The following is a 72,089-nucleotide window of genomic DNA, read 5'->3' as shown; positions in this document are numbered from 1 at the left end:
AATAAACATAACAATAGTTCATTGTACCAGAAAACTAATTGTTCTTACCACAATTATTAAAACCAACAACAAATTAATTAAGAGTTTGAACACAAGACCCTGAAAACAATAACTGTTTCAAACCACAAACAACAACTTATCAAATCCTCCCATCGCCAAGTACCTGGACGACAATTAAACTGATAATAATTCAAAGAAGAACTTACACCATTGGATACGGATGTCATGTAATTCATGTTCTTTGTACGGTGTTTTGGACAGACGACACTGGATGAATAAATGAAAACATATGAATAACATATATAATTAAGAACTTAAATCTGAAAGGATGATAGAAACAGGTAATTGACAAACCTTTGGAAAAGAATGTGCATAATTTTTTATGAGCATATCCATGTTCTTTATTACATAATATCTGGACTCTCGTAAATTGCTTTGTGTGGGCTCTGATCAAATGTGTATTGTTTAAAACAAGATCTAATTAGTAGTGTAATTGGAACTTCAAATAAGTTGCAAGGAAATACTCGATTAAAATAGTTCTTACCTGAAACATTCTGACCTCCAGTGCTGTTCTCTCCAGCGTGTGTCGACCTTCTCGGGAGATGTATGACTTAAAAGCCCTAGAATTATTAAATGTCAGTATATAGTATGTACCTAGAAGTAGGCAATAGGAAGTACTTTGCATTTTAAATTATATGTATTTTGCTTACTGGTGTAACACAGGAACAATGTAAAACTTCTGGTCATTATTATTTGGCACCGGGTCTAGCAAGTAGGCAACATTCTGTCTTGGGATAATAACAAGAAGCCTCCAACATTCCCTACAATTTAAGTAATAAAATAAGATTCTTATCCTGTTAAGAATAGACAATAAACATGAGTATAATTAGTAGCTTACCCATCTTTGTGACATGGTAAGAATACAATATTCTTATCCTACAACTTTAGCAAGGAATCAGCCAAGTACGAAAGGGAATGTTTACCAACATATTTAATAGATGTGTCGCTAAGCTGACTGGGGTCCAGGAGACCAATGTCAACATTATTTTGGGCACATTTAGGAATTAGTTTCGTGCAATACCTGAAAATAGTCAGTGTCAGAATGAAATAAAGGAGTTGATTGTAAAAATAATAGATATGTTTATAATAATAAATACTCACACCATCCAGACTTGGATAATAGAGACGTCAATGTCATTAAAAGTCATAAAATCATGGATATCTTTGAAATCCACTGTTATCTGAAAGCTCTCATCCCGTAAATCTCCCAACCTGATAGAGAGGCGGAAGGCTCCTCTTTCGGATAGTGGCATTGCAAGATATCTGTCATGCAGCAGTTGGAATTCCAGGCCCAGTTTGTCCAATGCCTCATGATTTACAAGTGGGACCTGACCCCGTATTCCTTCTGCAGGTACTGTCTATCTCAGTAGCACTAATTCAGTAATACCCTTATTGGCCATCTCATTAATCCCATCAGCATGCCCCTATCATGTATGATAGAATAGAGACAGAGAGATAGAATAGAACGAATCAATTGTATTTCATCATTAGTCTGAATCGATTACACTTGAGCTGTTTATATAGTCATCAGCTTTACATCATAATAGCATATAACTAACTCTATGGTTACAGTTGTAACTAACTACACTAACAACTATTAATAATAGCCATAACTAACTTATAACAGAAACAATGAATAACAGACTATAGACTACTAGTCCTGGCAATGTAGATATGATTGTATCACTTTCGTGTACATGTAGCAACTTATTTAAAAAAACACTAATTTATTCAGTCAGGTGCCTTACCTTAGTACAGTTCAGGGAATCAGCTTCTTGGTTGGCATTTGACTTTGCTCTAGCTAATATCCAATCCATTGTTCTTCTTGCATTCCTCCTAACAGGTCTTGAATTGATGCAAATCTTCAAAAAATGGCATCTATGTGATTGGATGTGAAGGCAAGGTCGTTCTTACATATTTCATGTTATTGAAGAATTAAAAATCAATAAAATACCAAATTAGGGAATTTTACCCACACATTCAAACCAGCATCACCGTCGATGGTAATACGATTTCGTTGTGGATCAGCTACCGGCCTTCTAAGTCTTTTCAAAAGTGACAAATAATCTTGGACCGACATTGCTGAAATTTAATTACAAATCAAAGAGCAATGAACCTCCAAAACTATAAATTAATGTTTGAAAAAACTAAAGATCTCTAAAACTAAACCCTATAACCATATTATCCTAAAAGACCCCCAAACTAGGAAACCCTAGAAATTAAGATATATACAAAGTGTCAGTTGTAGGTACCTTACGATGGAGAGTGCTTGATTGGTGTTGTTGAGGTGGCGGGCGATGAGTGTTATTGTCAAGACGGAGTAGCGGCGGAGAAAGCGAGCTACCTAGATATGACCATTAATTTCGAGAGTGCGCTAGAACACTATGTGTTGTTCGATATATATATTTTGAAACCCTAGCTCCCCCTTTAACTTGTCATGCCATCGGCTACGTAGTGATGGTCAATAGTGCCACCGATGGCGGTATGTGGATAAATGCAAAGAGTACGCGCGTATTTATTAATATAGCAATGTCGAATTCAACTCCTCTCCTATACCGTAGAGGATGGGCCTCATTTACGGTTTGAGATTAAATCTCATCGCTTTGGGATTCAGACTAGCAGTGTTATTGGGCTTTGTGATTCATGCCAAGTTAAAAAGAACGGTCTAGATCCATTAATTGTAAAAGATTCCCTTGTGCAGTATTGAAGATGATGTAAATTCGAGTTAATCTACATAAATTCAAGCAATATTTACTAATTAATTTATGTAACTGTGTAATTAATCCACATAAAAGTTAACGAGCTGTGCATGCAATTAATACAGGTAAACAATATATGAGGAGGGATCCACTTACAATTAACATTTGTTGATGCATGTTTCTTATAAATTGATATTTCTTAGGCAATAGGTAAGCAATTGTAAACAAATGTTAATTGTAAGTGGATCTCTCCTTATGTGAACATGTTTCGTTGATATTTCTTATAAATTGATATTTCGTAGTGATTTGTCAATTCTAATATTGGAGTTCACTAATTCATACGAGGAGCTTGACAACACTGATCATATTGTACATGCAAGCAACATTCGCTAATTTATCTAAATATGCAATTAATCCGCATAAAAGTTACCAAGTTGTGCATGCATGCAAGCAACATTCGCTAATTTATCTAAATGTGCAATTTATCATATTGTCAATGACATACTCTTGCTTGGCAATTTCATACCTCTAATGGAGCAAACAAAAACTTCATTGAAAGATATTTTCTCAATGAAAGACTTGGGTGAGGCTCAATATATCTTAGGAATAAGGATATATAGAGATAGGTCTCAAAGACTCATTGGCTTAAGTTAACGTAATTATATTGACAAAGTGTTGAAAAGATTCAACATGCAGAATTTTAAGAAAGAAAATGTGCTAATGACTCAAGGTGTGACACTTAGCAAGTCTCAACGTGCCTCGTCACGTAAAGACATTGAAATCATGAAGGATGTACCATATGATTCCGCCATTGGTTCTATCATGTATGCTATGGTGTGCACACAACTCGATATCGCATAATATGCTCTAAGTGTGACAAGTCGTCACTAAGCCCATGCAGGTCCTGCTCATTGGACTGTTGTTAAGAATATCCTTAAGTACCTCAATAGGACTAAAGAATAAGTTTTTTATGTATGGAGGTTAGAGGAAACTCGTTGTAGATGACTACATCGATGCAAGTTTCCAAACCGATTATGATAACAAGCGATCACAATCAGGGTATGTCTTCATTTCTGAATGGTGGTGTCGTTAGTTAGAGAAGTTTTAAACAATCAACTATGACTGACTCAACCACCCAATCAGAAATGTTAGCTACCACTGATACATTTTGTCATTCAAGACTTCATTAAGGGAGACAAAATAAGTCTTTAAAGGTGAACACGGATGGTAACATAACAAATCCGCTAACAAAGCCCTTATCTCAAGCCAAAAGGCAAAGTCCACTTCAACCTCGTGGGTTTGAAGAAACATGGAGGGTGGACAGAGATAGAGTAATGAGTCGAGAGGGCGACCCTAGTCTTAGAGTTTATGCATAAGAGGTAACTTTAAGAACAAGTGGGAGATTGTTAGATATGTGTTCTAAAAGTTATCTTATGTTGATCACTTTTACATGTTATGTTTATGAATTTGATGCTACATGCATTTTGTTCCATGAAATTTATGTTTATCTATAGAAGTGTTCAAGAAGATGCTCTTGGTCTTGAACCATAGAACTCTATATGATGACAAACATAAATCTCTAAAATGTTCACAAACTTGGTTATTAGTATGGAACACTAATATACCATGATAAGTTTGTCATGTTGATTAAAGTACATTGTAGTTCTATAAATGTTGATAAAGGCTTATCGTTTAATAACATGAGTATATGAAATGTTTCATATATTGAACAGACATAATGAATGAAAATATTATATGGGTTATGTTAGTGTTATTAATATTTTCATTGTGTCTCGGAATTCTAAGATATGAGATGTATTTCTTTTTTACATGAGAAGTATATAATATTGTTGTACCCTAAAATATTGCCAATTAAATGAATAGAAATTGGTAATAATTTAAATGCTTGGAAAGACGCCAAATGGTTTAAAATCCTCCCGAGATGAAGGGAAATGATATATTAAAATTCATGGTAATATCCTACATTTAAAACCATGAATTTTGATATAAGATTCAGATTCTAACTCCAAATGGTTAAGGAGTTATGAATTTTCAAAGTTTATGATGACATGGCAGCCTCTGATTGGTGCCACCTCAGCCTGGGTACCCATAGCAATAATCCTAAGCATTTTGGGTACAAATCAGGAGCCGCAAACCCCTATATTACAAGTGGGACCCTCTGGTCAGCAGCAGAAGCGAAATTTCGCTGGGATCCAGAGATAGGCAGACTTGGAGCATGGAAACTGAACTCTGTACACCGAACTGTAAGGGTTTAGGCTCACGCTACACCAAGTCCATTTGAATTATCGGGTTTAAATTAAACCCAGCGCCTCAGCGCTTCCGACCCCTTTAATTGGCGTGGGCCTGGCGCTTTGTGCACCGTGTTCAAGCCTTTACATGGCTCATCAGGTGCCAAGTGCACCCAAACAGACTCAAGAAGAGTACTGTGCCCTGGAGTCACTGACAAGCGGGGCCCAAGCCCTGACATCGTCTTCTCCCCTCAACCCGAGCTCCAAACACGAAATCAAATCGAAAATTCGAGGGAATGGCTAGAGAATAACATGAACCCTCACCTCAAGTTAAAAGATATCAATAATCTCCTCTCTAAGTGTGAGAATTGATCAATATCTCTCTCTCACGAGCTCAGATTTTAGCCGAGAAGAGAAGGAAGATGAATTTGGGAACTTGAGTTTAGAGCATAATTGGACCTCGATATTTCACAGGGATACTCAATATGCTCAAGCGATACTATCTATGCCCTCAATTTGAAGTTTAATGAACTTAGAGAGATGAATTGAGCAAGGAGCACTAGCTCAGTTCCAGCCATGGCTGAGAGCATCAAATTGGTTATGCATGTGGTAAATTGAACCTTAGAACATGATAAGGGAATCAATACGATGCTATCTGTCAATGCTATATGCTTGGAAGCTCAATAATCGAGAAGGGCCCATGTTAAGCCATGAAATGGCTCGGGTCCAACACAACATAGCCTATTACCTGCTCCCAGCTCATTCTGGTCCCCAGGACACGTGCCTAGAGCACCTGGGATAAGTCCAAGATAGGAGAATATTCCTCCTACACCTCAGGAGTCATGCAAATCAAATTGCACCTCATAAACCATGAAATCAAAGGCCATGATGCCATGCCATGCCCTAATGGTCAATCCAAGGGTTCAAATCAATACAACACATTCAGGTGACATGCCAAAGCATGATTGGGTGATCCCCTGCACAAAACACACATGGAATGAAGCCACACACAGACAGACATTTGATCAAACACCAAGAGTGAGGATGAGACCACCTCAGCCCTACAAGTTCTAAACCCTAGCCTTTTGCCTATAAATAGGCACCTCAAATGAAGCTCAAAAGGGGACACACATACGGAGATAGGAAAGAAGAGATAGCTAGAGAAAGATACACACACATCAAGCTCTACACACACAAACACACACATTTACACACATACAGTGGTGCACACACACACCATAAGTTTCCTCTGTACTTAGCAAGCTTAATTCATAGGTAATTAAGACTTGGATTCAATGTAAGGCCCCTAGGGGGCCATTCCATGTATCAATTTTCATTAATAAAGCTTGTTTCTTGCCATTTGGTCTTTTTCTTGCCATTCTTTATTTTCTTTTCCATTCTGATATGATAATCTCTCTTTAAAACATTTAAATAACATGTGTAAGCATTTAAAACACAAAAGGTTACTGTTTTGATACAAATCTTTCACAAAAGATCACATTTTCATACATTTCTTTGCATATTTTACATTCTTTCTCTTTTCTGTCTCCTTGATCACCTTTGCAAATTAATTAAGGGCTAGGATAAGTGTAGTGAGCAAGCTTGCATCCTTGCTTATCCAATCCCTTAATTTCTTTGATTAAAAGTGATTGAAAAGGAATAAAGTGACTTGCATAAAAGATAAACACACAAGGGCTGTTCAAAGTGGGCAAGTAAGCATCCTTTACAGTTCCTCAACCCTAAGTCCACTTGAGAAAGGCCTATTTGCCATTAGATCCATGGAAATGGTGAAATTATGCCCTTTCAATGGCTAATTTCACTATTTCTGAGGATCTGATTGCAAATAGTGAGAAACTGAGGTTTAAAGTGTAAAAAGACAGCAACTGGGTTGCTCCATGTCATTTACATCTTTAAATCCATGAAGTTTTAATGATAATGCCTTTAAAACAAGTGTAAAAGTGCCAAAACATGATTTTCAATAAAATCAGGGGCCTCCCTGCATATTTCCAGGCACAGACATGTTTAAAATATATTGAAAATGATGATTTGACAAGTTTTGAACTCTTGATCTCCTCTTTACATGTTTCTGGTATGAAACAGTGGTTAAATACCCTTAGTAGCTTGTATTGGACCAAACCAGGCCTTAAAAAGGGCTTGTACCAGCCTCTGGTACCATGACAAACTCAGTCTCAGCACTTAATTACATAAAAAGCTCAGCTGGTATAAAGGAATTCACTAAAAAAGCACTATTTTGACCTCTGCTGACAGATCAGCTATTTCAGAACAATAGAGGGACCAAATTGAAAAACAGACTTCACAGTCAGATAGAACACATCAAAACACACAAAATTGATATAAAGTTTGCATCATTTGGACATTCCTACAGAAAGATATGGATCTCCAAAGTTCAACTTTTAAAAAAAAAAAGGAAAATTCTGTATTTAAAATGGTAAAATGACCATGAATACCCCTGAGCTTAATCAAGCCATTCGACTGAGTTACACTGCTCAGAAAAGATCTCAAATTTGGAACAAAAATCCCTGACATGTATATCTTTGAATCTGTGAAATAAAAATCACATATCCTGTATAAAATTCAAGAGAAAATGATTTAGAAATATTTAAATATATATGTTCTTCATATCACTTCGATCCAGATTATGATTTAATACAAATCAAAGCTCCCAAACTCTTCCAAAACATTCCAAATGACATAAATAAACTCCCTGAATGTCCGATTGAGCTCTGAAACCTTTGTACCAATCTGGTATTGAAACCGAAACCATAAAACTTAAATCATGTCCAAAACCTGTTTGAATGTGAAATTGATGCTTCCAAAGCCTTCTATAGCACCACACGATCTTAAACGACCAAATTATTGAAAGAAATCACAAAGAAAATCGATAGGAATCGATCTGAGACTCAATCGGTACCAATTGGTACTGTAGATGCCTGTTCCGCTATCTCCGACGATCGCCGGCAGCCGACAATGGTACCAATCGACTCCTGATATCAAGGCGATCACAACCATGCCCTTGGCCGGCGCCGCCGTGACTTGGATCAGCCGGACTGAGTTTGTCAGTGAAGAACCCTAAGCCGATAACCCTCTTGCACAGATATTAAAGCAGGAAGCACAAATCTTGAAGCAATCTGTTTAATCCAATGAATTGAATTCAAAATCAAATCTAACGGCTATCTGACAGTATGGGGTCCATTTGTCAATTTAAATAAACTCCCCATTACTAATCTCAAAGCACAAATGAATGGTGTCTAAGCCTTGCACATTAATTAATGGCCCAGTGCACATCTTAAGGCCCAAAAGCCCAAATCTCAAAGTCCATTTAACCAAATCATCTCTGCACCAATCTCAAAGCCCAATGATTTCAATCCAATGGCTTGTGCACATCTCAAAGGCCCAAAAGTCCAAATCTCAAAACTCTGCACTGATCTTAAAGTCCACATGTGACTAGAAGACCCCCTTTTGCACATAAACCCCTCTGTTTATTCGAAATACACAGAGAAGTCCCTGTAAATTTACACAAAGACCCCTGTCAGCACAAAACCTTCTCAAACAAGCCCTTAAAGGCCCAAATTGCACTCCAGACCCTATTAAAAGCCCAAATTATAGCCTCAGGTCCCTGGAAATTTACAAATAAGTCCCTGGAAACATAAAAAGTTCACAAATAGGTCCTTTCAAGTCCTTTTTGGCCATAACTTTTTCATACTAAGTCCAAATCAACTCAAATCAGTCCCAAATGAACCCAAATCCGATCCTCTTTAATTTTAAATAATATTTGAACATATTCAAGTCTCAGTCATAATCCGAAATGACCAAAATGCCCCTCTCTTGACATGTTTCATAAATAAATGACATCCAAATGCTCCTTTCATATCAAAAATACTTAAATGATATTTCTCAGTAATGTTCTTACATATGAAATCCATGTCTTCATACATATATCACGACAAATAAATAAAACATGCTCCCAAGTTAAATGAGAACCAAACACATGACCAAAGTAAATCATACTTGAGCCCCTTTTAGCCTCATTATTCAGTTCAACTCAAATAAGCATACATCCCAGAATGCATGAGGTATTCAGTCTGACTCGAAAGGTCTTTCTGATGTAATTAACGGCGGGGGCTTGCGCCCGTCGGGAGTAAAACGTCCCTGCAACCGCAAATAATAAAACCTCCGACAACTGATCATGAACGTAGGTCGTCACAAGGGGTGAACCAGGAGGAAAGCAGGAAGAAAATTCCGAGTGAATGCCTTCCCCTGAGTTCGGTGATCTGCTCACATCCAAAGAAGCAGAGCACTGAACCCGGCTGGGAGCATTTCCACTCACCCACACATAAAAAAAACCGCACCGTTAGCTAACCTGACGCCGTGCAACTTTCTGCGCCCTACAGGTTTTGGCACGCCCGGTGGGACAAACTTCTCCTCACATGTTCGGAATCCGATACAAATATAAAAGGAACTATACCCAAGAAGCCAATGACTTTCAAAATTCCCAAAACAACAAGTCGTCAGATCGCTTGGGTGAAGTCTTATCCTTTTATATTTGTTATCGCTGCCTATGAATTGAATAATCGGGCTAAACTCATGTATACCAAACTGGTTCTCATAAAATACAAAATTGACTAATGAAATTTCAAGTCTGTTTGCTTGCAGGATGACGATGACAAAATTGACTAATGAAATTAGTATTAAAAGCTGCTTATCATAAGTGGTGATAAAAATATTAGTTCCTTGTATATAACTTGTGCGGGAGAAAGTTATATGTCAATAGTATCATTGCCCCTCATTTATAATGAGTGATGATATTTTATGGGCCCCTTGGTAAAGTAGAATTATAATGCATGCAATATAACTGAAGTGCAGTTATATATTTATAATTTACTTGAGAGATCAAGAAACGAATATAATACAAAGATGACTGATATCACTTTATTAGACCTATTATTTCGACTTGTTTCCATACAAAAATCTATGTTTTGAACCAACAAATGGTGCCTTTTACATTGAATATCCATAGAATGTGGTACTGCTATGTTTTGGTTCTTACTTTGCAGGAATCAGGCGAAAACGGGCAAAATCAGGGAAGTTACTGAATTCTGAGACATCTGATGCGACCCTCATCACATCTGACACGACCCTCATCAGAGCCGATGCGACCCTCATCAGAGCCGATGCGACCCTCATCAGAGTCGATGCAACCCTCATCAGACCTGATGCAGGTCGCATCGCGAGCTTCCAGAGCAGACAGCAAAGGCCCAATTAAGGCCCAGAATTGAAGCACTCGTTTTGAAATGTCTATAAATAGACCACCCCTGCTACCAGGGAGGGAGTTCCGAATTTGAAGATTCAAAACCTCAAGAATTGGAGTGTTGATCAAGAAAGAAGAGAGAGATTGGAGATCGCTTGGAGAAGAAGAGAAGATTGCAAGATCCTCTCCAATCCGCCTTGGATCTTCGAGCTTCATCATGATCTCTTCTCTTCTCCTATCTTTTATACTTTCTTTTACCATGCTTGAGTAGATCTTTAGTTCCTAGGGTTAGGATGTAGTCTCTAAACTTTGTCTTTGAGTTGCATGTTGTTTTGATCTAAGTTTGAACTTGTGTGATTCTTTGTTTGAGTATTCATTGATTGCTTGATTTTGATTGCTTGATTGATTCTTGATTGTCTACTGTTAGATGTCTATAGCATCTCTTCTAGTAATTTGGCCTTGATGTTTCTTGCAATTGAGATTTAGTATTTGAAGTAGATTTATGATCAATAGTAGCCGAGAGGTGAACTTTCCATTATCGAAAGGTTGTAGATACTTCTAGCAAACCAGACAATCAATTTAGGTTAGATACCAGTAGGTGAGAGCTACAGGTTGAAGCCTCGCACAAGAAATCAACTTAGATAGGAACACATGTCAACTCTGCTCGAGGGCCATGCGACCCGCATCAGAGATGATGCGAGTCGCATCATACGGGTCGCATCAGAGATGATGCGAGTCGCATGATAGGTCCAGAGAAGGCAAAGTTTGGGATGAAACCTGAAACCCTGGGAGCGCCTTTTATCATTGTTCAAAACCAAAACCTTTAATTGCTTTCATTTACTGTTAATTGAATTGACACTTGAAATCAGGAAATTAAAACGAATTCAAACCAAACTTTTCACACTTCTAGTACCTAACTCGGATTTGTAGGAATTTAGAATAGAAAAGAACCGTCCCTGTGGATCGATACCTGATTTTACTATACGAGCAAGACTGTGCACTTGCAGTCTTAATCGAGAGTAACTCAAGGTTTTAAAAGGTACAATTAATCATTGTACTGAAACTTTGTAGCATACTTTTGTAAGCGAACAATGACACAGTCCGACTTTGTATATTATTCATAATATCATGTGGCAAGGAGTGGATACAAGTAATGTTATTTGTAACATTACTTTAAATGATCATGTATTGTAAAAAGGATACTTTACATCTATGTTATTTGGGTAACTATAATGTATAGCTAGAATACCGCTTATAGTTTATGTAATAAAATATTTTATACTATTGCCAACCAGTGGCGAGTCTACGAATTCAATCAAGGGTAGGCAAGCATACTATATAAATAGTTGTAAAAAAAAAATTTAACCTAAATGAACACCAAAGGTTTCAACTAAGTCAAAAATTTATAACAAATATTCTTTTACATATCTAAAAACAAGAAATATATTAATGTTACAAAATCAAGTCAATGGAGGGAGCTTTCCTCTACGGTTACTCATATTTTGCCATCGTTGCATAATTCGTTCATCAACTACCTCATCAAATAACTCACTCTCAACATAAGTAACCAAACAATCATTCAAAAATTGATCTCCCATTGAATTCCTTACTCGGTTTTTCACATAATTCATCGCCGAAAATACCCTTTCAACACTGGCCGTAGCCACCGGCAATATCAATGCTAATTTCACTAATTTGTAAACTAATGGATAAACATTGTGCCTCCTCTTTTCCACCATTTTTTGAGAAAGTTCAACTATGCCCTTTAACTCTTTAAAATCATCATCACTTCGCAAATCCATGCGATAATTCTCCAATTGACCATCTAAGACAGCAAGTTCATATTGGTTGAAATCAGAGGGATATAATCGAGCTAATTGAACCAACCTATCTTTATTAAATGATGAAAAAGAGTTACTCGGGTCTAAGCATGACATACAAATAAGTAGCTCGGTACTATTTTCTGTGAATCTGTCATTAAGCTCTTGCAATTGCATATCAATAACCGTATAAAATAGTTCAACACGATAATAATGCAAATTAGTTGTGTTCGTTGTTTGTCTCTTTGGCTTACCAGCATACTTATCCTCCATATTTGGAATGTCTATATCGTGCTTCACACAAAATACACACACTTCTTTGAATAATGATTCCCAACCACCATCCCGCATACCTTGCAAGCGAACTTTAGCAAATTTCACCAATCGCATAGCATTCACCATATCTTGTTCTTTTCGTTGCAAGGCTTGAGATAGATCATGCGCGATAAGTAATGAAGCTCTCATGAGATGACAATTGAAAGCAAAATCAAAAGTTTGGATATGAAATAAAATACCAGTCGCTTCAACTCGTTGTTCTAGAATAAGAGCATCATTTTCTATTTCCTCAAGTACACCTATTGTGGCTGAAAATAGTGTAATCACACCATTTAAGGTCTTGAAATGAGAACTCCATCGAGTATTAGATGGACGTGCAAGACCCATTTCTTGGTTCAAACCACTTCCAGTTTTAATCTCCAAATTTGAAATAGATTCCAAAATCTCAATTCTTTGCTTCTCACGTAATTGATCACGCCTTTTACAAGATGCACTCGCAACATTGACAACTTGAGAAATTATTTGAAAAAACAAGCCAATCTTGTGATGATGCTTAGCAACATGAACGAGAGTTAGTTGAAGTTGATGAGCCCAACAATGCACATAGTAAGCGGACCCGTTCTCCTTCATGATCAATGTTTTGAGATCATTGAACTCCCTGCTCATATTACTAGCTCCATCATAACCCTGACCACGTAATCTAGACAAAGTTAGACCATTCTTAACAAATAACCCTTGAAGTGCCTCCTTCAAAGACACCGCTCTAGTATCGGGAACATGAACGATACCAAGAAACCGTTCAACAACGGAACCTTTTTTGTTTACAAACCGAATCACAATCGCCATTTGCTCTTTGACTGAAACATCTCTCGACTCATCAATCAAGACAGAAAACAATTCATTGCCCAACTCTGCAAGTATCTCCAATATCGTCTCCTCTGCGGCACAATTAACTATCTCCTTTTGTGTATCGGAACATGTCAACTTTCGATTTTTGGGAGCATTTTCCAGAATCACCTTATCAATTTGTGGGTTACGATCTCCCGTATACCTCAAAAGATTAAGGAAATTACCTTTACGGTGAGAGCTTTCAGACTCGTCATGTCCGCGGAATGCCAAACCTTGTTTTGCGAGAAATCGAGAAACATGTACAGAGGCACCTAACTGCACTCGATAATCCATCCCTTCATTAACACTTTGTCTCACCATGATTGTTTCAATGCTCCGTCTTTCACTCATCAAATTCAAACACTTCCTTTGAGCATGATTGTGCTCACTATTTACATCACCGACATGATCATCAAACCCTTTCTTACATTTCCAATTTCGATAGCCCTCTCCTACAAACTTTGTCCTTCCACCTGATCCAAGATATTCTGGTCTAAATAAATAGCAACAAAGACAAAATGCAGCATCTTTAGCAATGCTATATTCCAACCAATAGGGGTATTGACCAAACCAAGAGTTGTTAAATCTTCTTAAAACACCACCTATGTCTCTTTGGGGAAAATTGTGATTGTTTGGTTGACATGGCCCTTTGCCTGGATAATGTCTACGTATATCCTCCTTCTCATTTGGCGGATATTGAGATATGGGCGACCTTGAAGCGGGATCAGAAGGAGGTTCTTGTGAAGATGAAGAACTACTAGGCCCTATTTGTTGTGATCCTTGTGAAGAAGAATCAATTGGAAATTTAGGTGCCGTCGTGTAGTATCTATCCATTCTCTATTAACAAATTCAAAGAAAAAATTAGAATTAAGCAATGTCTATCTCCATTTTCTAAATATATATATGACAGATTTAAAATGTCTATCTCACTAATTCATAAGAGAAATTCGAAAATATACCAATTAATGATAATATTTATTCTCCTCTCTGTCTTGACCAAGTTATGAATTGTTCAAAGTCAGTCAATGCTTGGGCGAGCTGTCAAACATAATTTATTAGTTTTAATGTACCAAATCAGCCACTCAAAGCATGTAATTAATTGATACTTTGCATGAAACAAATACCTACCAAATCAGCCACTTAAATTTGTTTTATAATTAACCTTCTTTTTAGGTACAGGCGTGCAACATTACAAAATTAATATCAAATCCTGTCTCTGTCTCTATCAAATTAATTGACCAAGCTATATATACAACCAATTGCCCAATTAATTGATACTTTGCAGGAAACAATCAAACAAATACCTATAAAATTAATATATCATGCTATACATACAATCAATTGGCAATTGTCCAATTAATTGACCAACATTTGCAACCAATTGCCTATCAAGAAGCAAATTAAAGCTGAGGCGAAGAAAAATTGTTGAGTCAAGAGATGTTGTCTGCTTGTTATAAAATTGCAAATGTGATCCTTTGCAATCAAGACATAATCAGATTCAATCAAGACAGAATGACAGATAACAAGCAAATTGCAGGAGACTCGCCTCAATTTAATGATAGATTGCAAACAAATTATCAAAGGATTCACAAGAAAATCGCCTCAATTTTATAACAAGCAAATTAAAGTTAAGGCTAAGGATCAGCTTCAATCAAGACAGATAACAAATTGACCAACCTTTGCAATTAAAGCTGAGGCGAAGGAAGACTCACAGGAGAGAAGAGAAGACGCGCTGAGCGAAGGCGCTGGGTGAAGGCGCTGAGTGAAGGAAGAAGCGCAGGAGAGACGAAATCCGCACAGGAGAGACCAGACATGCGCAGCTTTTCCTTCGTGCAGGCAGGAGAGACGCTCAGACGCGCAAGGCGCAACCTTTCCTTTCGCAAGAGGCACAAGGCGCAACCTTCCCTTCCCTTTCGCGAGAGATGTGCAGTAGAGAGTTCTGGGCCTGGGGTAGGCACGATTTCAATTCTGGGGTAGGCAAGCCCATAACAAAAGCCCGGTCCAAAAAAAAAAAAAATTCAGGGGTAGGCAAGTGCCTACCCCTGTTGTATACTGTACTCGCCCCTGTTGCCAACATAACACAGATCCTCTATATAGGTCACGCCAACTGAACAAGAAACAAGAAGGATATTTTATTTATATGATGTATATTGTTTGATATGACATGAAATAATATATATGTGATAAATAAATATCATGACTGCTTAGAACGAAAATAAATTTATGAGAAGTGTGCATGTATATAATTTGGTATAATATGGTGCATATATAGTATAATATACATGACACATAAATATAATAATGTGTAAAACATTGTTATAACATAAGTTTATTAAAACCCAAAGTTAATATGAGTTGAGGCTGGTACTGTAGCAGTTACTGTAGAGCGCACTGTAGCAATTACTGTAACAGTGGCTAGGGTTAGCTCTTTTAATAAGGATAATTATACTAGGAAGGCACAATGAAAACCATAGTATATTTGTATATAAGGAGAGGTATAGAGAAGGTAATTAAGCAAGAAAACAATTTTCTGAAAAAAAAATATTTCCTTCTCTTCCTCTTTCTCCTAGCTGCCACCCCTCCTCTCATATTATTGATTTCTCTAATGAAGAATTATTAGAAGAACAAGAAGGGTTATTAACTAGGTTCTAAGCTTAGATTAGATTAAGATCTCTAGTAAGGTCTTTCTAATTCTTGTTTAGTTCAAGGTGAACACTAGGAGGTTGTTTCGATAAACGAAGGTATCAAAGAGATCTATAAGAGAATACGACTTCTCTCTATTTACCAAATTGACATTTGGTAGAGTTATATTCAAATCACCTTTAGTAGATATCCATTTGCATATATATGAATTGCTTTAATAGAATTAGCATAATAAAGTAGATCCGTAGATGCTTGTAAGAGGGTCAAATTTTTTTGAATTTATCGCCTTGCCACATCATGAAATCCTTCAAATTTACCATGTGCATATATGCAACATAAACACTCAAATAAACATCCATATATAGAATTCATCTCCTTATTTACAATTACAACACATCATATATATGCAATAATTACTTTTGATTTGACTAACTAATTCACTATATATGCAATAATTATCTTGGTTATGTTACAAAGAAATGGGTCAAACTAACTTTCAACTAATAAAACATGTTATAAACAGTAAATTATGTTTTCATCCCAAGTCTTCGGCAGTGTCATAATGGACATGTGACAATTAATTAATCCATATAAAAGTTACCATGTGCATGCAACATTTTAATCCTGAGTCTTCAGTAGTGCAAAAATAGACACACAATAGTGGACTTATGTTGTTGTTTGAACTCTTTCGCAAACCACCACTTAATTCAAATGGAGTTTGTGTAAGAGATCAAACAATAATGCACTGTTATGTGCTATTCATACACTGCAGAAAACTCAGGATCAAAACGTGATTTAATTTTAGGGTTTAGGGCTTAGTTTTGGGGGTTTTGGGTTTAGGGTTTAGGGTTTTAGGGTTTGGGGCTTCGGGCTTTGGGTTTGGGGTTTTAGGGTTTGGGGCTTCGGGCTTTGGGTTTGGGACTTCGGGCTTTGGGATTCTGGAGTGGGGCTTCTGGATTGGGGCTTCGAGCTTGCGGCTGGGGCTTTGGGCTAGGGCTTCGGGCTTATGGCTTGGGCTTAGGGCTTAGGGTTTTGGCTGGGCTTCGGGCTGGGCTTTGGGCTTGGGTTTGGGCTAGGTCCAGGGTCCGGGGGTATGGGGTGAGGGGTCTAAGGTGTAGTGTTTAGGGATCGGGGTTTTGTTGTTCAGGGTTCGGGGGTCGGGGGTCGGGGGTCGAGGTTCGGGGTTTGGGGTGGAGGGTTGAGGGTTTAGTGCAAAACTAGTGGAAAATGGATAAATTTAAAATTTTTTTGAAATAAATTAGGACTATGCTAGCCTATGTTATAGTGACATGACGTACTTATGGCAATGAGTCTTTGACACTCTGCTCCGCTAGTTTGTCCGATAAAGTGGCCAAGTTTACATCAAAAGTGTGGATTCGTGTCATGGAAGGCTTAAACCAAGAGCATGCAAATGCACTTTTGAATTAAAACTGTTGGTTTTGGTTAACTACCTATAACTACCCAGTTTTGTACTAAGAATAAATAATATAGTGTCATGAAAAATAAAAGCAACAAAATAAAAATGAATTTTGTAAGATATCAACACACGAGATCCGCAACTTTCTAACCTAAACTTGTTCCAAGCTTTGGGAGGGGTGTTAGTTAGTAATAATCTAGAAGTCAATAATGCGATAAATTATCATATAAAGATTTGTTCATGAATTGAATGTTTAATTATATATCATTTTGTTGCCTTGAATATTATTGGATTATGGATCATTTCGAGTTCATGACTGGAATTGTGAAACTCCATAATTAAGATGATATATATTCTTAAGAAGTCACTAACCGAGGTAATTAGCAGGAACACTAATTAACCGTTACTAGGTTAGTATGTGGATTAAAAGATGGTTAAGTTTTACAAACCATAGACACGATATGTCATTTTAATCACATAGATACATGTTCTAGGAACATGTTATTTGACAGACCTCGAATGAAACATTGAATAGAATTGTGTTCGTGTCATTAATGTTTTCATTCAGTGTAAAGTTCTACAGTATGAGGTATTCATCGTTCTAGCTAAGAGATGTGTATGTGTGAGTGTTATCCAACGCTGTCTGTAAAAAACAGTCATAATGGTAGCACTTCCATATGTATAGCTTAGCTAAGGAAGTGATGGTTTACCAAAAGTACTATTGTCCCTCGTATTTTTGTATGAGCTATAGCATCACTGGGCCCTTTGGTAGAGTTAGATTATCTGCATGCGGTATAATTACAAGAGTAATTATATTTGATAATCTACTCAAGATCAAGAAAATATTAAGTTAGCAAGGATGACACACATCTACCTTGAAACTGATCTGATAGCTATGTGACAAAAGAACTGACACAAGTAAATTGTTTACTGGATCGTGATATTGTACAGTACAGCATCATCTGTGTAATTGGATGGTCATAGTGTATACTGTCAGATGCCTCCTATGATTATAGAAGTTAAAACAGTTTTAATTCTATTTACCAACATAACACAGATCCTATTGGGTCACACCATATAGGAGCTACTCGGAGAATCTTACTGATTAATTATAAATTGATTATAATTAATATTAAGATGCTTATAATTAATTATACGTGTTATAATTAAATTATAAATGTCATATAAAAATGACAAGCAGAAACAACGGTTAATTTATAAACGTACACGTTACGTTGTATAAAAGTTACCGAACAACAACCGAAAAGAAATATAATTGTACATGACAATTATATATATATATATATATATATGATTTGGATTTTAATTGTTAATTATGAATTTGAATTATGGGTTTAAAATCCAAAAATAATCAAAGCCTTAATTAAAATTAAAAGCCCAAAGTCAAAGCCCAATTTATAAAGCCTTTTACTAATCATGACACACCACCTTCCACACTCTTCTCCATGCTTCTACACCCTAAGGTGTCATGCAAGGTGGCATGGAATGAAAGGTGGCATGGCATTTTGGTAAATAGGCCGAACTTGAGGGGTATTTCGGTCTTTTGCGAACCTCCTCAAAAGTATATAAATAGAGGGGTACATGGAGATAGAAATTCACTAATTCACATATATCGTATCTGATCTGTCTGATCGATTCGAGTTTCTATTTTCTCTCTTTTACGGTTTCGGTTTTCACGAGATCATTGAATAGTGTTTTTGCAGAAAATTGCGATTTACGGTATTTCTGGAAAAAGAAATAAACCGCTCTCCGGTTAGTCCTGGTGGATAACCGATAGAGGTATCATTTGTTTGATACTCCGAGGCAACCATTCCTGATCGATCTACTCGCTCGGTCTGCTTTCCAATTTGAATTTGGAAATGAGGTATAAACATGTTATATTAATCTATTTAATTGATAAATAGATTTAATGTTTTAGAAATCAATTATGGAGTAGATCTATAAATAGGATTAAACGGATCTTCTTGATTCATTTAATCCGTAGCATAAGTTAGATGTAAAAAAATTTTGTTTTACTCTTTCCGCAGCTTAAGCAAATAAATGGGTTTGAACCGTCAAAACCCCAACAGACTTAATCAATGGGTTTGAACCGTCAAAACCCAACAGTGGTATCAGAGCTCAAGGCTCTCCCGCTGATTGATTTTCTAAAAGTTATAACTTATGCAAATAAGGTGCATATACCGCGTATCGGTTTAAATTCTTACATTTGCAGCTTAAGTCCAAAATCGATTATAAATGAGATTTTCTTGGTTCGGTTTTACCGACTAAGAAAGTTAAATTAGATTAACGCTTTCTTTATGCTTTATTTATGTTTTCGTTTTCAAAACTTTCAACTGTGTTTGAGTATATCTAAGAATGTGATGAAGCAATAAAGTACCTGAGTAAGAGCTGTTAATCTCCACCTGTAAAAGACAAGGTTAATGACAAGAAAGGTCTCGGCTTTTCATCTAACCCTCTTTTGCATGTCCTGATAGCTGGCCCAAAGGGGACTTTGTCACGTTACCAAATTACTCTTTTCCTTTTGAAATGGCAAAATTTAGTGTAACTCTTTCGCCTTTTCGAAAACCTTCGGATAAATAAAGTTCATCGAAGAATGTGATGAAGCAATAAAGTACCTTAGTAAGAATGTGATATTGCTATATCTAATCTATTATTTTGACCAATTTCCGTACCAAAACATGTATTTTAAGCCATCAAATAACGTCTACTATAATGAATATATATAGAATGTGGTACTGCTGCGCTTTCATTCTTACTTCGCAGGAAAATTGGTGAAATCAAGGGAATTTCTGAAGTTCAGAGACTTTGATGCGACCCGCATCATGGGTGACGCGAGGCGCATCCAGTCCTCCGAGTCGCACTGTCAACCCATCCAAGTCGCATCGAGCAGGTCGCAATGCCATCTCATGCGAGGCGCATCAGACGAGTTCCAACGCGGGTCGCAACACTGGTGACGCGACTCGCGTCAAGAGTTCCCAGAGCAGACAGCGGAGGCCCAATGAAGCCCAGTAAAGGCCCAAATTTGAAGTACTCGTTTGGGGAAAGCTATAAATAGACCACCCTCTGCCACTGGAGGGGGAGTTCAGAAATTGAAGAATTCAAATCTCAAGGCCTTTGGAGTGTCGTTCAAGAAAGAGGAGGAGCTGAGAAGTGAAGATTGGAAGATTCTTCTTAGATCCAATTCCTCCTTCGGTTTTATCATGATTTCTTCTCTTATCTCTTTCTTTATCATGCTTGAGTAGATCTATCTTGTTTCTAGGGTTGATGTAGTCTGAGATTCTGTTTGTAATGCATTGAACTTGAATTTGAGTTTTTCTTGTGTTTGATTGCCTGAGTATTATTCTTTCATTGCTTGATTGTGATTGTTTGAATGAATCTTGATGTCTACTGTTGAATGTTTCTTGCATCTCTTCTAGTACTTTGACCTTGATGTTTCTTGCAATTAGATCAAGTATTTGAGGTAGATCTTAGATCCGAGAAGTGAGATCAATAGTAACTGAGAGGTGAAATTTCCATCTATTGAGAGATAGTGGATACCTTTAGCAAACCAGACAATTGACTTAGGTTGAACACCAGTAAACGAGAGTTTGAGGTTGTAGATCTAAGAAGGTGAAGTTGCACATCCTTACTGGTTGATTAAGCCAATAAACGAGAGTTGAGGTTTAGGAACAATAGGTACGGTCAACAGATCCTTACATAAGCAAATAACTTAGAAACAGGCCAAATGCTACATTTACTCGAGGACCACGCGAGTCGCATGGGAGACCACGCGGGTCGCGTCACAAGGGTCGTGTACGAAAGCACGCGAGTCGCGTGAAGGTCCAGAGAGGCAGAGTTGAGGATGAAATCTGAAACCCTAGAAACTTCGTTTTAAAATCAAAGTAAAACCAAACGTTTAATTGCTTTCTTTTTCTGTTATTGAACTTAGGAATTTAAACAAATCAAACCAATCTTTTCTCAAAATCTAGTACCTAACTGAGACAAGCAAAGATTTAGAGTTGAACTGTACCGTCCCTGAGGATCGATACCTAATTATACTCTTGAACGAAAGTTGTGCACTTGCAACATAATTCAAAAGCTAAATCACAGTTTAAAAGGGTACAGCTCGCTGTACCTGAAATTTTGTGTATAGCATACTTTTGTGCGAACAACCAAATTACTCTTTTGCTTTTGAAATGGCAAAATTTAGTGTAACTCTTTCGCCTTTTCGAAAACTTTCGGATAAATAAAGTTCATCAAAGAATGTGATGAAGCAATAAAGTACCTTAGTAAGAGCTGTCATTTCCACACCGTAAAAGAGATGGTTCTGTCTAGGAAAGATTGAGTCTGATGAGACATAAGTCTGAATCCTTTGACAAGTTCAAAGAATTCAAGACTGAAGTAGAAAATCAATTGAACAAAAGTATTAAGGCTCTACGTTCTGACCGTAGAGGCGAATACTTGAGTTTTGAGTTTAAAGAATACTTAAGGGAATGTGGGATAGTCTCACAGCTCACACCTCCGGGGACACCACAATGGAACAGTGTTTCTGAGAGACGGAATCTAACTCTGCTGGATATGGTTCGTTCCATGATGAGTGAAGCCACTCTTCCGAAATCCTTCTGGGGGCATGCACTAGAAACTGCTGCACGAACAATAAATATGGTTTCATCCAAGTCAGTAGAAAAGACTCCATACGAGTTATGGTTTGGGAAACTCCCAAATATGTCTTATCTTAAAACATGGGGTTGCGAAGTATTTGTCAAACGCCCGACGTCTGGCAAACTTGATCCCAAAGCTGACAAATGCTTTTTCGTAGGATATCCTAAGGACACGAAAGGATATTACTTCTATTACTAATCCGAGGACAAAATAGTTGTTGCACGTCATGGTATATTTTTGGAGAACGAGTTTCTCGCAAAAGAAAGTAGTGGGAGTAATGTAATACTTGAAGAAATTCAAGATACATCACACAATACAATATCTGAACCAGATCAGATTAACCCACCTCTTGATACTTCGGCTGATGAGCATCTGGAAGTACCAAATCCACAAGTAGCTATGGATGAGGTTCTAGTCCCGAGCTCAAGTACTTCGACTCAAGTTGAAGTAGAACTGGATCCGCAGACAGCTGTGGATCAAGTTCAACAGCCCGAAGAACAAGTGCTACGTAGGTCAACAAGAACAGTTCATGCACCCGAGAGGTACTTGGGACTACACGAGATCTCAGTCTATGATACTGAAGATCCTTTGACCTATGCGGAAGCAATGGATAGACCCGACTCTGATAAATGGCTGGAGGCCATGAGATCCGAAATACAGTCCATGTATGACAACACGGTCTGGAACCTAGTTGTACCACCTGATGGGGTAAAACCCATAGCTAACAAGTGGGTTTTCAAAATAAAAACAGACATGGATGGTAAGATGACTATATACAAAGCACGGCTAGTAGCGAAAGGTTTCAAACAAATTCTCAGTGTAGATTATGATGAAACCTTTTCACCCGTGGCTATGTTTAAGTCAATTCGGATACTCCTAGCAATTGTTGTGTTTCATGATTATGAAATATGGCAAATGGATATCAAAACCGCCTTCTTAAATGGAAATTTAGAAGAGGATGTGTACATGACACAGCCTACGGGTTTTGAGGATCCAAAAGAAGCTGGGAAGGTATGCAAACTTCTTAAGTCTATTTATGGACTGAAGCAAGCATCACGGAGTTGGAATCTTCGATTTGACGAGGAAGTCAAAAAGCTTGACTTCGTCAGATGCGAAAAAAATCTTATGTGTACAGAAAAACTAGTGGAAGTGCCGTCGCCTTTCTTAATCTTATATGTAGATGACATACTCTTAATAGGAAACGATATTCCTCTATAGCAATTAGCCAAGTCTTCATTAAAGAAAAGTTTTCTCGATGAAGGACTTGGGCGAGGATGTCTATATACTAGGCATAAAGATCTACCGAGGTAGATCAAAGAGACTTATAGGATTAAGTCAAAACACGTACATTGACAAAGTGCTGAATCGGTTCAACATGCAGGATTCTAAGAAAGGATTTCTGCCAATGAATCATGGTGCACAGCTTAGCAAGACTCAGTGTCCTTCGACAACTGATGAGTAAAGCAATATGAGTAGAGTACCATACGCTTCGGCTATTAGCTCTATCATGTACGCCATGTTATGCACTTGCCCTGATGTCTCGTACGCTTTGAGTGTGACGAATAGATATTAGGCTAATCCAAGCATGGAGCCCTGGAATGCTGCAAAGAATATCCTTAAGTTCTTGAGGAGAACTAAGGATATGTTTCTTGTTTACGACATTATCACCTAAGATCATCAACATATTAAGATGTTTATAGTTAATTATAAAAGATATAATTAATATAAAGGTGATGTAAAGGTTTGCAAAAATTGACACAATCAGCAACACAGCTGATCCACTCACAAAATCTCTTCCTCAAGCCAAGCACGAGATGCTTAATGCTTCTATGAGTCTGGAACACATAGAAGATTGGCTATGAGATTTTCTCAGGATCTACGAGATCTTTGAGAATAAAGAGACTTGTATAAAGTAGGGCCTACGATGATTGGCTCCTAGCTAAATTGGGAGATTGTTAGTTAGTAATAATCTAGAAGTCAATAATGCGATAAATTATCATATAAAGATTTGTTCATAAATTGAATGTTTAATTATATATCATTTTGTTGCCTTGAATATTATTGGATTATGGATCATTTCGAGTTCATGACTGGAATTGTGAAACTCCATAATTAAGATGATATATATTCTTAAGAAGTCACTAACCGAGGTAATTAGCAGGAACACTAATTAATCGTTACTAGGTTAGTATGTGGATTAAAAGATGGTTAAGTTTTACAAACCATAGACACGAGATGTCATTTTAATCACATAGATACATGTTCTAAGAACATGGTATTTGATAGACCTCGAATGAAACATTGAATAGAATTGTGTTCGTGTCATTAATGTTTTCATTCAGTGTAAAGTTCTACAGTATGAGGTATTCATCGTTCTAGCTAAGAGATGTGTATGTGTGAGTGTTATCTAACGCTGTCCGTAAAAATCAGTCATAACGGTAGCACTTCCATATGTATAGCTTAGCTAAGGAAGTGATGGTTTACCAAAAGTACTATTGTCCCTCGTATTTTTGTACGAGCTATAGCATCACTAGGCCCCTTGGTAGTGTTAGATTATCTGCATGCGATATAATTACAAGAGTAATTATATTTGATAATCTACTCAAGATCAAGAAAAGATTAAGTTAGCAAGGATGACACACATCTACCTTGAAACTGATCTGATAGCTATGTGACAAAAGAACTGACACAAGTAAATTGTTTACTGGATCGTGATATTGTACATGAAATTGTTTGAATGATTATGGTTGTCTACTGTTAGATCTCTATAGCATATTTTCTTGTAATTTGGCCTTAATGTTTCTTTCAACTAAACTAAGTATCTAAGGTAGGATTTCGAGCCGTGAGGCGAGACCAAATAGTAACTGAGAGGTGAACTTTTTCATTAATCGAGAGATGGTGGATGCCTTTAGTAGACCTGACAAATAACTTAGGTTGAATACTAATAAACAAGAGTTTAGGGTTGGACACCTAAGAAGGTGAAATTGCATTTCCATTACCAAGTTTATTAAGCCAACATACCATAGTTGAGGTTTAGGAACATTAGGTACGGTCAATAGATCCTTACACCAAGAAACAACGCAAAAACAGATGCATGATGTATTAACTTGAGGCCCATTCGCCCCGCGTCAAAAGTGACGCGTCCTGCGTCTGGTGCTGAGAGGCTGAGTTGAAGGTGAAATCTGAAACCTTGGAAACACATTTTTTATATCTGATTTAAAACCAAACTTTTAATTACTGTCATTTAATTATTGCAATCAAATTTAAGAACTTAAACAAACCAAATCACCATTTTCTCACTTCTAGTACCTAACTAATTTAGGTGAAGTCTAGTTTAGAATTGAACTGTCCTGTGGATCGATACCCGACAATATACTACTCGATATGATTGTACACTTGCAATCTGAACCAAAGAGCGTATTTAAGGTTTAAAAGGTACAGCTTGCTGTACTGAAACTTTTTGATACACTTTTGTGCGAACAAATCTCAAACCCACTTCACTAATCTTGAGTTAGATTAAGTTAGAGTGATCTATTGAGTGTTTCTCTTGATAATCTAAACTTTGAGACTTCGTTCTCATCTCGAGTTGGCCGTGTGACTTCTCGTTAGTTGTAAGGGCTCATCGGTTCATAAGTTGTAAACCTTTATCATTGGGTAATAAAAAGGCGCACATAGAAGAGGTTGCGATGCCCCGAAGACGTAGGCCTTTGTTTTGCTGAACTCCGTTATCACCTCGCGTGTCAAATTTCTGTAAACTCATATATTTACTTTTAATTGCAATTATTTTTAATTTTAAGCAATTAGAGGTGCATTTAGTATAATATTCATGAGCACCGTTGATCCATAAGTTAGAGAGATGCTTGACGAGGACTGGGAGGACAGGAACCCTACAACTGGATGGGGACATTGCGACTTATGTCAGATGAAGGGAGATATAGTGGATATGTTCTTTTGTTTTAACTATGACATAGTTGTTCATTCCAATTGCCTCGACAATAATGCAGATTCGGTGAATGACGTCTTCCCGTGAGCTCGGAGCATGCTGAGCCAACACAAGTTTAATGCTCAATCCATGATGAAACACGTGCACCAAAATTATTTGTATTTTGTGAACTTTATTTGTATATTATGAAATTTATTTAGATGTATATTCTGAACTTACAAAATTATTTTGTGAACTTTATTGGTATATTGTGAAATTTATTTATATGTTGTGAACTATTTAATATTAACATTACTATTTATTTTTCTAGTAATATGTTAAAAATAAATTTAAAAATTAGTACTTATATAATTAAATTTCATCCAACATAAACACTAAGCCTAAATCCATTACATAACTGCAAATTAAAATCCTAAATTTCGCACTCATAATCGTACTTTCTAGTATAAGTACAAATAACAAAGTCATTGTTCGATCTTGGCAACTCTCGATCAAAACACAACAGATGAAGTGCTAGGCTTCCTCGATACAAGTACAAGAAACAAATACATCGTCCGATGTTGATGGCTCTATATCAAGAACATGTGTTAGTTGCACCTGCTATGGTCTCGAAACAGAGTCATCATCAGAAATTTCAGGTCCCGGATTAGGCCTCCCATTTGGACCTCAGTATACGGCGAAGTACCTACATAATTCTCTTCGTGCCACAAATTATTCCTGCGATGTTGTCCCACGATTAGAATTTCTACATCGACCCCTTCTCGACCCTCCTCTCGCTTCCTCATGTATAATGTCTATCTTGGTTGTTATTGGACTTTTCTTTTTCTTTTTCTCTTCCTCTTTTCTTCTATTTTTCTCTTCTGTTTGGATTAAATGAGTTGTGAGTGTGAGGAGAGAAAACATGATTTTATAGGCGGAAAAAGAGTTTCATAGATAACCGCTAGTTTTCTCAGTGGTTCTTTATGGAGATAAAGAACTGTTAGGAAAACCAGTGATCGTCTAGGAAGACCACTGCTGAGAAACCTAGCAGTTGGGGGCATTAAAAAAATGAGGACATTGGTATAATATTTTTTTAATTGAGGATTTTTAAAAAATTCGGTTAGATATCTCACTGGGTGGACAGTTTGGTTTAATATGATCTGTATTTTCCCAAGTCTCAACACAATTGAAACAGACGACCGATATTTACTCTCAGTCGATGCCTATTCGAGATGACGCAGAGGTCCAGTATTATTTGTGTTGAGATTCGTGCCAAGTTAAAAGAATGATTATGGACTGTCCGTTTCAATTGTAGGTAAGGATGTGAATTCGGGTTTAAAACTGAGTCGGTAAACAGTTCAGACCTATTTAAAACGGAAAATTTACAAAGTGTCATTTTTCTTCAAAACATAGAACAAAATATCATTATGGAGTCCACTTGTTTCTTCTTTCCTCTCTCTCACTCCTTTCTATTTACTCTCATTTATTATTTACTTAAGTAAAATATACAATTATGATTTCATTTCCATTTTAAGTATTTTTTTTACTTTGTGTGTATACATGATTTAGAATAAAAAATTTTAAGTGTGAAATTTTATTTGTTAAAATCAGAAACAAAAAGTATAATATTAGCGTAAATGTAGAATGTTTTCAACATATGAGTCTTTAAAAAATTATTATATTATAAGACATGGTATTAACTTATTTCATAAAAATAAATATCTAATATATAAATGTTTTTAACATACACATTTATATAGTTTATTTGGTATAGAATTTCATATTCTTAGTTTCACAACTATAATTTTCTCGTATCACATGTTAAGAACAATTTAATGAGGTACTTATACTTCAATAAATATATACTAATTATGTATTTGATATAATCTTAAGAAATTAAGAAATAAATAATCAAAGCAAGAAATATTGAGTTCGAATACTATAGCAATAAGTGGTGTAGATGGTTTGGGATACATTTTTTACACCTTTAAAGTGCATATTTGATTCAATTAATTACTAGATTCAACAAAGTTTAATTTTTAACTTTTCACCATAATGTATTCACTAATAATAAGTATCTCGGTAAATTGTTCTTAGCATGTTATGTGGTAAAATTCTTATAATTGTGAAAACTAGGAATATAAAATTTTATACCGAATAAACTAGATAAAATGCGTATGTTAAAATTATTATATGTTAGTTAATAAGATTTTATAAAATAAGTTAAAATCAAGAGAGTTTTGTGAGCACAATTCTAAAAATATATCGAATCGGCTTTAAACGATAAATCTAAACTTTTGAAATCCATGTAATTCATAAGTGATGCATGTAAATGTAAAATTTTGAAAGTTTCGAACTCATTTGCTACAAGGCCACGCGGTGAAAAAAAATGAAACTTTTATAAATTATTTTATAAGTTGTTTTATATATTCATTTTTCAGCTTTTCTTTGACCGTTTGACCTTGTAGCAAATGAATTCGAAACTTTTAAAATTTTACATTTACATGCATCACTCATTAATTACATGAATTTCAATAATTTAAAATTTTCATTTAAAATTAATTCGATATATTTTTAAAGTTGTGCTCACCAAATTTTTTTAGTGAGCACATCAGACTATCATTGCTCATTGATATTGTTGTACTTGTACAATATATAGACCTGGTCTAGGAAATCCAGGCGAGATTCTATCTCGTCTAGTCAACTATCCACTCAGAAGTAAAGTATCGCTTCTCTATCTCAATTTTTTGTTTTTTTGACAACTCCGCTTCTCTCCTCCCGTAAAACCCTAAAAGTTAAAACCCACCCAGTGCCGCGCAGTGTCGTAGTACCCGCACCACTCTCGTTTTACCTAGCCAATCATGGCCTCTCAAATTCGCTCTCTCTCTACTCCTCTCCCCATGTCCAACCCCGGTCTCAACCGCTCTCTCACAAGCCTCTCCCTCTCTTCCCGCCTCCTCTCTCTCCCCTCCCGCCACCGCACCCACCTCCGACTCCGCCGCCACCTCATCTCCCGTGCCGTCTCCGCCTCTCACTCTTCCAACAACGCTCCCTCCACTTTCAACTCTCCGGCACGTGGCAAGCGTACTGACATTAAAACAATCTTACTCCTCGGTGCGGGACCCATCGTCATCGGCCAAGCATGCGAGTTCGACTACTCCGGCACTCAGGCTTGCATAGCCCTGCGAGACGAGGGTTACAAGGTCATTCTTGTAAATTCAAACCCTGCCACTATCATGACGGATCCGGGGACAGCCGATCGGACCTATGTGGGTCCCATGACGCCCGAATCCGTGGAACAGATTATCTCTAAGGAGCGGCCGGATGCACTGCTCCCAACCATGGGAGGCCAAACAGCCCTCAATCTAGCCGTTGCCTTAGCCAAATCAGGTGTACTTGACAAGTACAATGTGCGGCTAATTGGTGCTTCTCTACCTGCTATAGAGGCAGCTGAGGATAGAGATCTTTTCAAAAAAGCAATGGATCGAATTGGATTGAAGACTCCACCTTCTGGTATAGGCACCACAATGGAAGAATGTTTCTCAATTGCTGAGTCTATTGGTGAGTTCCCTCTCATAATCCGACCTGCTTTCACACTCGGTGGTACCGGTGGTGGAATTGCATACAACAGAGATGAGTTTGAGTCAATTTGTCGAGCTGGTATAGCTGCTAGTTTAACCTCCCAGGTGCTTGTTGAAAAGTCACTTCTCGGATGGAAAGAGTATGAATTGGAGGTCATGAGAGATTTGGCTGATAATGTGGTTATTATATGTTCAATTGAGAATATTGATCCAATGGGAGTGCATACTGGTGACTCCATAACAGTTGCGCCAGCACAAACCCTAACGGACAAGGAGTATCAGAGACTAAGGGATTATTCTGTTGCGATTATTAGGGAAATTGGGGTTGAGTGTGGCGGGTCAAATGTGCAATTTGCTGTTAATCCGTTAGATGGGGAGGTTATGGTGATAGAGATGAACCCCAGGGTTTCTAGGTCATCGGCTTTGGCTAGTAAGGCGACTGGATTTCCAATTGCCAAAATGGCTGCAAAGTTGTCAGTTGGGTACACACTTGATCAGATACCTAATGATATTACCAAAAAGACACCTGCTAGTTTCGAGCCGTCAATTGATTATGTTGTTACAAAGGTAGGATCTTTCAGTCTTTTCAAATCAAGTATTTTACTATTCCCTCCTTTAAATTAGGAAACTAGGAGGATTTTACTATGCATCCAATTCTATTCCTGTAATTTTGTAAACCCAAAATGATTTCAGTACAAAACTGTCCCTGCTTGTTTTTCCCCAAAATGGTTTTTCTGCCATTGGTTCACTGCTCTCTGTGATATGTGGGTTTTATTGAACTTGCAAAAATGGAATTATTTGAAATTATGAAAATACTGATGTAATTTTACTTCAATTTGTATTTTTTTACGCAGATACCAAGATTTGCCTTTGAGAAATTCCCTGGCTCACAGCCTATCCTGACCACCCAAATGAAATCTGTTGGTGAGTCAATGGCTTTGGGCCGCACCTTTCAAGAGTCATTCCAGAAAGCGGTGCGGTCTCTTGAAACTGGGTATTCTGGTTGGGGCTGCGCATCCGTTAAAGAGCTCAGCTGGGACTGGGAGCAGATAAAGTACAGCCTACGTGTACCAAACCCCGAACGAATCCATGCCATCTATGCATCTTTGAAGAAAGGAATGTCTGTTAATGAAATCCATGAACTTAGCCTTATCGACAAATGGTTTTTAACCCAGTTGAAAGAGCTGGTGGATGTAGAACAGTTCCTCTTGTTGAAAACCTTAGACATGCTTACTAAGGACGACTTGTATGAGGTAAAAAGAAGAGGGTTTAGCGACAAACAGATTGCTTATGCGACTGGATCAAGTGAAAGTGAGGTGAGATCGAGGCGAGTTGAGCTTGGGGTGGTTCCATCATTCAAACGTGTTGATACATGTGCTGCAGAGTTTGAGGCACATACACCTTACATGTATTCTTCATATGAGCATGAGTGTGAGTCAGCCCCAACTGGTAAGAAGAAGGTGTTGATCCTGGGTGGTGGACCCAACCGCATCGGTCAAGGGATCGAGTTTGACTATTGCTGTTGCCATGCTTCTTTCGCCCTCCGCCAGGTAGCACTCTATCTCTCTCTATCTCTGTGCGTGCGTGTAAAAACATTCTTATAATTTTTTATTGGTAGTGAGGTTACTGGCCAGATCTTAGTTCTAAATAGGTGAGGTTCTTAGTAAAAAAACTGGTTGGTTTAGCATTTTGAGCATACTACCAATCAAAAAGTTCAATATCGGGGGAGTGAAAATCAGTTTAATGACCGCTATGTACTAGTAATGCAGTTACCATGATCACACTGCTAATGACTAAAGTCCACCACTTGTTTTTCTTGTGTAAGAGAATCAGAAAGGTCTTACTATTGCTGTCCTACTGTTAGAAAGCCCAAGTGAAAGAAAGCTGTAATACCGTTTATTTCATTATCTGAGATGACTTTCGGGTACAGATACATGGTTTGGCAAACATTGCACAATTGATTAAATTAATCGAACATCATTCCCCTTTTCAGGCTGAATTTGAAACAATAATGATGAACTCCAATCCAGAAACAGTCTCGACTGACTATGACACCAGCGATCGGCTCTACTTCGAACCCCTGACCGTCGAAGATGTGTTAAATGTGATCGATCTGGAGCGTCCAGATGGCATCATCGTACAATTTGGTGGTCAGACTCCCCTTAAGCTTGCCCTCCCCATCCAGCAATACCTGTCCTCTCGGTCCCTTGCCTCTGCCTCGGGCTCAGGCCTAGTCAAAATCTGGGGCACATCCCCTGACTCTATCGATGCTGCAGAAGATCGTGACCGCTTCAACAAGATTTTGAAGGAGTTGGAAATCGAGCAGCCAAAAGGTGGCATAGCCAGGAGCGAATCTGATGCTCTGTCCATCGCATCAGAAATCGGGTATCCGGTTGTTGTGCGTCCGTCTTATGTGCTAGGTGGACGTGCTATGGAAATTGTGTACAATGACGATAAATTGGTGACCTATTTGGAGAACGCAGTTGAGGTGGACCCTGATCGACCAGTGTTGATAGACAGGTACCTCTCGGATGCAATTGAGATAGATATTGATGCCTTGGCCGATTCAAAAGGCAACGTGGTGATTGGTGGTATTATGGAGCATATAGAACAAGCCGGGGTCCACTCAGGTGACTCAGCTTGTTCCCTACCGACAAAGACCACCTCAGCTCGGTGCCTCGATATAATTCGTACATGGACCACTAAATTAGCCAAGCGTTTGAATGTATGTGGTCTAATGAATTGCCAATACGCCATCACAGCATCAGGGGATGTGTATCTTCTAGAAGCGAACCCGCGGGCCTCCCGTACGGTACCATTTGTGTCGAAGGCCATTGGTCATCCCTTGGCCAAGTATGCATCTCTTGTCATGTCAGGAATGACTTTGCAAGAACTAGGGTTTACAAAGGAGGTGGTGCCGAAGCATGTGTCCGTGAAGGAAGCAGTGCTCCCATTTGAGAAGTTTCAAGGGTGCGACGTGTTGCTTGGGCCGGAGATGCGTAGCACAGGAGAGGTCATGGGAATTGATTCAAGCTTCCCAGTTGCCTTTGCCAAAGCACAGATTGCTGCAGGCCAAAAATTACCTACATCTGGTACAGTTTTTCTCAGTCTGAACGACTTGACCAAGCCACATCTGGCATCAATTGCTCGTGTATTTAATGATCTTGGGTTCAAAATTATTGCCACTTCTGGTACTGCTAAGATTCTCCAGTTGGCTGGAATACCAGTGGAACCTGTACTGAAAATGCATGAAGGTAGGCCTCATGCTGGTGATATGTTGGCAAATGGAGATATACAGGTTATGGTTATAACTAGTTCTGGTGATGCACTTGATTCGATAGATGGGCGCCAGCTCAGACGAATGGCACTAGCTTATAAAATACCAATAATTACAACTGTAGCAGGTGCCCTTGCCACAGTGGAGGCGATACAGAGTCTGAAACTGAATGCCTTTGAGATGGTGGCACTTCAGGATTATTTTAGTTCGTCAGAAGTGGTGCAGGATTTGCAAACTGTGTCTTCTACCATTTAGGTAGATTTTTTGCCATGATTTCCTCTTTTTTTTTTGAATTTTCTGTTTTGCTAAGCCAAAAGGGAGGTGATGTTTTTCTGCTTTAATTTTCATTTTTACTTATTATCTAGTATTGTCATGCTCCAAGCAATAATTGCAGTATGAATAATGGTTGTGTTTTGGGAATGGTGTGGAAGGTACGAAAACTATGTGGATCATTCTTATATGTTTCAGTAAAGAGCATGTCATAGATTCATAATATCATTTATTTGCTATTTAACTGTGTTGCTGGAAGTGTTTATTGAAATCTCCTTACTTTTGGGGTACTTTTCTTTTGTCCGAAATTTTTATTAATAGGAAATATATTAAATAAATATTGAAATTGGAGAACGCTTTTGGGTTTTTTCGAGATATAGGGAAAACGTGATGAAAAATCACGATCTCCGGATGTTATGAATTATTATGGCCAGCATTAATGCTTAATTAATCACCATCCATTCTAATTGAATTGCACAAGAAAAAAACCAAAAAAAAACCCTGGCCGTTACTATCTATCACGGTCAGAAGCAGAAGAAAAAAAAAAAAGGGCTGGCCGTGATAGCCCATCACGGCCAGAGGTGACAAAACAAAAAGGAATTTTTTATTTATTTTCGCGCATGGCCGTTACTGTTCATCACGGACAGAACTTTTTTTTTTTTTGCGCCTGGCCGTTCCAATCTATCACGGGTATGATTTTTTTTTTTTTTTACTCTGCTGTTCCAATCTATCGCAGACAGAATTTTTTTTTTGGTTTTTTTTTATAGTTCAATGAGAATGGTTAATCTTGTTAATTAAGTGCTAACTCTGGCCGTGATAATCTATAACGGTCAAAGGCTGTGATTTTCCATCACGTTTTCCCTATTTATCGATAAAAACCAAAAGCGTTCTCTAATCTCGATATTTATTTAATATATTTCTTATTAATAAAAATTTGCCTTTCTTTTGTGGATTTCACGTTAACTTTTTTGTGAAGGGGAACTCTAGGGGTGTTTCATAAACTCGATGAATACTGGGATTTAAACCGACTGATGTCAGGAAAGTCATTGTTTTAATCAGCTGTGCTAGATACTAGTTTTTCAAAATTTTAAGTTAACTTTATTAAGCAAATTGGGTCAAAGGCTTGTTGTACACCTGTAATTGGCAATCTAAACAAGCAACCATATAAGGTCAACCATAAAAATCAAATTAGTACGGTCACAATCAAGTACTCACAAGTCATAACGCGGTAATCTTTTTTCTTTATTCAAGTGTAAATCCGGGGATCGTTCATTAATGGAAGTTCAAATACAAGAGATGCTAGAGGCATTCGCCAAGTAAAATCTTTGTAGTATTAATCTATAACATAGAAAAATTATTAAGCCAAATTGCTGCCGGCTTAGATATTAGCAAATATGACGGAAAGCTGACTTATTTATCTTCTATTAAATTTGTGCAAGGTCGGGATTTCATCTCCTCAGTCAAGAGGATGGCTGTAAATCTTTTGATTTTCAACCAAAGTTCCTTCTTTTTCTCCGTTCTTTTGGAAGAGATTTGGTCAAAGTATTGACTGCAATTAGGAATCAAACGGCTGCGTGGCAAACCTGGCTATTCACACATTAGGTTGCTCAAAAACGGTTACGAGGCGCAGCAGCCAACATCTTAGATTATCTACATTTTTGAAACTATTAGAGTTTCTAATTCAGTTTCAGAAATGTGGGAGAGTTTCTTATTTAGAAACTATGCAGGAAAGTTTCTTATTAAGAAACTGTTTATAAACTCTATGTTGGCTAAATTATTGGCTCAAATTGTTTCTTCTTTTTAATTTGTTGCTGATGTGGCTTAATAAAAACTCTAAAATGAGTTTCAGGGATGTGAAAGTTAGAAACTTTAAAGACCATAATTTCTAAAAAGTAGTTAACAATTATTTAGAAATTTTTTTGAATTTTAGGAATGTAGATGCTCTTAGAAATCAACGCTTAATCCAAAGGATAGAGGGATCAAAATAGACTACTTGGGAGTAAAATAATTATTTAGATTTTTAAGAACCAGGTTTTGGTCCAGTAATAAAGAGCAACATTCTTTGTGTGAAAATGGAGATTCTTCATACCTCCATCTTTCTATCTCACAAAATAAAAGTGTTTATATTTCTGTATACAATGTATGGTAGCAATAAAAGTGACTTCTTTGTCATTGCTTTATTTCTTAAACGGGGTCTGGATTCCAGCTTTTAAGTATGAATTGTAGTTCCACAAACTGATCACTTGTGTTTTTATACCCTTATTTGAATAAATAAATACTCCGATTTGTCTGAAAATCCCAGTGAAAAGGGAATGCGTACTATTTTGAACTTACTGCAAAATACTCTATACCTCCATCTTTCTATCTCAAAAAGTAAAATAAAATAGATGATTGGAAGTACGGTAGCATAAAAGTGACTCCTTTGTCATTGCTTTGTTTCTTATATGCGGTCTGTACTCCAGCTTAAAGTATGAATTGCAGTTCCAGAAACTGCTCATTTATGTTATATTTAACTTAGTTTGATTAAATACTAGATTTTGTCTGAAAATCCAGTGAAAAGGGAGTGCGTACTATTTTAAACTCACTGTAAAAATACTTAAATAAGATATACAAAAGACTTAAAAATGAAAAAAATTGGTTTTATTGAACAATAAAAGAATCCTATACACCAAACTAATCCAGATGAGGAAATTTGGTGGTGTGTATACAAGCAGTGTGGTTATTACTTTACAAAACCTTCTAAATCTTATTCCATTTAAACAACAGAAAGAACAAAGAATCACTCTACAAATCCACACGAAAAAGCATGGGAACGTTAAAAGAAAAAAACAATTTGTTAGTGGTGCCAAAATTTCTTGGCCCATCCCGAGAAAACCCTCGAAAATATAATCACTTGGCTCTGATGCTAGTAGGAAGTGTAAGAGAAACTTTTGGTGTAGGGATACCCATGTATTGTAGTCTCGGCGAAAGCCTAACTTTCGGGCTTGGCCGGGGAGATGGAATAGGAATCCTGTTACAGGAAGTAGGAGAAGGAACAACTCTAGGAGAGAGATTGACTTGTTCCAGTGCCTTGGTTTGAAGGTCAAGCGGGTAGTCACGCACACACCCAATACGGGCTCCATTGCCGGTCGACCATTTGCGAGACAATGGCGAGATCACCACTTGTGGTACCACTTCTGGTACTGATACATCAGGTTTGGGTTTAGTGACTGGTACAGGTTCTTGTACTGGCTTGTTGTCAGATAGTATGAACGACGGCTCATCATCGTCAACCGAACATCTCTGAAAAATAATTGAAAATTGGGAAACTGTTAGGTGTTGAATTGCAAAAAAGGTCCACGGTCAAATTTCTAAAAACACAAGTGAGTGTGAATTTAAAAAAAGATACACACCTTGACATTTTTAAGGTCAACATTGTTGTCTTGTAGGAAGCTAATAAACTCCTCGAAGTTCTCTTCGGTTGGTAGATAGTGACCACTGTATGGCCATATTGCCTACATAATAAATAGAATAATTAATAAATTTTTTTAAAATAAATAACATGAAATTTTTTCTAACATTTACAGGCAAAACTAAATTACCTGAAGAATCCCTTCTTTTGCAACCAATCTACCAGCAGCTGTGGTAGCAGCACCAGCCAAAAAACTTGAATGCTGGAACGAACCCTTCTTTTTCTGCTCAAAAAATCATAAAGAAAAATAAAAGGTTAACACATAAAGTCAAATTATGAAAATAAAAAATATATATATTAGTTATAAGAAGAAAGAATTTAGTACCTGTCCCATGTATAATGACCTTGTAGTACTAAGAACAAATATCCATTTAGACCCTTCAGTTGTGTTTACAAGATCTTCGCTTTTTTTGTACATTAGTTTCCCACCTTCTACAATTACTTCATATGCATCTCTCTCTGTCTGTGACAATTAAATTAAAAAAAAAAATAATGAAATCCATTAGTTTAATCAATCTTTGTGGAAGATTAACTCTATGACTGTAGTAAAGTTGATATAATTTGTGCTTACTGGTCCGAGATATTGGATAATTTGCGAAGTAAGTTTGCTTCGTGGGCATTTATCTAGATTTATCTCCCTTCCAGCTCCAACATCCAACCTGTTTGTGACAAAAAATAAAAGAGGCTTAGAGTTAATCACTAAATCTTTAATTAATTAAACAGTATATTTTTTTTCTTCCATAGAAAGGTGGAGATTAAGATGTTAATATTTACCAGTAGAAAAATGGCTCTGTGCTTTCGCTGCTGAACCACAAGTCATAGTACAAATGCAAATTGTGGCCATATCGGTGGCGTGGATCAATCTGTGTGAGAATTGTTTACAATTAGAAAATCTGTCTAACAAAGTCAACACACTAACGTAGAGAACAATTAATAACATTATATAAATTCAAGGGTAAATTTGCTAACCGCTTCGAGCCAGTGCTGGAGAGCTAGCTTTTGTGCCTTCTCATCCTTTGACAAACCTTTTCCAACCTAATAAAACATATCAGAGAAAATATTAAGTACAAGTATACAATAATATAAAGAGGCAAATAGTCGCAGTTTCCATCATTGTTTTGTAATTAATTACCCTTGCTGCCCTTGTGCGAGCACGGGCCCATCTAGACACTGCTGTCTCTTGCTTCTCCCCTTTGAAAAATGAAACTGAACTATGCTTCAGAGATGCAAAATCAAGTGCTTTCCACCTGAAAATTGTTCATCCACAAATTATTAATTACAAGGAATATTAGAAAGGAAAATTACATTCTTGACCCCTTTTATATGCATATTATCTCCTACAAACTTTAATGTTTAGTTTAAGACTGAAATACATACCATAGTTCTTCAACTACAACTGCACAATCAGCTAGGTTTCGTCTGGTACGGTAACTCTTATACACCTTCTGAAGCGTTGTTGCAGCACTATTAAGCTCACACAAAGGCCTTGGTGAAGTGAACTCGTACTTCTCTGGTTTCAAGCTGGTACCCTGGTCAATTCTTAATGAAATCATCGAATCGGGTTTGTTTAGACCTGTTGGCTTGTCAGACCCGGTATCTGTGAAAGCGTCAGACTGCCAATTGTTAAAGCTAAGAGATCTCTCTAGTGTTGCAGTACCATTTGGCTTCTCAGATGCAGGAGAGGTAGCCATGGTTGAATAGCTTGTTTTGGGACTAAGTGTGTGTAATATGTCGTTTTTTTCTTTTGTCTCTATAGTAAGAGATAGCAGGGTCATTTTATTCTTTCTGTAAAAAGAAAAGAGGGAAAAGAAATCATGGGTTAGATACTAGAAATCAAATTAAATTTGGGCATAATTTCAACTGTTTGTCAAATTGACTACAATTCAGTAAAGTTTTCAGTTGTTTTCAAGTAAAAACCATGTGAATTTACTCAAAGATTCTAACTTTGTATCAGAGGAGGCACCAATTGCAACTATACAAAACCCAGAAAAACAAAAAAAAAATATCTTTAAAAATAAGCCAAGAGAGAAATTGCCAAGGATTACAAGAGAGAACGCAGCATACCTCTCTTTCGATTTCCAAGAGAGAAAGCAGCAACCTTGCAAAGCTAGACAAGTAGAAAGAGAAATAGGGCTTAAAAAATTGGCTCAAAAACCAAAAATTTGCAGAGATTATTGATTATTGACTTGAGACTTGAGAGGTAACCACATGATAAAACAATTCATCCGGTACCGCTTATATAAGCAACCCAAGCTCCAAATGGGTCCCACTCCAAAGAAGCAACAGTGCTAACACCAGATAGCGCGTTTGACACTGCATTGCTCTAAGAAGGCTCGTAGAATTTGAGGAAGCGCAACAAAGCAAGTGTGACAAGGGACTTGTTTAGAGTCGTCTGACTCGTCTCTATCACACAGCAATTTAACCAGGGAACCGTTCAAAGATTTTTTTGTGTCTGAGAGAGAAATGAGACTTGTCACAGATTAACAGACACTTGTCACAGATTAATAGACACTGAAAAGTAAGGATTTACCGGTTCAAAGTAGATAAGTAAATATGGTCCCGTGTGGCCCATGTTACGGATCTACCGATTCAAAGTAGATAAATAAATATGGTCCCGTGTGGTCCATGTTACGGATTCAAATTTTCCATTTTGAAAGTCTCAAACAGTAGATGCAAACTATTTAACAGAATTTGGCTAGTATAATATTAGTGTTATTTAGTGTCATTTCAGTCTATATAACATAAATTTTAAAATCTATCAAATCGACTTCGAATGACTAATTTAAACCGTTCAAACCGATTTACATTATGAGTGATGCGTTTACATACAAATTTTTTTATATTTTCAAGTTATTTTAGTCTCAAATCAAGCGGTAAAAATATTGAAAAATTAATGTATTAAAATTAACTTAAAAACTCTCACATTTGACCGCTTGACTTAATACTACATAAATTCAAAAAGTTATAAATTTTGCATGTAAATGCACAACTAATGAAGTAGATCGGTTTGGATTAGTCGTTCGAAATCGATTTGATAGGTTTTAGAGTTGGTGTTATATAGGTTGAAACGACACTGATGTTATACTAGCCAAACTCCACCATCTGCATATGAATATGTATCTGTAAACTAGAATTTACAATTTTTTTGAATTTTTATACTATTATTTTAGATTGATAGAAAATCAATTGATGTGGAAATTCTAGAACGTTCAAAAATAATGATTTTCTATAATAATAAATAAATTTAAGAAAAATGTAAAATTTAGTTTATAAGTATATATTCATATGGAGATCATATTGAACGTTTCGGATTGACTATTAGTATTTTGAAAACAAAAATATTAATTTGTAGTACGGACCAATCCGCGCTATGCATAGTACCATAGCCTTATTCAATAAATAATTCATTTTCAATGGACTATATATTTTTGTTTTAATAAAGAATAAAATGAAATATTATAAATTTAAGACGAGTTTTAATAGAAAAAAGTAATAATTTGGATAAATTCGTGAGTTCTTAATATTCAGAAGGATAAATGTTATATTATAAATTTTAAATGAAATAATACATAATTTTGAAGTTTCTGATAGTTAATAGGTAGTGTAAACGCCTGGATTAGATCAAGTGTTCATTGATAAAATTCTTGTCTAATTTGAGAAATTCAGTACAAATCTTAAACCAAAAGGTAATAATTAGATTAACTAAAACTTTGAATACAAGTTATACGTATGCAACCTGTTCGGCGAATCATTGGAATAGAGAAAAAAGTGAGGAAAAGTGAAAATTGGAATACATTTCAATTCATTTATATTTCAGTCGTGTTCGGTCAATGGTGAAAGAGTGAAATAGTAGAAGAATGAAATTGCATTGATAAACGAGTTAAATCTATCTCTTGAAAAAAAAAAAAAAAAAATTCCTTCCATTTTTCTATGGAATAACAAATTAGCTCGTAGATGAGAAATCAAAATGTAAGAAAATAAGAATTTAACTGTAAAAGTTTAAATTCAATTTTGTTTTCTCAATTTCTCAATTCTGTTAACTTCTTTTCTTATTCGGCGAAAATAAAACATATTTTTTTCATTCTAGTCCTTTATTCTATTCTTTTCGAACGGACCATGGTATTACATATGTACATATGGTGTTTCATTTTTATTGTTTCGTGTTCCAAAATTGTGAATACACAGGTATTTAAGCATCGAGGATGTTAATGTAATTATAATTATTTGGTAGAATTTTTCATTTTTTTTTTATAAAAAGTAAAAAATTTCTTTTATTTAATAAAATTGTTGGTTGACTACCTTTACGACTTAATTACACCAATCCCCAGATCTGTAAAACACATTTCTTTGACCTGGATTTGTATGTCACTGAATTAGACTAATTATACACTATAGCAGGATATATATACCTTTTTAGCAACCATTGAATAAAAGTTGCATGAAATGTTCAAAACCCAAGTAAATTTGGTTAAAATTGGTATGTATGGAATTGTTATATCGTATCTTTGAGGTGATAATTATACGTAGTGTAGCTATGGACATCAATATTTGTCAAGAACATCCAAATATTTTCTAATTGTCATTTTATTAAAAATGCTTTTGAACAATATAAAATCTCTAACTCTAAAAAAGAACAATGTAGAATATCTGGTCGTTGTATGGATTTGGTCAGTCTGAACATTAAATTACAATTGTCGAACCAGTAAAAGTTTGTCCTGTTAATCGACAAGCAATTTATTAGACAATAGCAACTGATACCAACTAGACAATAGCAATTAAAGTTAATTTTAACTTTTTAACCCCTCCATTCCATCCCAGCATTGCTTTTTAAAACATGATGGTCTCAGTTCTGCTCTTTCCTTTTCTCTTCGTAACTTAATTAATTTATGCGATACCTGTATGGACACTAACTTGGCCGCACGGCGTTGATTGCATAATAGAAATGGCCGATCTCACTTTGATTAGAGAGAGGAGGTCGTCAATGGAGATGTTTGGAAGAGACCATGCCATCTTAGCGGAATGGAGAAGACGCATCTCCGTAAAGAAAAAGTCCCTACTTGCTGGATGTCAAAATGAAGGAAAAAAAAGAGAAATAAATTGGAGTAATTGGCAAGAAAAATGATAGTCGGAGGAGAAGGAATTGAAAAAAAAAGTAGGATGAAAAAAGTTGTGTTTTTGTTAGAAGAGAGAGAGTGCTATGAACAGGGGCGGAGTCAGACTTCCGAACTATAAGGGTCAAATTTGAATGAGGATCAATTATATAGAATTTTCAAGCTAAAAATGAAGATCAATTGTACAATAATTTGATATTTTACTCGATATTGTATAAAAAAATCATATATAAATACAAAAAAAATGGGGGTCCATTGACCCCATTCAATTAACATGACTCCGCCTTTGGATATGGATAGAGAAAGAAGAATCTAAGCCAATAAATTTGCCGCACTATCAATAAGAAACGTTTGTTTTATAAGCAAATTTGCTTTTTAAGAAATTGGCGTACATCCCTGCAACTAATATAACATTAGCGATGTCAAATTAGCAATTGAAAAGCAACCTGCTTGTAGATGCTCTTACGTACTTGTGTAAAAGTGATTATATTAGTAACAAAAACTATGTCTTTGACGCATTTTTCACAGTTTTGTTCCTAGAAAAGAAATAAATATTTTTAAAGAGATAGATTAAATTTTTTTAATGACACAGAGAAAAAACATTTATTTTTATTTGAGAATTCATTAAGTAGTCGTATTAATATACGTTTCCTTAACATGTCACAAAACTCAGGTTAAATGTTTAATTTTACTAAGTGTATATATGCAAAAGACATGTTTTGTTTTATCAGATTTCACAGTCTCTGTGAAGATTTAAAAAAAGAAAAAGACATATATATTTTGTTTGATCTGCGACGGCCATACCTATGTGTGGAAAATTAAGTACCCTGAGCTTGAGGCTAATTGATCTGCTCCACACAAAAGAATTAATGTTCAAATGTTGCTATTAGCTAGTCTTCCTCTAAGGGGCACCACAATATTATTTAATATTTATGGTGTGAAAGGAGAAGATTTGTTTCGGTGAATCAGGAGATTATGGAAACAAAGGTTGACCAAGGTGGAATTTTTTAGCATGCCCTCACAAAATCATAAAATACCACTTGTTACTTGAAATATCTTCCTCCAAATATATTAATTTAAGTTACAATTTGAACTGTCAAAAGAGATGCAAAATATAAAAAGTAAAAATGAACTAATAATTGAAGTAGCAACCGAACATGATACAATTAAGCTGAAATTATCCAGCTAGTAGTCGCTTGAGTACATGTTATTTTGAAATACTTTAAGGGGCTTGAACAAAAAACACATTCCTTCCGACAGATACAGGAGCAAAAGATCCATGCGCATGCCATGTGGCATGTGTTGCGTGACTTGTTTGCCCGCTAATCGCTGACCGCTGACCGCTGCCCCTTCTGTTGGGTCAAAATATTTGTTTTTTGGCATTTTATTTTATGTGGGGTCAATTTAGTTGTACACGTTAGTACGTTACAAGTTACAACGCTCTTAGGACCTGTTCGGCGTGATACTAATTAGGTGAGAAAAAGAAAATTTATTCAGACTGAATTTTAATTAAAAAATAATTTTGTTTGCAAAAAAGTATAGTTCTACGGATGTTGATAGTTTGCTACCAATTGCGAGTCCAAGGCGAAGAAATAATAAGTATATTTTATTTATTCAGTCTGATTGTGTGTCCACTTTGTACTACTTTTTATATTATTTTTATTGGCATACTTTTAGAATTTAAATTTCTCCCTTTTAGAATTTAAAGTGACAAGCTGACAACTATACACTTTTTAAATATTCAAATCACAACAATCTTTCAATATATTAATGTATCATTGAATTTTGATTTGGTGTTCAAGCTTTTAAATAATACTTTGATTGAATTTAAAAGATTTTAATCATAAGTGAGGCTATGGTACTGTACATAGCGTGGACGACCAATATATTCATTTTAAAGTCTTAAATAATTGATTTGAATTGTTCGACATAATCTTCATATCAAAATGTACTTGTACATCGAATTTTATTTTTTTACCATTTTGTTACTATTTTTTTAGGTAGAGGGAAAACCACATAATTTAAAAATTCTAGACCATTCAAAAGTTATGATATTCTGCCTATCTACAAAAATAGTAAGAATAATCTAAACAATATAAAATTTAGTCAGCAAGTACATTTTTATATAAAAATTATGTTGAATAGTTCAGATTAACTATTTTGACTATGTAAACAAGAAAGAAATTGTACACAATGATAATATTGGATACACATATTATCCCATAATAAAACTAAAAGGTACTATTAGTTAGATGTTTAGTCATTTATTCAACTTTTGAAGGACTTCAAATTAATTGGAAACCCAAGAGGGGAAAATACATCTTTCATTTCAAATACACCATTTCAATGTATCATGAGGGAAAATTAATTAAAAAAATTATAGAATGATTTCGTTTTGGGGGTTTGATTTTACATGAGGAATATAATTGTTCCATTCCACTTGAGTTATGGTTAAACTGTTTTATTATTGTCAAAAAAAAATGAGGGGATATATTGCTTATTGCAAATAGTGAATCAAAATTGTGAGGTGATATATTGTTTATTTCAATGTATCATGCAATAATGCATTATATTTCTTATATTTATCCTGTGAAGCAAAATTAAAAGTTGACCCAATAGTTCCATTCTGTTGTTTATCTTCATTAAAAAATTTCGGTCGCCGCCAACTTTGCATTAATTTTGTTTTATCAAATTCAAATTTCTCTCATAAAAAAAAAATTCAAATTTCAAACAAACACCTACAGTCACAGTGTCAGCGTAAAAGTTAAGAACGGTCAACCAATCCTTAATTATACATCCCACGCGCGCGCAGACACGGTTAGCATTCATCGGTATTGATCCTCTACAACGCTGTGCGCACCAGAAACTGTCCGTCTTATACAACTAAAGACAGAGGCTTCACTGAGTGACGGGCTGACTGGTCATAGCACGAATCTCGATGATGCTACAGTGTGCCTCGATCGTTTCTATTTCAAAACAGGAGGTCAGCTATGACGCATTGATGGATCATGGATGATGTTTCAGTGTCCATTTCAAACTGAGACGAGCCAAATCTTCAACGCACGAATTCTAATTTTCAGCGCTGACATTTTTTTTTTAAATTTATATCAATTTTTTTTCTGAATAAATGGCGTTCTATTTTTATTCAATGCTGATTCTACTATTATCAATCAAAACTTTATTCAATAGTAAGATTTAGACTGCTCTACTAAATTTTGTAAAGACTACAGTTGAAGAATGAGATTATTTTTTGGCTGTTATTCATATATGTGGAATTGACCAATAAAAATTTGACAATGTTTAATTTTAAATATTATATAATATTATTATTATTATTCTATTACTCTACACGGTGTTCTAGAATTGACTTTAAATGATGATCCAAGATGTTGAAATCAAAGTCAAGCGATTTTTTTTTTTTTTAAATTAATATTAGCGCATCATTATTCATTATTTTTTACCACTAGACTTTATACTAAATTAATTCAAAATTACATCACTTTTGAAGTATATCAGTTTCAACGGTTTGAGTTTGTCATTTAATGAAGCCCATATGATAGATTTTAGAGTTAAGCTCGCCAGATGATTTGTTGATTTGATAATACTATTAAATTGTGCTCCACAACAACTTTATTAGAGGAAAGAAAGAGGTAGAGAGGGAAGTAAGAACATGATCACACCTGATTAGTGCCGGTATTTACTTCAAAATAAAAAAAATAAAAAAAAACAGGGGACAAAGGGGAGCGGAAATGAGTTGCGTGTATAAAATTAGCAATTTTGCTCATTTTCCATTCAGAGTTTTGAGAAAAAAAATTCTTGCGTCTCCTCTCTGTCTGTCGAGCAATTGTTTGTAAAGCACAATGAGTAAAAATTAAGAACGATTAAAATAATTATAATATATCAATAAGAATGATATCTAGTGATATTTTTGTAATCTAAGATGAAACTAAAAATTAAGTCTTGTTTCTTAGATTATATCAGAAAGCGTTAACCATCTCTAGGGGCGGAGCCATGAAAAATTAATTAAGATGAATACTTAATTTTTTTTTTTTACGCGGTCCAGATAACTTTTAGATAAAGAATCAAGTTTTGATCTAGTCGCAAAGACACATAATCTCTATGTGAGAAATTATGGGTTCAAAATCCTGATGAAGGAAATCTTTTGTTGTAATAACAAAGATATTTAAATAGTTGAGAAGCTTGACTTCCAACTTTTACTAAAAAAAAAATATATATATATATATATATATTGGATATATTTTTTAAATCTAGATACATTTCTTTTTTAGAGAATCTATATACATAATCATTCAAGTGAATGGCCGCCCCCTTTAAACTTGGCAGAGACTGCTAAGGACAGAGAAGTGTGTACAAAACAATTGTTAACTGTTAAGTGTGAGAAATTCAAATTACCAACTTCCGACTGTCTATTTGGATATATGGTGGAATATGGTGCCTATTTGGATATAGGGGGTATGTTTTGAGATTCGTGTAAAATTAAAACTGACGATTCAGATCTCATTTTACTCAATGAGGTAGTAAGTACACTGGATTTGAATTCCTCTCCAATAAGAGAATGGGTGGAAGAGAGAAAAAAAAAGTAGAGATGGCCAATAAATTTTACAGTTTTTATTGAAATCAAACCAATGATTCATTTCAAGTAATTAAATTTTTGTAAGAAAGACACACCTCAACCAATTCTAATCGGTTTTTTCCACCCGTGATTGGGGGCGGGGGAGTCGTGCGTCAATCCGTCAAGGCCTTCTAAGTTTCGAGTCCCCTTTCTTTTTGTTTCATAGCTGTTATCGTCCAAGTCTTTTCCACATTCTTGTCAAAGACGTTTGCGAATTGACATAAACAGCTTCGGAAGGCGGAAGCAAACCATTAACACGGGATTTCATATCTGTCTCCAAATTGCATGTAGCACCATAAATGATAGTATGGAACTATGGATATGTTTGTCAATTATGATAGAATTTTTTTTTAATAGAACTAATTTATCAATTGTTCTGTTGTTTTTGAACAATTTAAAAAAAAAAATTAACAATTAAACGAGCTTCAGATTCTTAATATCTAACACAATTAGCTAAAGTAACATTTTTTCAATGTGAATATGAAATGTAACACCAATTGGGAAGATGAAAAAGAAAAAAGACTCATTCCCTTACACACACATATATATATAGAGAGAGAGAGAGCTAGGCTACGGTGAGTTGCGAAGTAAAGCGACTATTTTACTTCACGCTCATATTTTGCGATTTTAAAGTTCAAAACGTCAATCCGAACCGTTCATCTTGTTCTTCATATTGAAATGTGCTTGGAGACCAAATTTTACATTTTTTGGAATTTTTTTACTATTTATTAAGTAATTTTGAAAGTCGCTGATCTGATGGTCCAGAAAATTTTACTGTTTTTTACTGTTCACAGCAAAACAGCAATTTTTAAAAATGCTTAATAAATAGTAAAAAAATTCCAAAAAATGTAAAATTTGGTCTCCAAGCACATTTCAATATGGATTAAATATCTAACGGTTTGGATTGGTAATTTGGACTTTCAAAATAAAAATACAGCGTGAAGTAGAAACGCGTTTTACTTCGCAACTCACCGTAGACTACCTCTCTCTCTCTCTCTCTCTATATATATATATATATGAGGAGGGATCGGATGACACCGTCCATTTTCAAAGTCCAAACAGTCGATCCAAACCGTTTAACTTGATGGATATGTTAAAATGTGCTTGCAGATCAAATTTTACATTTTTCTGAATTTTTTTTGGGTTTATTCAGATGGGTACAAAAATTCAACGGTCCGAATATAGCGATTTTGTTAAATACTTAATAATTTGTAAAAATATTCAAAAAAATGTAAAATTTGATCTGCAAGTAGATTTTAATATATCCGTCATATTGAACGGTTTGGATCGACTATTTGGAGTTTGAAACTTCAAAAATGGACATTGTCATCCGATGTCACCAAAAAACGGTGTCATCCAATCCCTCCTCTCTCTCTCTCTATATATATATATAGCTCATGAAGCAAATTTTGTTTTAAATTATGTTTTTACCATTAATTTTTTTTCAAGTTTTAAAGAACATCTTTTTTTTAACAAACAAAATCAAATGAGTACAAACTTTAAGAATAATTTTACAAAAAAGATAATCTTTTGCTTCAAGCTTCATGCAAATTCATGGTTCCAAGGAACTATCCCAGGCGTCTACAAATGATGATTGTTCATCAGGTTGATGAATAATAGGCATGGTCATTTTAGTACCAAAACTTGTGGATATTTCTAGTCTTATATCTGATTTTATCATAGATGCATTTCGTATATTGCAAAAATACTGTTCAAATAAAAAAATTACAATTATAAATGTATATTAGAGGATTTATGGGTATTAGATGCATACATTCCTTTAAAAGATAGGTTATTGGTTGAGCTACTTAGAGGATCCATTTTATGGACCATTTGGCTGGAAAGAAATAGAATTTGTTTTAATGATGCTAACCCTTTACCGATTAAATCTATTGGAACAAAAATTATTTCATTAGCTAGCTTTTGGTGTCAATCTCGATTAGATGATTCATTTTTAAAATTGAGTCTAATGCTCCATTCTGATGTTAAGGATCTCCCAGATCGAATTCAAGAGGAAGAGGTAAGAAGTCCAGAATTGGCTCAAGTAGTGGACCTTCTAATGTCCATTTCCCAAGTGGACAGTTCAGAGGATATGCAGGTTTTTGGAGCTGGCAACCCTCCATCTCCAATGTCTGGAGAAGAGGAGAGTGATGAAGATTTATTAGATATATAGTCTTTAGCTTTATACACATTCAAATGTTTTCAGTAGTTTCTTATGCTTTGCTTTTCTTAGTTGTGTGCTTGTTCTGTGAACTTAATCTTCTTTTGCTTTTGCTTTATTATGAATAGATGTATGGACTTGTTATATTTGATTCTGGTACCAATTTGGTACTAAATCAGATATGCTTTGATTTCAAATGAAATCGGTGGTAATACCACTATTCTTCTAAAAATAAATGTATATTTAATTATTTAGATAGAGCATGTATACAATTATAATTAATTTCGAATTTGATTAGTTATCCATCATAAAGTCATTTAAACTGCATCGTTAGAAACTTAAAAAATATTTGATGCAAGATAAGACAACTATCGATCAGTTCAAATTTGATGCGTGTGATATTTAAGAAATAAATTAAAAACACATCTATCTCTATAATTTTAATCTTCAAACTAGCACAAATATTTTCTCAAGATACTAAATGAATGTACTTAAAAGTAAAATGTATACTGAAACTGTTCGAAACTTAATTGTGATTTTCCATAAAAAGTGTCCAAGAAAATTATACTTAAAATGACATGTAATTCTATACTTCACAATTCTAACTAAATGAATGTACTTAAAAATAAAATGTATACTAAAACTATCCGAAACTTAATTGCGATTTCCATAAAAAGTGTCCAAGAAAATTATACTTAAAATGACATGTAATTCTATACTTCATAATTCTAAACACCGAATACAATACTACAAATTAATAAGGCATAGGACCCCGAATTTTTTATTAATATCCAAATTTAATTTTAAATTTCAAAAACTAACCGTATCGGCAGTAAATCTCGAAATATACCCTTTTCGTAAAAAAATTTTCCGGAAACAGGCCCCATTTCCGGAAAAAAATTTTCCGGAACCAAGCCATTTACGGGAAAATTATTTACGGAAACCGCCTCTGTTTCCGGAAATTTTTTTTACGGAAACAGAGTTAACTACAAATGCCGCTGGCTCCCCCGTCCCCATCACACTCCATCACATTCTCCCTTCCGGTTTTCAAGGTAATTTTTTTTTTATTTAATTTATTTAATTTATTTAATTTATTTAATTTATTTAATTTATTTAATTTATTTAATTTATTTAATTTATTTAATTTATTTAATTTATTTAATTTATTTAATTTATTTAATTTATTTAATTTATTTAATTTATTTAATTTATTTAATTTATTTAATTTATTTAATTTTAAATGGTTGAAAATAATGTCCAAATAATTTAGGAAATACCGAATGGTCTAGAATAATTTAGAAAATACCAAAATGGTTTAGAATAATTTAGAAAATACCGAAATAGTCTAGAATTGTTTAGAAATTACCGAAATGGTGTAGAATAATTTAAAAAATATCAAAATGTATAGAATAATTTAGAAAAATACCGAAAAAATGTAGAATAATTTAGAAAAATACCCAAATAGTGTAGAATAATTTAGAAAATACCCAAATAGTGTAGAATAATTTAGAAAATACCGAAATAGTCTAGAATTGTTTAGAAATTACCGAAATGGTGTAGAATAATTTAAAAAATACCAACATAGTCTAGAATAATTTAGAAAATACCAAATGGTGTAGAAAATTACCTTAGTAATATAGAAAATTGTTCGATTAATTTAAATTTTTTTTAGGAATCTCTTTTCCTTTCGGGTCCCGTTCGGAGCTCTGATTGTCTGATCGATCGGATCTGCGATTCAGGTTTTTACATTTGAATTTTTTTTATTTTAATTTAAAATGTAATTAATGAGTTCATTTTAATGGTTTAGAATATTGTCTGATTAATTTAGAAAATACCAAAATGATGTATAATAATTTAGAAAAATACCAAAATAGTGTAGAATAATTTAGAAAATTTTTAAATGGTGTAGAATAATTTAGAAAATACCAAATGGTGTAGAATAATTTAGCAAGTACCGAAATAGTCTAGAATTGTTTAGAAATTACCGAAATGGTGTAGAATAATTTAAAAAATATCAAAATAGTTTACAATAATTTAAAAAATACCAAATGGTGTAGAAAATTATCTTAGTAATGTAGAAAATTGTTCGATTAATTTAAATTTTGTTTAGGAATCTCTTTTCCTTTCGGGTCCCTTTCGGAGCTCTGATTGTCTGATCGATCGGATCTGCGATTCAGGTTTTTATATTTGTATTTTTTTTAATTTTAATTTAAAATATAATTAATTAGTTCATTTTAATGGTTAAGAATATTGTCTGATTAATTTAGAAAATGCCAAAATGATGTACAATAATTTAGAAAAATAACAAAATGATGTAGAATAATTTGAAAAAATTTAAGGTGATTTACAATATTGTTCGAATTTTGTAGTATGGCAGACCCAGTACTTAAGCATAAATTTATCCCCCTGTTGTGGATAGTTCACGGTAATCACAGGATATCTGAGACGTCTAAGGAGGTAAACATTTACTTTTTTTTTTTTCATAACTCTGTAAGTAATCAAATAAATATTGTAATTAATTTTTTTCTTATTGTAGAGTACAGAAATTTTATCCGTGAGACATTATCGGCACAAATGCGAGTATGATGAGAGGTACGCACCATTTTTAATTCGAATGGGCTTATATCAGCTCGCGACATTGCCCGATATCGCCCTCGATGCGGCCCTCATTCATGGACTTGTCGAGCGGTGGCGTCCGGAGACGCACACTTTTCATCTTCCATTCGGAGAGATGACAGGTATTAACTAATTTAAATAATTTTTTTTTTATTCGTTCCTGACAAGTCAAATATATTACAGTTTCTCTAGAGGATGTGAGTTGTCTCTGGGGTTTGCCTATTACGGGGGAGCCGATAACGGGATTTACAAACTCGGCGAGTTTTCAAGGCCGATTGTATGAGTTGCTGGGGGTGAAAGATGATGAAGTGAAGGGGTTCATGAAGAAGAGGGGAACTAATACGTACGACATGCTTATCGCCAAAAAAACTGTCCGTGAGCGCTTCAAAACATTACCAACAGATGCGAACGACGAACAATTGAAATGGTTAGTATTTTTTTATTTACAACCTTATTCGTATTTGATATTTTTAATAATGTACTCACATTTTAAAATTGACGGTTAGGTATGTCCGTGGATTTCTCCTCGACATGCTAGGGAATACCATGTTTGCTGACAGTAGCGGGGACGGAATACCGCTGTGGTATCTCGGCATGATTGAAAACTTGGACGAACCGAGAAAGTACAACTGGGGCGGAGCTGTTCTCGCTTATTTATATAGAAATCTATGCCTCGCATCCAGTCCTTCATGCAAAAGCATGCATGGTCCCACCATGCTTCTGCAACACTGGTCGTGGACCCGATTTCAAATTCACCGGCCGTTACCGGGATCTCAACCGAATTGGGGCGCAGAAACAGAAGATACATGTCCATCATTTGCTGACATGTGGAAAGGCCCACACAATTGGGAAAACTCGTCCCATGGTGCAACCTCCGGTCCAGGTATCCCTCGCGACCAGATTCAGAAACTGACGGATAACATGGTCAATTGGCAGCCATATGCATCTGTTTACCACAACCTTTCGAGAACAACCCGGGCGGACCAGGTACATTGTAATAAAGTCATATTCTTTCTTTCATTTATGTCATCACATTTATAATTTGTACCTAACATTGCAACTCTAAATTTGTCAGCCGTTCTATTTGTACCGCGGTCCTCTTATTTTTTATTGGATTGTTGAGCATCACAATCCTGATCGCTGCATGCGACAGTTCGGAAGATGGCAACAGATAGAGCCACCGCTTCCCCAGGATTCAGTCGAGCACCAAGAGCTGCACAAGTAATATTCGCAAATCATATGTGGCTTACTTATTTTAAAGTACTTATTTATTTATTTACTTATTTATTCTACTAACCTTGTAAACAGGTTGAAATCGGGCTCAAAGAAAAATGCCAACTGGGCGCAAGTGCACCGTCGGCATGTAAACGATGCAACACATTATGCAGATCATGTGTACGAAGTAGGTCGTCTGTGGGATATAAATGACCTCCTAAGATATCGTAAATGGTACCAGGAGACCTGCATGGCATCCGTCTACCTGTTTGGCCAGCACGTGGTGGGGATGGATCGTAATGTTCCAGTTCCAAGAGACGAGCACTCCAAGTTTGGATACATTCCCAGCGGATCGACATTTGTTCGAAATGTAAATATTTCTAACTCTGAATTTTATGATTGATTTATTATATATGATCTATTATACTCTGAATATACGTGCAGGCTTTGCGTGGGATAGGAGAGTTAGCACATGGCACACGGGCATTTTTCACGAACGGTCTCCGTGCAATTAGCAAGGGCAAAATGAGACTAGGTTGGTGCCTCTGCAGAGATAATGGTTATGGAGACCGTGCTATTGCCATGCTGGAGGAGGCGGGGGTTCCACCTAATTGGGAGGAAATTCCATCTGACGATTCTTATCCTTTGGGGACGGAGCCGATGCCACCAGGCCCGGTATTCGAAGGCCCAGATCCAGTGACGGGCTGGTTATATGATGGCTCACAATGGAGGGATTACATCCGTCCGGGAGAGTTCGCAGGGCATACTCTATCATCACGTGGCAATGCGCGCCAGGTATGAATTCAACTTACAAGCTGATTTAAAATTTAGTTTGTAGCTGATTTAAAAACTGTGTATCAATTGCAGGAGCAGGCGCATGAGCAGAGGCAGGAGCAGACTCATGAGCAGGCATGTGAGCAGACGCATGAGCAGACTCATGAGCAGGCATGTGAGCAGACGCATGAGCAGACTCATGAGCAGGCATGTGAGCAGAGGCAGAATATGAGTACTACTGAACGGATGAATGTACTATTCGGCGATGAATTCTAAACTATATTGGAATTAATAAACTATATTGGAATTCATAAATTAATAGGGCAACATTCTAAACTATATTGGAATTTTTTAAATTATTATAAACCATTTTGGAAGGTTGTAAACAATTCTAAATTTTCTGGACAATATTATGAAAAATAAAAAAAAAATTTGGAATGAAGTAATTAATTATAAATTAAATTAAAAATAACATAAAGAAAATAAAATTACCTCAATCGAAAACCGGTCGATCTGACTGTCAGAGCTCCGTAAGGAATCCGAAAAGCAAAAAGTTCCTAAAACAATTCTAAATCATTTTAGAATTAATCAAAATTATTTCAGAATTAATAAAATTATTTTAGAATTACAAAAACTTTTAAATTTATTCTGCACCATTTTTTATTTTTTTCAATTAATATGACAATATTCAGAATTTAAATAATTTCAAATTAAATAGTTACATATTTAAATAATTACAAATTAAATACTTCTAAATTAAAATTACAAATAAATTAAATTTAAATTATAAATAAATGAAATTAAAATTATAAATTAATGAAATTAAAATTATAAATTACTTAAATTTAATATAAATAAATTAAATTATAAATAATAAATTAATTAAATTAAAACTTACTGTGAGAGAGAGAGCTGATGATATGAAAGCGAACCGTAAACACTCTGCGAATTTATAACGAAATTTAATGCATTTCCGGAAAAAAAAAATTCCGGAAATTTCGCTTGGTTCCGTAAAAAAATTTTCCGGATTCCCATTTCCGGAAATTTTTTTTCCGGAAACAGAGATCCTATCCGAAGGAATTTTTTCCGGAAATGGGGCCTGTTTCCGGAAAAAAATTTTACGGAAAGGGTAAAATTCGAATTGCACTGCTCAAGCGGTTAGTTTTTGAAATTTAATATTAAATTTGGATATTAATAAAAAATTCGGCATAGGACCTATAAATAACAAACAAATAATATGAGGCGCTCTTACTATCCACCTCAATTGAGCATCTAAGCACAAAAAATAATTAGTTAATAATCCAAAATCTCAGATATGTTATTGATGATGGCAAATCTCCGTAACTTCAATGTACATTTTTTTTTGTTTCCTTGTTTCTATTATTAAAAAGGAAGAAGGGTATGTAAGTAGAGTCTAGAGATGGTGAGCTGAATCAATTCTCTTTAAAAATATATATATATATATATAGTATAACAATGATTATGAAACTTGCAATGAAGCTTCCCTCTTTGGACAATCCATAGAAAAAGCCATTTATAAAAAAGTGCTATGACATGCATGTGGGAGACTTGAATTACTATACTTGAGAAAAATATAATGCATTGGTCAAGGTCAAGGCAAGTAGGTAACTACAGGAACAGTGTTGCATGTTCAAAGGACTTGTAAATTAAAAGGTTAAATTTTAGATATGATCTTATCATCTACAATGGATGGGTGTGTATAGAGAGGGATATTTTAAAAAAAAAAAATAAAGTTTAGAAGTCAAGCCATCAAGTTATCTAAAATATCTATTTTTATAATAATTTTTTTATCTTAATTTCAAATGAAGACAGGTGCTTTTTTTGTTTCAAAAAAAGAAAGGTGAAAAGCTTACCTATATTTCATTGATAAAAAGAGAGAGATGTAATAGAAATACATCCAATTGATTTATAAATCAATTTAAGAATATATAATTTTGAGATATCTCTGAACTCTTCGTGAAATTGTTTCTAGCATATTCAACTAATAAACTCGTAAAAAAAGCACATACAATTAGCTGAGATCTATATATTGTAAATTTGAAATCTAATAAATCCAAAATGTGGGTCTTTTGATAGGTTTAATCTTCATCAACTAGAAAACATGATTTGCTAACTCCTAACATTTAGAAGTCGTGCCAAACTTGTACGCTGGAAACTTTTTTTTTTTTATTCCGATCTATAAGGGAACTTAGCTAGAATATTTATCAGAAGTAGGTAAAATAAATTTACTGATACTGATACTGGTTGTGAAGTATTGTAAATTAACTAATTTAGAGCGTGAATTGTTCAGAAATAACATTATTTTTATCAAAAAATTATAACATTTCATTTATACATAAATATAAACATGATTTTTAAAACTGTCTATCCTTTATTTAATCACTCCGCCACTCAAGAAATTAAATATGATCTTTGAAATATTTTTCTTTTTCTTTTTTCTTTTTTGTCCTCTACGTTGGTGGCTTAATTTCCAAGGTTATATCTTAAAAAAAAAAATGAAGAATCAACTAAGATTAAGTGGAATTGAACGCCCACAAATTTTGCCTGATTTCCCAAAGAGGAAGCTTCTTTTTCCTCTAAACCTTTCCAGACTTCCTTACCAGAACAAAAAAATAACGGATCTGAACTAATCCTCTCCAGTAGTTAATTCTCCCTTATCAGTTATCAACAGTCTTAATTTGTTACGTACGTACCCTTTGCACTGTTATTTTAATTATTAGTTCTTGCAAAGCGAATAATTAATTCCAGAGACTTTAAATATATGTATCAATGTACAGGAAACAGATTATTGAAATCCAATCACATAGTTAGCTGTAAATTAAAGCCATCATATAGGTAATTAATTAATATCCCAATTTTTTGGTGTTTTTGAATAATGGGAAAACATGAAAGGGAATTCTGAATTTATGAAGGGAATTAATGCACTGGATGGGTACCAATAGCTCTGTGGTTTTGTTAGCACTGGAGATGAAAACAAGTAAATGTATTAGTTGTTAATTTGTTATCCATATAGTGGCAGTGCAAATTGAAGTGTGGAACCTGCCAATCACATGCTTATAAACAGCTCTTTATATTATTCTAATATTCTTTGAACCGGGAATTTGGGATTGGCTTTTAACACCTCTGCCTGGCCATTTTCCTTGACCCTTGACCATTGACAACCGAAGGAAGAAGAACAATTTTAAATATATGTAATCATTAATCAATGATTATTTTATAATTTTATACAGATAAAAAACTTCAAATAAATTTTAATCTATATAAAATTCTTATTTACAAGAACATTGTATAAAATTTGAAATTTTAAAAGTATACAAAATTTACACTTAATTCTATGTAAAATTCATAACAGATGAATCAATCGCCTGCCTGCGCGCAAAAATACTTCTGTTCACGGTTTGCAAACCTCTAGTTTTATGAGATGGTACTAAATACATGTAACATTTCCAATTGTTATTAAGATTTATTTTTTATGGCAAAACATTTTTTTTGAAAAACCTCTAGTTTTATGAGATGGTACTATATATATATATATATATATATATATATAGAGGTGGGCTACGGTGAGTTGCGAAGTAAAACGCATTTCTACTTCACGCCGTATTTTTATTTTGAAAGTCCAAATGACTGATCCGAACCGTTAGATGTTTAATCCATATTGAAATGTGCTTGGAGACCAAATTTTACATTTTTTGGATTTTTTTTTTTGCTATTTATTAAGCATTTTTGAAAATTGCTGTTTTGCTGTGAACAGTAAAAAACAGTAAAATTTTCTGGACCATCAGATCAGCGACTTTCAAAATTGCTTAATAAATAGTAAAAAAATTCCAAAAAATGTAAAATTTGGTCTTCAAGCACATTTCAATATGGAGAACAAGATGAACGGTTCGGATTGACGTTTTGAACTTTAAAATCACAAAATATGAGCGTGAAGTAAAATAGTCGCTTTACTTCGCAACTCACCGTAGCCTAGCTCTCTCTCTCTCTCTCTATATATATATATAACATTTTTATAGGACAGTAAGATATAGATTTGAAGAGGAGAATGCGGCTATGTAATATGCATATTAATTACACCATGGTCAGAGTTATAGAGTATGGACATATCTTTATTTTTAAGATTCAACAACTGATATAAACTGCTCGACATGATCTTCAAATAAAATTGTATCTGCAGACCAAATTTTACATTTCTTAGAGTTTTTTGTTTTTGTACTATTTTGTTAGATAGATACAAAATTACTTAATTTGAAAATTATGAACCATTTAAAATCACTTCTTTTCTTTTTCCTTTTTTTTTTTAAATTATGAACCATTCAAAAGCAATTTGAAAATCTCGACGGTTTGGATATAATTAAATTTTCCAAACATTGTGGATATTTTTAGTATTTTTTATTTAATTATGGATATTGATAAAAAAAATCAGAGTACATTGTCACACACACATACGTTATGAAATTAGCAATGATTCGGATTGATTATTTGAAATTTAAAAATATAAATATAAATCTATATTACAGATCAATCCATAATATGCATATTATTATAACCTGTGACGAGTATAACCTAAGTGAAAACAAAATTTGCATAATCTCAATTAATTAGCTAGGAGTTTGGCTAGGATAACATTAGTGTCATTTCAATCTATATAACACATACTCTAAAACCTATCAAATCAACTTCAAATGGTGAATCCAAACCGTTCAAACCGATCTACTTCATTAGTTGTGTGTTTACATGCAAAATGAAGTCAAGCGGTCAAATATGTGAGTTTTTAAGTTAATTTTAATACATTAATTTTTCAATATTTTTACCGCTTGATTTGATACTAAAATAACTTGAAAATATAAAAAATTTGTATGTAAACGCATCACTCATAATGTAAATCGGTTTGAACGGTTTGAATTAGTCGTTCAAAGTCGATTTGATAGGTTATAGAGTTGATGTTATATAGGCTGAAATGACACTGATATTAACAAAGACTAGACTGCATCTCACTGTTTCATCTCAAAGCAAATTTCTCCAGTAGCTACTGAAATAGAGAACAAAGATATATGGAGCATGGAGTATGGACTGATCTGATGACGTGTCATTGATCTTAGCCGCCTCATAATTGTAGGGATAAACTATGCTATCAATTATAATTTATAAAAGAAAAATAAAATATTACACCACAAATCCACAATGCATTTAAAGGCTTGACAGTGATGAGTCTTGATCACAACAACATTTGGCATTGACATGTTGACCTAATTAGCCATATTATTTATTCTTGCATGTGGTCCTATTGTGCGTCGGCTATGTCCTCTATGATTGCGTCGACTATTTTTTTTCTTTTTTTGCCAAATAAATACTATTTTTATTCACATCAATATTTGAATAATTAATTAACATAGATTTCAAAACTGTCCATAGAGGAACGACTAATTTTGGTTTTTGATGGTTGCGGAACGATTAATTTTGATCGAGTATAGAACTGAATTTAGTCACCGTTCTCAATTTTCAGAAACAAGAGACTGTGGTTTAGGGTTTATTCATCTATACTATGAATTTATATATCAGTCCATCCGCGGACATTTACTTGGATCAAATTTTATATTTTTTAAAACATCTTTTACTATGATAAAAAGTCACTAGTTTTTTATAATTAAGTAATTTTCTATCTATCTAAAATAATTTAAAAAAATTATAAAAAATATAATTTAATTTTCATGTACATTTTCAGAAATATTAATTATTTAAATTTTAAAAACAAGAATATAAATTTATGAAATCCTAACAAAATTAGTTATCAGTAGCTTGTGGTTCAAAAATATCTGGCAAACTCATGAAATCTTAACAGAAATATTTTCCCGCAAGTCACATAATCATAAAATGTATGGGTCATGGGTGTCCATTAAATGCACATAAAAACAACATTAAATGCACATAAAAACAACGGATGCATTGTTATTGGATAGATGCATGCATGAACATGATAATATTTCTACACAGCATTAATAGACGAAATAAAATTAGTTTTATTTATTTTTTTTGTCTTTTTTCTATATAGTACAAGCTCACAGTCGTGCATATCCTTCTCATACACCTTTGAAATTAGATCTCCAATTCAACCATATCCTTGTTGGAAGTTTATTATTTTAATTTGATTATGTTGCATGCATGAATAACAAAATATTGCAATTGGAGCCTATCTCTGATTGTACTTAATAAAAAAATAAACAATTATTGGTTCTTGCAGTTGGATAGCGTAATGAAGTACCTACCATAATTAAACAATTAGACAATTCAAAATATCTTTGAAATTTGTGCATCTATATAAATAAAAATGGAAAATTTTCAGTGTGGCCATGCAAACTTTTAAAATAGCCAATTTATCAATCAAAATACTATAATATCCAACATCCCCATACAAATTTAATATTCTTTCCTTTATCTCCATTTAACTATTTTAGAAACTAAATTGACCACAATGCCCTCTAATTTTAAATGAAGGTGTTCATTGATCTCCTCTTCCTCCTTCTTCCCTCTTCCCTCTTCCCTTCCTCTCTATACTTTACGCTCCTATTAACTCAGTATCTCCAAACAAAAAAAATTGAGGATGTTTGTTTGAGAGGAACAAGTTGATAAACAAGCTGCACTATCCAAGCAAAGTAGCCACCTACTCTCAACTAGGGGTGAGTAAATTGCTCACAACTCGCTCATTTATCAACTCGCTCATTTACTTAATGAGCGAGCATGAGCATGCCCCAACTCGTTCATAACTCGCTCATTAAGAATTTACTTAATGAGCTGATTGTACCAAAAATGAAAAGGCATTTCCTGGCTGAGAGAACCGTCCAAGGGCGGATCTAAGGCTTAGCGCATCTCCAATCCAGCAATTAGAATTAATTGCTAAATAGCAATTAGAATTAATTGCTAAATAGCAATTATGAAAATTTTAGCAATCCATCTGCTGCATTGTTGTAATTAAATTAAATTGCTTCATATGTCCACAGCAGCGTATCTTTCTTTTTATTTGGAAAGAGAGCATTAAGAAAGATTTTGAGCCAATCAATTAGACAGTGTGTCATTAAACAATAATTGTTTTTAAAGCAAATTTGCTAATTTAAAAACTGTCGTACATCATAGCAATTGTATTAGCAATTGACACATCAAATTAGCAATCCTAAAACAATTACCATTGTAGATGCTTTTAGCCACTTTTGGCTAAGCCGCCCCTATGATTGCAAAAATTTTATTATGCGTATAGGAATTTAATTGAATTTTATTTTTTTTAAACTTTTTATATAATCTAGCCACCCTCAATAAAAATGATAAATGTTTAGTTACAGTATAGTGGTTAAAGCTCTATTTTATGATTGAGAGGTCTTGGGTTCAAATCTCACTCACTATAATTGTACATTTTAATTTTTAGCCACCCTTATCAAAATTTTCTAGTTCCGCCCTTGGAACCATCTGATCTAAATCATACGCTACATGCTTAAATATATCCGACCCGTTATGGCCTGGTATTTTCAGAATTTTTTATTAATACCCTAAAAAAAATGATTTTAATGAATATGCCCTCGATTTTTTTTAAAGTACCCTAACCGCCCCTGTGTGTGGGGGGGGCGGCAAAATCTCATCACCAGATCGCCCCCCACAGGAGTGGTCACCTAGCAAAATAGTTTTTTTTCCCTCTCCTGCCCACTTCAAATTCATTCCAACATCAGAGCAAAGGCAAAGAGAAAGAGAAAGGTGATTTCGGGTGATTTTTTTGGCGACTACATATTTTTTAAATACTTTTAAATTACCCTTTAATTACTTTTTAAATTGTTAGAAATTATTATTTAGAATCAACTGATTATCGAGGATATTTTGTAATTGTAATTCCATTATCGAGGATATTTTGTTATTTAAAATAACCTAAATTTATCCTGAAAAGTCCAATCCCGGGTTGACGCGGAACCCTCCTGGAATATAAGTCCATTATCGGAATATTCATCTCAAATTGATTGTACACACTTCTCCATAACCCCTCATATGTTATAGGATACTTGACAAAGAAATGTTTATTACTCCCCCCCCCCCCCCCCGCCCCACTTTGTGTGTCAATCTGTGTAACCTATTTTATGTCACACCGGTTAGGGTTTACACCAGTCTTTTCATATACTTGTTGCTTAAGTTCCACAAATGTGGTATTTTCATTAACCTCGAAGCCAAAGGCAGCATATTTCGTGTATTGTGCGCCCGCACACCGAGTTAGCTTGCTGCCCACATATAGTGCAATTAACATTTTTCCTTGACAAACTACATTTAAAAAGTAATTAAATAACTATTACAGAATAATCGGTTGATTCTAAATAATAATTCCTAACAATTTAAAAAGTAATTAAAGGGTAATTAAAAAATAAAAATAGAAAACCTGTAGTCACCAAAAGAATTGTCTGAAATCGCCTTTCTCTTTCTCTTTCGCTTTTTTCTTTGCCTTTGCCCTGATATTGGAATGAATTTGGAGTGGATAGGAGAGAGAGAGAGAAAAAAAAAAAGCATTTTATAGTGGTTCTATAGCTAACCGACCCTTTCGGGAGTGGCCAGGTTTTGCTAGGTGACCGCTCCTGTGGGGGGCGGTCTGGTGCTGAGATTTGACCGCCTCCTACAAGGACGGTTAGAGTAATTTCTTAAAAAAAAAATTTGAGGGCATATTCATTAAAATTATTTTTTTAGGGTATTAATAAAAAAATCGGTAATATTTTGAACAAATAATTAATTTCGGCCCAACTTGGGTGTGGGATTCCTTTCTCGCAGGATAGATGTCAATTGAGCCGAGCTACACTGGGCTTTTTACGAAAAAGTTTAAAATATGCGCAAATCCGAACTATGCTTACCATTTCTTGTGGCCTACCATCCCTTCGGTTCTTCATAGGAGAAGGTTATTTATTTTTTTCATTTTTATCATACGAACCGATTTGTTGCCTAGTTCTCTGTATGCTCCATTGAATAGAGCTACGTTGCATTTAATCGCCACTTTGTTTATAATGAATCCAGACAGTTAGTGCCTCAATTGAACCCATATTTTGAGATTTGTAGTCAGTGTTTCAAGTTTGGTTGTTTATTCTATAACAGTAATGAAAATGATCTCTGGACATGCTGAAACTCCGTGTTTGCAATAAATTACTATTGCATCGAAAAAATGCTATTCCCTTATTTGATGATAAAATAACATAACGATGTTATCTAGCAATCAATTTCAAATTTAACAATCCTTCTGACATATCTTCATTTGGAATTCACATCTGACGGCTGACACAGGATCAATATTTAATAGTTTGTTATAAATTTTGCATGAAAATATCATGCGCGTTCTGATCCGAATCAGACAATTAAGATCACGTACCATACAGTCGCTCGGCCGTACTGTGTGGTACGCGAATGTGAATTGTCTTGTTTCTAGTTTTTTAGCACTGCTATACAATTTGATTGTTTGAAATCAGAATCCGAATGTGCATAGTTGATGTCACAGAATTATGCAAATAAGGTTTAATTGATGCAAAATTGGGTTGCTGATACTCATCTGTATTACCAAAGAAATATTAGTTTATTAAATTGGTTATATTTGAGTTTGTTTCAAAAGAGGATTGTTTTTCATCAAACAACTATGATTAGATCATTGCTCTTTTGACAGCTCCTGGAATAGGACCCACACTGAAAAAGTTTAAATAATACAAGAATAGTGAGGAACCAATGTCGTAAGCATCCTGTTCTTCACAAAACCCTCTCACCATGCTCTCTTCTAAAACCCAAAAACCTAGTTCGATGGAAACTCTTTCTGGTCTCCCCTCCTCCCGCAGGAGGTCTCATCTAAGACAGTGCTTACTGGTATGGGATATTGGATTATTTGTGAATTAAGTTTGCTTCGTGGACATTTCTCTAGATTTATCTCCCTTCCAGCTCCAACATCCAACCTATTTGTGACAAAAAATAAAAGAGGCTTAGAGTTAATCACTAAACCTTTAATTAATTAAACAGTATTTTTTTTTTCTTCCATAGAAAGGTGGAGATTAAGATGTTAATATTTACCAGTAGAAAAATGGCTCTGTGGTTTCGCTGTTGAACCACAAGTCATAGTACAAATGCAAATTGTGGCCATATCGGTGGCGTGGATCAATCTGTGTGAGAATTGTTTACAATTAGAAAATCTGTCTAACAAATCAAGCACACTAACGTAGAGAACAATTAATAACATTATATAAATTCAAGGGTAAATTTGCTAACCGCTTCGAGCCAGTGCTGATGATCCTTTGACAAGCCTTTTCCAATCTAATAAAACATATCAGAGAAAATATTAAGTACAAGTGTACAACAATACAAAGGGGCAAAGTAGTTGCAGTTTCATCAATGTTTTGTGATTAATTACCTTAACTACCCTTGTGCGAGTGCGGGCCCACCTAGACACTGCAGTCTCTTGCTTCTCCGCATTGAAAAATGAAACTGAACTATTCTTCAGAGATGCAAAATCAAGTGCTTTCCACCTGGAATTGTTCATCCACAAATAATTAATTGTAATGAATATCAGAAAGAAAAAATAATACATTCTTGACCCCTTTTATATGCATATTATCTCCTACAAACTTTACTGGTTAGGACAGTGAAATATGTACCATAGTTCTTCAACTATAGCTGCACAATCAGCCAGGTGTCGTCTGGTGCGGTAACTCTTATACACCTTCTGAATCGTTGTTGCGGCATTATTAAGCTCACAAAAAGGCCTTGGCGAAATGAACTCCAACAAGTACATCTCTGGGTTCAAGCTCATACCCTGGTCAATTTTTAATGAAATCATCGAATCGGGTTTGTTTAGACCAATCGGCTTGTCAGACCCGGTATCAGTGGAGGCGTCGGACTGCCTATTGTTAAAGTTAAGTGATCTCTCTTGTATTGTGGTACCAAATGGCTTCTCAGATGCAGGAGAGGTAGCCATGGCTGAATTGCTTGTTTTGGGATAATATGTCGGTTTTTCTTTCGTCTCTATGGTAAGAGATAGCAGGGTTCTCTCTGCAAAACGAAAAGAGGGAAAAGAAGTGATGGGTTAGATGCTAGTAATCAAATTGACTACAATTCAGCAAAGTTTTTAGTTGTTTTCAAATAAAAATCATGTGAATTTACTCAAAGATTTTAAATTTGAATCAGAGGAGGCACCAATTGCAACTGTACAAAACCCAGAAAAACAAAAATAAATTTTTTTGAAGTATACCAAGAGAGAAAGTGCCCAGGATTAAAAAGCTCCTCCTCTCATACCATACCTCTCTTTCGATTCCCAAGAGAGAGAAATCAGCAACCTTTCAAAGTAGAGAAGAGAAAAGAGGGCTTAAAAATTGCCTCAAAAACCAAAATTTGCAGAGATTATTGGCTTAAGAGGCAACGACGTGATAAAACAAACCATTCGATACCTCTCTTATATAAGCAACCCAACTACCCAAGTTGCAAATGGCCCCCTCCAAAAAAACCAACACCAGTTAGCACCTTGTTTGGATGGAGAGTAGAGAGAGGAAGGGAATGGAAAGGAACACAAAATTTCTCTTGAATCATGTAGGTTAAAGGTTTAATTTTATATTATGATAATTAATAGAATCGGTTTTCTTTTTAAATTAGAGTGTAACGGATGGAAATAAATTTTATTACAAATATTTAAAAAAAAATGACACAAATGTCCAATTCTATATCTTACATATATAATTTTCATACAAGATTTATTTTTCAAACCTACAACAGTCACCGAATTTCTTATTAACCTCCTAAATTTTAATCAACCAAACAAAAAATAAGACGGAAATGAAAGTTAAATTTATTTTCTCTCATTAATCATCCAAACACGAAGAGGTTAAATATGTTAATATTCCTTTCTATTTCATTCCATTCCATTCCCTTCTATTCTTTATCTCTCATTCCTTCCTCTACTCTCCATCCAAACAAGGTGTTAGCGCGGTTGACACCAATTCGTACCCTCTGTAGTCTGCATTAACGGAATGTTCGTTAATAAATCTGGACCGTCCGATTGAGATCCGCACTAATATTAAAAGGTCTCGTGAGTCAGTCGGATTGGCTCCGATTTGATCAGACGAGCAAGATGCATTAAACTAAAAAATTTTGAAGAGGCGCAAAGTGGGACTAGGTCACAAGGGACTTCTCTAGAGTTCTCTATCACACTGGCACACAACAATCTAACCAGGGTTACCAGGGATTGAAAGGCAAATTTGTCACATATCAGACACTAAGAGTATCTACATCCCTGAAACTGGATTAGACACTGTCACGTCAGATTAGAAACTCTAATAGTTTCAGGGATGTGGGAGAGTTTCTTATTTAGAAACTATGCAGAAAAGTTTATTATTAAGAAACTGTTTATAAATTCTATGTTGGCCAAATGATTGGCTCAAATTATTATTTTTTTTTAATTTGTTGCTGATGTGGCTTAATAGAAACTCTAAAATGAGTTTCAAGGATGTAATATCATAATTTATTTAGAAATCATTTTGAGTTTTAGGAATGTAGATGCTCTAGGAATTAAGATATGTTACCCGATACTTTATATATTGCTCTGTACTTAATTATATTAGGTATTGATACGCATCCGATATATCAAGTGACATGTCGCCTTACGTCACTAATCTCGTACCCCCAATGCGCATATGCCTCCGATACTTCCCTTTAAAAGAAGTCGAATATGAAATATAACAGCATTTGGGAAAGTGAAAAAGAAAAATTAAGACTCATTTTATTTTCCTTACACAAAAACATATATAGAGAGAGAGATAGATTGACAACCGTTGTCAAATTTTCAAAAGAGAGAGAGAGGTAAGATCAAAATGATAATTCATGTGTCATTGTCATACTAATTCAATTTTATAATTTTCAAAGTTCAAACAATCAATCCAAATTATTCAGTGTGATATCTATATTAAAATGTGCTTGAAAATCAAATTTTACATTTTTTTTGGTTATTTCTTTATTATTTATTTTTATTATTTATTAAAATCAGTGATTTTCAAATAATTTTAATAATAATAAATAAATAAAAAATATATATAAAATTTGGTCTCCAAGCACATTTTCATATAGAAATTACATTTAACAGTTTAGATTGACTATTTGGACTTGAAAATTATAAAACTAATTTATAGCACCAAGACTCAGAAACTGCCACTTTAATTCAGCCAACCTCTATTATATATATATATAGGCAGTGGCTAATTTGCTGCCGGCCTTTTTTTATTTTGTGATGTCCAAACAATAAATCCAAACCGTTAGATGTTTAATCTATACTATAATCTACTTGGACACCAAATTTTACATTTTTTTGAATTTGTTTACTATTTATTAAGCTGGTTTGAAAACCGTTAAAACAACGATTTTCAAACCAGCTTAATCAATAGTAAAAAAATTCCAAAAAATATAAAATTTGGTCTCCAAGTAGATTTTAATATAGATTAAATATCTAACGGTTTGGATTTATTATTTGGACATCACAAAATAAATAAAAAGTCCGGCAGCACCTTGGGCAGAAATGCTACCGGCAGCAAATTAGCCGGTCTCTCTCTCTCTATATATATATATATATATAATTATATAAAGACATTGATACTTCAAATTTTCCATCGTCTTAATATCTTATTAAATTGTTTTTTTTTGTTGTTAACAATTTAAATATGATAATTTTGATATACAATTAAACATGTACGGAGTAACTTATTTAAAAGAACGAATGATCTAGCTTGTTTAGTTAGCTCATGGAGCAATTTTTTTTAAAGTTATGTTTTTAGCATTATTTTTTGAGTGAGTCTATGGTACTATACATATTACGATTTGTTACTGTGCTACGGCTCTATATTCGAGTTTTTAAATCCTAACGGTCGATCCGAACCGTTCATCTTGTTCTCCATATTAATATGTATTTGGAGACCAAATTTTACATTTTTTGAAATTTTTTTACTATTTTTTTAGATTTATTGAAAATCACTGTTTTTGGATGGTCCAGAATTTTCTGATCAAGTGATTTTCTAAATATCTAAAAAAATAGTAAAAAATTTTTCAAAAAATGTAAAATTTGGTCTCCAAACACATATTAATATGGAGAACAAGATGAACGGTTCGGATCGACCGTTAGGATTTTAAAAAGTCGAATATTGAGCCGTATTACGGTAACAACCTGTGATATGCATAGTACCATAGACTGACTCTTATTTTTTTTTTTCAATAAAGATCATCTTTAATAATTTAACAAACAAAATTAAATGAGCACAGACTTTTAGAATAACTTAACAAAAAGATCATCTTTTGCTTCAAGCTCCATGCACATTCATGGTTCCATAAGATGTGTAAATGGCAGAGGAACTATCGCAGACATCTACAAAGAATGATTGATTATCGGATTGATGAAAAATAGCTAGCAGTGTCTTTTTTTTTTTTCAGCACTAAAACTTGTGGATAGCGTATATCTAATTTTATCATATATGCATTTCATGTTTTGCAAAAATACCGTTCAAATTTAAAAAAAAATTACAATTATAAATATATTTTTAATTATTTAGATAGAGCATGTATGAAATTATAATTAATTTGGAGTTGTATTAGTTGTCCATCATAAAGTCATTAAAATTTCACCGTCAGAAATTTAAAATTATTTGATGCAAGATTAAACAACTATCGTTTCAGTTCAGATTAAACAACCATCATTTCTTTATTTGTGACCCCACCTCATTAAAATATCTTCTCTCTCCTTTTGTTATTACTTCGTGGAGAAGGAAATAAAATTCTAAATTTTCAATCAATGAGATGCATGTGCACTCTCCCTCTCTTTTGAATTTTGTGATAAGTGGACTCCATTCCCACTCAAAATCTTTTTCCTCCTATTTCACCTACAATCGGGCCCCACCCCTAATTAAACCCATTTTTCTCTTCTTTTCCTCGCTGTGATTTTTAGAACTCAGGCCGTAAATATTATATACGGTTCGGAATTTTAATTCCAGACCGTATATATTACGTACGTTTTGGATAAAAATAAAAATTTATTAAACTATAGTTACTTATATTAAATTTTGTTTTTGGGTAAAAATAAAAATCACGGTCTTAGCCGCCTCATGATTGTACTAAGAAATTATGCTATCAATTATTGAAGGAAATAAGAAAGAGAGAGAGAGAGAGAGAGAGAGAGAGAGAATACTTTAAAGGCTGGACAGTGAAGAGTCCAGATAACAACATTTGGTATTGACATGCTACGTCAGCTATGACACCAGTCTGAAGTATTTGTTCATATCAAGATTCGTGTGATAGATCAACACGAATTTTCAAAAATGTATTTGTTAATTTTAATGCGGATCAAATAATTTTAACTGATTATTGAATTTAATATGATGTTCACTGGACCACCTCTGATTTTCAACATAAAAGTTCACGAATACATTTTGTTGAATAGTAATTATCTTTCATGCTTTACAATTAAAAGCTTTTCAAAATTTAGCGTCAATTAAATGATCAGGCACGCATCCAACACAGTTACTAATTTAGCGTCTATTAAATGATCAACAAGAAAATGTGGTTTAGGGTTTAGGAATTATCATATAATAAATTAATATTTTTATTTGTAAAGTTCAAACAGATGATCCGAACAGGTACACATAGTTGATATCCATATGAATTAATTGTACTTAGAAATCAAATTTTATACTTTTTTAGATAGTACAAGCTCACATATCCTCCTCATACACCTTTGCAATTAGATCTCCAATTCAATAATATCCTTGCTGGAAGTTTATTAGTTTAATTTGATTATGTTGCATGCATGAATAACAAAATATTGTAATTGGAGCCTATCTCTGCTTGTACTTAATAAAAAATAAACAATTCTAATTAAACAATTAGACAATTCAAAATATCTTTGGAACTTGTGCACCTATATAAAAAAGGTCTTCTTGTAAGGCATATAATCATAGTGTGAATCTATTTCTAAGCCATAAATAAATCCATAAGCATGGATCCCTCTCCTTGCAAAACTTTAATTTAAACAGAAACATTTTCTAACTCTTACCCAAAGGCTCAAAGCTAGTTCATTATTTATTATAAATTGATATTAATTACCTAAACCAGAGCAATTAGCTGACTAAAATATGTTAACCTGCAGATGTTTCAATAGGCCCATAATAATAGGGTTAAAATTGGCGTGACCCTTATTGTTTCTAAGGAAAAAAAGGGGTTTTTTAAAAGATCCATTGTTTTTGTGTGTCAATCTATATTGCATGGATACGAGTATGGATATCGTACCAGATACGATACGAATACGACGGATACAATAATTTTCAAAAATTAAGAATTAGATATGTTTATTATATATATATATATAGAGAGAGAGAGAGAGAGAGGTGGGCTACGGTGAGTTGCGAAGTAAAATGCGTTTCTACTTCACGCCGTATTTTTATTTTGAAAGTCCAAACGACCGATCTGAACCGTTAGATGTTTAATCCATATTGAAATGTGCTTGGAGACCAAATTTTACATTTTTTGGAATTTTTTTACTATTTATTAAGCATTTTTGAAAATTGCTGTTTCGCTGTAAACAGTAAAATTTTATGGACCATCAGATCAGCGACTTTCAAAATTACTTAATAAATAGTAAAAAAATTCCAAAAAATGTAAAATTTGGTCTCCAAGCACATTTCAATATGGAGAACAAGATGAACGGTTCGGATCGACGTTTTGAACTTAAAAATCGCAAAATATGAGCGTGAAGTAAAATAGTCGCTTTACTTCGCAACTCACCGTAGCCCATCTATATATATATATTTATTATTATTTTAATTATATTACTAATTTGTAACATATAAATTAAATATTAAAATACAAAATTATAACTAAGTATATATAATACAGCGATACAATAGATATAGTTCTTGGATTCGATTCTCCGCAGCGTTAAATAATTTGGTTTTGGCCTGGTGCGTGGTGGACCATGCGTTGTTTGGGGTGTATGCACTTTGCACAGTGGACTATGTGTATCCCAAACGTATCTAGACGTGTCCGAGGTGTATCTTAACGAGTCAATTCGTATGAGATACTGTATCAAGAGATTAAGGATACGTCTGACGTATTCAATACGTATCATTGCTGTATCAGACGCGTATCGATATCCAATACGGATACAAAGTCTATATTAGAGTATCGGAGTAACATAAGTCTCAATTATACTTTGCATTCTTATCTCTATTTTTAAAATTAAAATAGTAGCTCCGAATCATTTAACATGATTTTTAATATACTTAGAAATCAAATTTTATTTATATTTGTAGACGTTGTTGTTTTAAACAACTACAAAATTATTATTTTTTAAAAATTATTGTCATCCAAAAATTACTTATTACTAAGTTCGTTTGGTTCACACTTCACACCATAAATTAAGTCATGTCAATTCGTGGTGGTAAGATTCATTCAGGCTTGTACAGCTAAGGTTGTTGTACACGATTTCCGTGGAGCTTTCAGTTATAGACGTGGATCGCTGGTTCGAAAGAAGATGTAATTTCGTACGTATATAAGAAAATACTAGTATCGTGCCCGTGCGTTGCGACGGGACCATATTATATAATTGAATAGAATATGAAAAGATTTTGTTATTGATATTCGCACAAAATTAAGAAAAGAACAGAGATCCAAATAATAAATAACAGTAAAAGAAACAACAATAAATGAAAAAAAAGAAAGATAAAATATAACATGAAATTTTTTTTTGAAGTATTATTGCCATTGATCCTCTTCGATATAGTCCAACATTTTTGAAAATAAATAAATAAAATATAAAAAGTATATTATAATTGTCCAAATTGAAAAAAAATATAATAAAATACTATTTTCAGTTTTGACAAATTAACATAGATTGATGAAAACACACAGCATTAACTTGTTGACAATGCAAGATACTGAAACCCAAGATGTTGCTAAGTTGCCTGAAAAACCAATACGTGATAGACTCCTTTATAGAATAATTAAGAAACAACAAAATCAAGTTGGTAAGGATAAGAATCTCGTTTCTATTTTTATCTAAAAGACTTTGTACCAAAAAAAGAATTAATTGATAGTAAAGAAAAGATTTGTAGCTAAGCGTTTATCGGAAACATTTGAAAAAATCCAAGTCTTTGTGTATACTAGATTCAAATAACTGGCATAATTCTGATTTTTCCTGATTGAAAAAATCATCCATGAAAAAAAAGAAAAAAATAGAAAAATTTGGTTTTTTAAGGATTTCTTTTTGATATTTCAACTAATTTTTCAGAAATATCTGCGTATGGATATACAAAAGTTATTGTATAATATAAATATATTATAAAACAAATACTTATTCACTTCACCATCTATATCCATATTTTTTTTGCAAAAAAAGGACATATAATGAATAAAATATTCTTTTTCTGAAAAAAAGGAGTAAATTTATGAAAAGAGAATTACTATGTTCCTTTCTATTCGGTTTATGGAATCATTTTGTTCTATTTTTTATTTTACTCATTTTGGTTTGAACCACGATCAACACAACATAGGTCATTGAAAGGATCTAGCACAACTCACCAAAGCACAAAAGCCAGGATCTTTCAGAAAGTTGATTCCTTTTCAAGAGTGCATAACCGCATGGATAAGCTAGGAGAATTTTTTGATAAATCAATCGAGTAATCGAATTATATCAATTGTTTCTTTGATCCTTTTACATCAATCATCTTACTAAGCTTTTTTCAATAATAGCTTGTCTTTCTTTAACAAGATAATCTATATAACCAATAGAAAAAACTCTCTACTCTCTACTGCAATAGAATATACTTCTTTCTATCGCAGTAGATAATTCGAATTTGATCATTCGTTTTACTTAAGACTTAGGATTCTCTTTTTTTTAATCCCTTTCTTTTATTTCTTTAATGATTGAATTGATAAGAATTTCCAATTCAAGTTTGAGTCAAATTAATCATTTTGACTAACTGTTTTTACGTAGATAATAAGTAAAAAAGCAGTAGGAACTAGAATGATACAGACAGAAACACTTTCACCAAGTTAAATGTTCAA

The 72,089-nt window shown here is 34.4% G+C and overlaps 5 protein-coding genes across 10 annotated transcripts in view; 2 read left to right on the top strand and 3 right to left on the bottom strand.

The window, feature by feature from the left end:
- Window positions 1-10,676, top strand: part of LOC144563270 (cuscuta receptor 1-like) — a 20,262-nt gene extending 9,586 nt beyond the window's left edge. For all 4 annotated transcript variants that reach the window (XR_013514291.1, XR_013514292.1, XR_013514290.1 and 1 more), the window contains one exon: window positions 1-10,676. This exon is cut by the window's left edge. The gene's annotated coding sequence lies outside the window, so the exon portion shown is untranslated.
- Window positions 10,677-11,661: 985 nt separating this feature from the next.
- On the bottom strand, window positions 11,662-13,904 carry LOC144562989 (uncharacterized). Its single transcript, XM_078312361.1, has 3 exons — window positions 13,864-13,904; window positions 12,613-13,754; window positions 11,662-12,522 (listed from the first exon to the last, which is right to left on the bottom strand). The coding sequence occupies exons 1-3, from the start codon at window positions 13,902-13,904 to the stop codon at window positions 11,738-11,740; spliced, it is 1,968 nt and encodes a 655-aa protein (XP_078168487.1). The 3' UTR covers window positions 11,662-11,737.
- A 14,766-nt stretch (window positions 13,905-28,670) lies between these two features.
- On the top strand, window positions 28,671-33,277 carry CARB (carbamoyl phosphate synthetase B). The gene is made up of 3 exons (XM_078313206.1): window positions 28,671-30,053; window positions 30,341-31,036; window positions 31,480-33,277. The coding sequence occupies exons 1-3, from the start codon at window positions 28,767-28,769 to the stop codon at window positions 33,016-33,018; spliced, it is 3,522 nt and encodes a 1,173-aa protein (XP_078169332.1). The 5' UTR covers window positions 28,671-28,766; the 3' UTR covers window positions 33,019-33,277.
- A 2,385-nt stretch (window positions 33,278-35,662) lies between these two features.
- Window positions 35,663-64,433, bottom strand: LOC144562660 (IQ domain-containing protein IQM1-like). Of its 2 annotated transcripts, none has more exons than XM_078311880.1 (11): window positions 64,337-64,433; window positions 38,549-38,591; window positions 37,862-38,269; window positions 37,617-37,731; window positions 37,454-37,519; window positions 37,259-37,347; window positions 37,056-37,143; window positions 36,810-36,947; window positions 36,615-36,707; window positions 36,426-36,527; window positions 35,663-36,315 (listed from the first exon to the last, which is right to left on the bottom strand). In XM_078311880.1, the coding sequence occupies exons 3-11, from the start codon at window positions 38,257-38,259 to the stop codon at window positions 35,923-35,925; spliced, it is 1,482 nt and encodes a 493-aa protein (XP_078168006.1). In that variant the 5' UTR covers window positions 38,260-38,269; window positions 38,549-38,591; window positions 64,337-64,433; the 3' UTR covers window positions 35,663-35,922. The 2 variants fall into 2 exon arrangements, with proteins under 2 accessions (XP_078168006.1, XP_078168005.1); XM_078311879.1 differs by having other exon boundaries at window positions 38,549-38,586; window positions 64,346-64,423.
- Window positions 62,573-64,429, bottom strand: LOC144562661 (IQ domain-containing protein IQM1-like). 2 transcript variants are annotated; one of them, XM_078311881.1, is made up of 6 exons: window positions 64,301-64,429; window positions 63,659-64,052; window positions 63,415-63,529; window positions 63,273-63,317; window positions 63,078-63,166; window positions 62,573-62,962 (listed from the first exon to the last, which is right to left on the bottom strand). In XM_078311881.1, the coding sequence occupies exons 2-6, from the start codon at window positions 63,976-63,978 to the stop codon at window positions 62,806-62,808; spliced, it is 726 nt and encodes a 241-aa protein (XP_078168007.1). In that variant the 5' UTR covers window positions 63,979-64,052; window positions 64,301-64,429; the 3' UTR covers window positions 62,573-62,805. The 2 variants fall into 2 exon arrangements, with proteins under 2 accessions (XP_078168007.1, XP_078168008.1); XM_078311882.1 differs by having other exon boundaries at window positions 64,252-64,394.
- Window positions 64,434-72,089: the final 7,656 nt, after the last annotated feature.

Source organism: Carex rostrata, chromosome 12 (assembly GCF_964058835.1).
Source record: "Carex rostrata chromosome 12, lpCarRost1.2, whole genome shotgun sequence".
NCBI lineage: Eukaryota > Viridiplantae > Streptophyta > Magnoliopsida > Poales > Cyperaceae > Carex > Carex rostrata.
This window is presented reverse-complemented; position numbering and strand designations above follow the sequence as displayed.

Excerpts from the sequence above, each read along its gene's own strand:
- LOC144562989 (XM_078312361.1), bottom strand. The coding sequence starts at position 13,904 with ATGTCAACCAAACAATCACAATTTTCCCCAAAGAGACATAG. Across the intron at positions 13,755-13,863 it reads TTTTCCCCAAAGAGACATAG|ACCAGAATATCTTGGATCAG; the intron begins GTGGTGTTTTAA and ends CTATTTATTTAG. Across the intron at positions 12,523-12,612 it reads ACAACGAGTTGAAGCGACTG|CCTTGCAACGAAAAGAACAA; the intron begins GTATTTTATTTC and ends ATCTATCTCAAG.
- CARB (XM_078313206.1), top strand. The coding sequence starts at position 28,767 with ATGGCCTCTCAAATTCGCTCTCTCTCTACTCCTCTCCCCATGTCCAAC. Across the intron at positions 30,054-30,340 it reads TTGATTATGTTGTTACAAAG|ATACCAAGATTTGCCTTTGA; the intron begins GTAGGATCTTTC and ends TTTTTTACGCAG. Across the intron at positions 31,037-31,479 it reads CTTCTTTCGCCCTCCGCCAG|GCTGAATTTGAAACAATAAT; the intron begins GTAGCACTCTAT and ends TCCCCTTTTCAG.
- LOC144562660 (XM_078311880.1), bottom strand. The coding sequence starts at position 38,259 with ATGACCCTGCTATCTCTTACTATAGAGACAAAAGAAAAAAACGACATA. Across the intron at positions 37,520-37,616 it reads CTCGCACAAGGGCAGCAAGG|GTTGGAAAAGGTTTGTCAAA; the intron begins GTAATTAATTAC and ends ATGTTTTATTAG. Across the intron at positions 37,348-37,453 it reads TCCAGCACTGGCTCGAAGCG|ATTGATCCACGCCACCGATA; the intron begins GTTAGCAAATTT and ends ATTCTCACACAG.
- LOC144562661 (XM_078311881.1), bottom strand. The coding sequence starts at position 63,978 with ATGGCTACCTCTCCTGCATCTGAGAAGCCATTTGGTACCACAATACAA. Across the intron at positions 63,530-63,658 it reads GCTATAGTTGAAGAACTATG|GTGGAAAGCACTTGATTTTG; the intron begins GTACATATTTCA and ends GAACAATTCCAG. Across the intron at positions 62,963-63,077 it reads ACAGAGCCATTTTTCTACTG|GTTGGATGTTGGAGCTGGAA; the intron begins GTAAATATTAAC and ends TGTCACAAATAG.